The 72,089-nt window shown below is 39.3% G+C and overlaps 1 protein-coding gene across 2 annotated transcripts; it reads right to left on the bottom strand.

The window, feature by feature from the left end:
* Positions 1–26,564: 26,564 nt before the first annotated feature.
* Positions 26,565–68,084, bottom strand: FANCB (FA complementation group B). 2 transcript variants are annotated; one of them, XM_075196993.1, is made up of 10 exons: positions 67,949–68,084; positions 63,928–64,114; positions 59,631–60,595; positions 56,965–57,120; positions 51,249–51,335; positions 45,373–45,501; positions 43,996–44,153; positions 42,068–42,516; positions 31,641–31,884; positions 26,565–27,077 (listed from the first exon to the last, which is right to left on the bottom strand). In XM_075196993.1, exons 3-10 carry the CDS (start codon positions 60,552–60,554, stop codon positions 26,660–26,662), a joined length of 2,565 nt encoding a protein of 854 aa, XP_075053094.1. In that variant the 5' UTR covers positions 60,555–60,595; positions 63,928–64,114; positions 67,949–68,084; the 3' UTR covers positions 26,565–26,659. The 2 variants fall into 2 exon arrangements, with proteins under 2 accessions (XP_075053094.1, XP_075053093.1); XM_075196992.1 differs by lacking the exon at positions 63,928–64,114.
* Positions 68,085–72,089: the final 4,005 nt, after the last annotated feature.

Below are 72,089 nucleotides of genomic sequence, written 5' to 3'. Positions count from 1 at the left end.
TCAGATTATGAAAAGTTGAAAGGAAAATTGTTTCATTGTAAAAGGCTTTGTCACTGAGAGTAAGTTTCATGGGGACATTATGTAAATACACCACACAATTTCTAATGCACAGACCTCTGACTTTGCCATTTAGATTGCAGCCCTTTCAGTCTATGCTTTGTCTACTGAGCATTCAGACAGGGCTTTGGGAGAGCAGGGTGGATATTTACCATGGTCCCAAATATGTGAAATACTGCCAGATTTCACTTATATTTTTACATGATTTCTTAATGTGTACATATCAGTAGTCGGAGATGGATTAAGACGTTGGGGGGCCTGTCACTCAAGACATGGGGGTCCCTTATGGTCTAACATAAAGGACATGTCATAATTCATAAAAAAAGAAAACCGGTGTTATTATCATCGTAATCTCTCTCTCACTGCCCCCTCCAAATTTCACCCATTACCCCCTCCACGTCTCTGTCATTACAGCTCCCTCCCTATAGACATAATTACAGCCCCCTCCCTATAGTTCTCATTTCCGCCAACTCCATTAAATTATCATTGCAGGCCCCTCCCTATAGTTCTCATTGCTGCCCCCTCCCTATAGTTTGTGTTATAGCTCTCTCCATATAGTTATCATTACAGCCCCACTCCTATAGTTATTAATAGTCCCCTCCCTATAGTTATCATTACAGCCCCCTCTATATAGATATTATTACAGCCCCCTCTAGATAGATATTATTACAGTCCCCTCCATATGGATATTATTACGGTCCCTTCTATATAGATATTATTACAGCCCCCTCTATATAGATATTATTACAGCCCCCTCTATATAGATATTATTACAGTCCCCTCTATATAGATATTATTACAGCCCCCTTTATACATATATTATTACATCCCCCTCTATATAGATACTATTACAGTCCCCTCTATATAGATATTATTACAGCCCCCTCTATATAGATACTATTACAGTCCCCTCTATATAGATATTATTACAGCCCCTTTTATACATATATTATTACATCCCCCTCTATATAGATACTATTACAGCCCCCTCTATATAGATATTATTACAGTCCCCTCTATATAGATATTATTACAGCCCCCTTTATACATATATTATTACATCCCCCTCTATATAGATACTATTACAGCCCCCTCTATATAGATACATTTACAGTCCCCTCTATATAGATATTATTACAGCCCCCTTTATACATATATTATTACATCCCCCTCTATATAGATACTATTACAGCCCCCTCTATATAGATACTATTACAGTCCCCTCTATATAGATACTATTACAGCCCCCTCTATATAGATATTATTACAGTCCCCTCTATATAGATATTATTACAGCCCCCTTTATACATATATTATTACATCCCCCTCTATATAGATACTATTACAGCCCCCTCTATATAGATACATTTACAGTCCCCTCTATATAGATATTATTACAGCCCCCTTTATACATATATTATTACATCCCCCTCTATATAGATACTATTACAGCCCCCTCTATATAGATACTATTACAGTCCCCTCTATATAGATACTATTACAGCCCCCTCTATATAGATATTATTACAGCCCCCTCTATATAGATACTATTACAGTCCCCTCTATATAGATACTATTACAGTCCCCTCTATATAGATACTATTACAGTCCCCTCTATATAGATATTATTACAGCCCCCTCTATATAGATATTATTACAGTCCCCTCCATATAGTTATTATTACAGCCCAGTTGTTATTTTTGACAAAAATGTCGGATGGGTGCAAGAAAGGCATCAAAGGAACCAGCAACAGATCAAGTGCATTTGTTATATTCGGAGAAGATGTAATTATTTTTTGTACTATTATTGTAGCACTAGTACTTTGCAGTGAATGGGTAGGTATTCCCCTTGCCATGTGGTTCTATCATTTACCATCCTGATTATTAAGAGCTGGAAGAACTACAACACAGGCGATAGATCAAGTGAGAAAGCATTTATTAAGATACAGAATATGAACTTATAGTTTACTAGAGTAAATAACATTGAGAACTTGTGGTAGCCCCAGTCCGAACAAGACACCATATTAACCTGAGCAGGCGTGCATCTCGGATAAAAGGTGATGCATAAAACAGTCACAAGTCTACCCTTATAAAGGGTAGCACTAACAAGCACTAAATTACCAATTACATGTGGTATCAGTGTAGTTTATAGTTACCAATTCTCCCGGAATGTTCGGGAGACTCCCGGACAGCAAGGCAACCTCCCAGTTCCCAGCCACTTCAATAGTTAAGTGGTGGGGGTGTGACTTAGTGACATGATTTGCACATCATCATGGTCCCGCCCCCTGCTGTAATAGGTCATGAAATGTGATGGCAGTTTAGGGGGCAGGGCCAAATGGTGTGATTCACTGAGCCCCACCTCCACACGCCCACCTCTCCCAGAGCAGAACTTGCCAAAATTGGCAAGTATGGTGTAGTTAGTGCAGAAACCTAAAAGATTTAGCTCAAAAAAGCATCTACTGCAAATTATAACGTTATTGAGGGTTAGAACACATGAAAAGTAATTACAACTAATAACAACTAGCATCATAATACTATAGGGTGAGCACTCACATACAAAACAAGTTCCAGAACTGAGTGTTACATTTTCAGGGCTCTAGAAGTATCACAAATCCAAACAAACAAAATACCCAGCCTTTTCAGGTCTAACAAATCAAACCAAGTGGGTATTTTTGAAACATCAATATTTTCGGTCCACTAATGGTATTGATAAAGGTCCATTAGTGGACAGAAACATTGATGTTGTAATAAAACACAATTTGTATTGATTTTGAAACATTGTAAGATATGCAGATCTATATAAAATTAGATCATGACTACAAAACAAATCCAATAATACACTGAAATACATATTAGCGTCAACCATATAACTAAACATGTTCACCAATCAGTCAATAATTATAATTTTTCACCAAATTAGTCGTCCATTGTTTCTGGAATAAAATCCCGTTGGTCCAATTTGTCAAAATATCTGCACTCCTTCTTAAAATCCATTGCAATGGAACTTGTTTCGTGGACGATTCCACAGGCATTATAAATCTCTTTGAGAACATTCCATGGCAACTGAATTTAGTCTTAGTTATATACAATATTAAAGCACTTTATAGTGTCATTAAACACACTTAATGATTACAAGTAACATATATTTTTTAAAACAACAACACAAATTTGGACACTTCATCAGTTATCTTAAAGAAAATAATTATTACTTAAGCCACATACTTTCAGCACGGAAGAAATTATGTTTCTTAGATTTTAATACAATAATAAGCAATAAACTATGTGTTCATATTAGAAACATTTTTAACACGTTAATGCTGTGTTAGAAGTCTTTTCCCAGGTCCCAGTTCTGCCTTTATAGCAAATGCCAATCCTGAGATTCCACTCTCTAGGTCCCAGTTCTGCTTTTATAACAAACTCCAGTCCTGGCTTGCAAGTTCCCAGGTCACAGTTCTGATTTTAGAGCAACCTCCAATATTGAGATTCCACTTCCCTGGTCCCAGTTCTCCTTTTATAGCAAACTCCAATCCTGAGATTCCATTTCCTAGGTCCCAGTTCTGCCTTTATAATAAACTCCAATCCTGAGATTGCACTTCCCAGGTCCCTGTTCTATCTTTATAGCAAACTCCAATCCTCAGATTGCACTACCCAGGTCCCAGTACTGCCTTTATAATAAACTCCAATCCTGAGATTGCACTTCCCAGGTCCCTGTTCTATCTTTATAGCAAACTCCAATCCTCAGATTGCACTTCTCATGTCCCAGTCAGGGCCGGTGCTAGGGTCCCCGGTGCCCTAGGCGCAATTTTGAAATCCCCCCCCCCCAAAAGAAATCCGCCACCCACCCCCAAAATATCCGCCCCCCCAAAACAATAAATCCGCCACCCCCCCCCCAAAAAAAAAATATCCACCCCCAGGACTTTCCTTACCTTAAACTCCATAACGCTGCTCCTCTCTGCAGGGTCCCGTCCCTCATTGACACTGTCGGGCCCTGATGATGATGTCATGCCCGACAGTCAGTGAGGGGAGGGGGAGTGGAGGAGACGGAGGTGCGCCCGCCCATCAGCTGTTGAAGAGGGCCGTTGCGGCGATGGTGATCCATAGCTGTGTGGCGGCCGTGGAAGGTATGCCCGCGGTAGCCGCACAGTTTTACAGTATAAAGTATATCTGCTTTTTCATCCTGTGGCGCCCATCAGAACCCGGCGCCCTAGGCAACTGCCTAACATTGCCTAATGGGAGCGCCGGGCCTGGTCTCAGTTCTGCTTTTATAGCAAACTCCAATCCTGAGAAGATTAGAAAATATTAATAGTCGTTATGAAACATAATTAGAGGATACTTGGACATGTTTCCCTTCTGAATACTGTAGTAGGGCACAGTTCAAATGCATACTCAATTCACACAGTGAGGATAACTCCAAGGGTATAGGGAAAAATGGGGAATGTGCAGCAACAGCTACATATGTGGTACATCTTTTGTGGTGGACCTAAGAACCCCAATTATTGGGAGAATAATGAGGGCACTGACAATTCATCTTAACATCAGAGACACATTAATAATTATGAATACGCAACAACCATAGTGTCCTTTACACAGGTATATAATAGTGATCCTATGTTGAGCAGTAAGGAATGTGAAACAGATAAGTACACTAGTTCTAAAAGGTTTTAGAAAAATGTGATTTAAATGTGGTTGTATAATAATAATAATAATTATTATTATTATAATTATTATAATAATAATAATAGGATACCCCATAAGACCCAGGCAAGGAGCAGGAGAATGGAGTTTGCATTCTAGCAGTTGACATAATTCCTATTAGCCAGTAGTGATTTAATATAATATATAATGCATGGTATTCTCACCAATTAAATTTTTCCAGCCTACAATTCACTTAACATAAACTTTATAAAACAACAATACACATGCTTTTAATTATAATCATAAGCATAAGACAGTTTCCATTATGCCTAACAAATATATAACTGTTTCTATATGGCTTAATAGTATGTAGTGTTAAGCAATATAGCACAAATAAGGTCAATGCTCCCTTATAATTGAGACACATGAAATGTCTGAGTTACATTTTCATGAATAATATATTAATATACATGTTATATTACATTCATTGAATACGGCTCTATTTGTTGGCTTTATAGCACCCATCCCCCTTGTGTTAGGCAGCAGAACTACCAGTGGTAAACAAGAACTTTCTCCTTAGATAATGGAAGGAGAGGTTTGAACTTTGATAGTACTGATCACAAAGATTCTACTGAAAAAAAGTAGAACAATGGCATAGGGAGTTAGCTAGTAGATCAGCTCCATTCTTAGAAAATGGCTTAGGGATATAGCAAGTAGATTAACCACATTGTATAAAATCTGCAACATACACAGTTTTAATGGGTTTAATTGTTATCAACACCATGAGAAAACATATATACATAATGGTATAATAAATTATACATTTGTTTTGCAATACAATGATATAGCAAGAACCCAGCTTCACTATTGTAAAAAAACAAACAAATGACAATAAAAAATAATAAATAAATATATAAAAGTAAAATACTTATATGTTTCACTGTTGTAACATGTCAAGTGGTTCTTCTTTTCTTTTTTCCAAAATAACCTTGTTATCTAATATGTGAATATGAAACATAAAAACAATATAGTGTAATTCCATTAAAGTACAAAACCGTGTAGTGCACCATTAACCCATGTGATGCAAAAAACTAAAACATAAATCAACAGTGTCCAAATATATCCAATTCAGACTCTAAATATTCTGCCAGAGATCCCAGGAGGTACAAGTGGTAGTGACTATTCACCGGGGATGCTCTACCCCTTTTGGTGATGCACTAACTATGTGAACTCTTGTATTTTAGCTTTATTCAGTTTCCCAGAGATAGACATGCCTCTAGGTGTTCCGCTAATCCTCAGTCAGCTCCACCATTTGTATTTATGAGTAAACAAAAATAATAGAGTATCTAGAGCATTACTATTTTACAAAATATTCAGTTTTCATAAATAAAAACACACTTACATGATAATAATAATAATGAAAAAAATGTATATCCAAAATGTAAATGCAAGTCTTCCTTCCAGAAGTGGAATATCAATATTGCAGTGTTCAAAAGGATGATAAATTGATGCCAATGATGTTTCAGTAGGTAAGAAAACTTTCATAACACTTTCTCCACTCCTTGAACGCGTTTCGACCACAAGTCACCGGTCTTTTCCAAGGCGGATGGCGCAGAGTCAGTTAAGGTCCATTTTATACTCGCGGTGACCAATCGCAATATTCATTAAAATAAATGCTAAAAATTTAAATTTGAAAATACATATATAAATTCCCACACTAGAAGAGCCAAACAGGATCCATTGCAAACTTCAAATCTTAACTTTCCAAGAAATGCATTATCTGCTCATTGCGGGTCATTACCGTAGAAACTAATAACCATAATCCTTATGGCGTTGTTTACTTTCATTCTTTGTCTCTCGTGCGACTGAGATATTGAAGCTGACTTTTCGACCAAGACTCTTTGCGAGAAGTTACCATGGCATCCTGGACCCCTAGAAGATAATGATGAAGGTGATCTGTTTCCAATTCGAATGACGTAGAGTATTTCTCTCTCGTTACTATCGCAAGAGGTTGTCAACGTTATTAAGGCACTTTAGATACAGTAGTTTTCACTGTTGTTTATATCCTTCTCCATGGTAACCAGTACGTCCATATATTTTCTCCATTCAAATGTGAATATTTTGTGGCAAATTGGCACTTTGGGGCATATTCAATTAGCTTTCCGGTCCGCGGGATCGCGCCAGAACTGGCCGCGTAGTCAATCCACGGTACCACAATAACGTGGATTTTCAATCGCAGCCCATAGGGTTGCGTACGAAAATCTGCGTTAATGCGGTACGGTATTAACGGCAATACTGCGCAGGATTCACGGTAACGCGCGTTACCGCGAACCGGAAAGCTAATTGAATATGCCCCTTTATGTTTCTAATAGCAGAAGGGGACTCACAGAGATCTTCCAATGGAGATTTAACATGGAAAGGGAATATTGTAGCTTATTTCATTACAGATATTTAGTGTGGTTGCCTTCTATTTGGAAGATGAAGGTCTTCCATCTTATTTCTTTTTTCCTTTTAAGAAGTTTCCATTATTAAGCATACAGTAGATGGAATATTTCTGGAAACACTCAAAAAAAGCCTTAATTGCCAATATGTACAATAAAGCAAATGCTCTTGTGTAAAAACAATTACATAGTATGCTTAAAAGTGCTTATTCATCACATATAGAAATTTAATGTTCCCTTTAATCGTTTTTAGATTAAAAGCCATTTAATTTCAAATTCCTTATTGAGACCATTAGGGTATAAACTATTTAATTTATAGATCCAAGAAATCTCTGCCCTGGCAAGATGACTTTCTGAATTTCTGTATCTATTATTTTGTAAGTCTTTAATTCTCCAAATATTATCCATCAATTTTTCAGAGCATTTGTGTTGATCCTTAAAGGAGGCTGAAACAGAGTAGTTATCCTTTCCCTTTTTAATATTCCAGATTCGGCTAGAGACACTCTCTCAGTGCTATAGAAGTTTTGCCCACATAAAAGACTCCACACTGACATTACATCAGAGAAAATACATTCTTTGTATTGCGTTCTATAAATTGATTTGTTTCATATGTCTGGCCTTGTACCACAAATTCTTGAATTTTACCCCCTTTATTCTTAATACTTTTACAGGCCAGGCATAATTCGCACCTGTGAAATCCCTTGGGTGTAATATGGCCCTTATTTGAGGGCACCTTTAACTAGTTTATCCTTAAAAGTTGTGGCTCTTCTATAAATGAAGAAAGTTTTTTCTGGACGTACTTTCGTTAGTACTGGGTCTTTACACATAATGCCCCAATATTTCCGTATAATATTTTCTACTTTCCTATGGTAGCAACCATATCTAGTAATAAACGACCATTCAAACCTACTGCTGTTGTTCGTTCCGCTTAACAATCCTTCTCTATGTGTATTTAAAGCTTTATTTTTGCTTGTTCTAAAGTTTATTTTATTTTATACCATTTATTTATGAAATTATCTTCCATTTCGTCCATCTGATGTTCCGAAAACGTCTTTTTCTGTACAATTTCATTTTACTCTTAAGAACTGACACCATTCAGTCAGCTCACTGTTTGCTTGAATGTACATATTAATGTCAGTGGATATTTTATAACATTTAATTTGTACCTGTCATTCCATTATACATTATACTTAAATCTAAAAAAGTTTCTTTAGTTTGGCTGATGTTAAATGTAAAATTGATGTTACAATTATTGTTATTTAAATAGGTGCAGAACTTATCTAGTTCTTTTCTGTCTCATCTACAATTAAATAGTAAATTGTCAAAAAATCTTTACCATGACACCAGTCTTGCCCAAAATGGGTTGGATTTCTGAATACTTACTTTTTCCCAATAAACCTTCATCTTCCAAATAGAAGGCCACCACGCTAAATATCTGGAATTGAAAAAGTTACAATATTAACTTTGAATGGTAAATCTCTGTTGGAAAATCTCTATAAGTCCCCTTCTGCTATTGGAAACAAAAGGTGTCGATGTGCAACAGAATATTGTCATTTGAATGGAGTCAATAAATGGACGCCCTGGTTACCATGGAGAAGAACATAAGCAACAGTGAAAACTACTGTATCTAAAGTTCCTCAGTAATGTTGACAGCCTGTCGCGTTAGTATCAGGAGGGAAATACTCTTCATCATTCAGAATGGAAGCAAAACGCCTTTATTATTACCTCCTAGTGTTACTGGAAAAATGGTATGTGATCCTCAACTACCAGAACTGCTTCACAATGTATTCATCGAAAGAAGCCCCCTTTACAAGGAACTAGATATGTTCTAAAGTACTCAATTGCCCCCAGAACTTAAGCTAGTAGTAGCTGTTGATCACACTATTGCCAATGTAGTGGACAGAACACTGAAGGAGGTGGTGAACAACCTAGATAGTAACAGAAGTGTCAATAACAGAAAACTGGACTGGCAAGGGTTAATGCAGATTTATAAAAACAAACCAAGGTCAAGAGCAGCAAAAGACAGCAATTTTGTTATGCAAGTCAGGGATCAGGGCAGGTAGAGACAAATGCAGATTTGTTTAACAAGCTAAGGTCTGAAGCAGGAGTAGACAGCAATTCTGTTTAGCAAGCCATGTCAAACACTGAGAGGCAGAATCAGGTTAGGATATAAAGGCATACTAGGTCAAGCAGGAACTATCACCAGCCATGGTGAACAACAGGAAGGGGTTTATAGAGCCAGAGGAACCAATGAGAGTTTGCAAGGTAATTAGCTGCACAAGAGCAGCAAGTGATTAGAAGCAAGTAGACAGATGACACTGCCTAGCAACTAGCTGAGAAGACGCTAGTTGTTATTTACATAGCAACCGACTGGAATCGAAGTAGCGTCAGCTGCACCAGAAGGAGAGGACACCAATACTGTCGCTAGGCAACCAGTCTGGTGTCTAGCAGTGAACATCCTGCAACCATATATGGAACCTGGCTGACACCAGGACACAATCTGCTCCCGCCTGACAGGGAGCAAATGCTTCAACTAATACGGCATGCGGTGGTGATTACCATATTTCTTAACCCCTCTGCTACTCTCACTGGGCAACTGATCCGGCATGCAGCAGTGATCACAATGTTTCTTAACATTAAGTGAGGTTTCTGAAGGTTTCTCTGATGAAAATAATTTACCAATTTGTTTGCGTGAAGATCTCTGGATGGAACCCAGGATCTAAAGCCTTAATTTTGCTCTTGGCTATATTGAGTCTAAAATTGGCCCTGCATGCTTGGAGCATTACATAGTCTTGTGTTGAATTAGCCCTCACTTATAGGAAGAGGTTACCATGTGCAAAATGGCCGAGGCATGGCAAGAAATCCTGTTTGGTGGTTTCTTGTGCGTTCATTTGTGCAGGTGCGCCTTGATTTCCACCAAAGTGCATGAATTTACAGAGCAAGAGGGCAGCATTTACAGAGATAAAGATAAAGAGGTGAAGAGAGTGCACGTTCCTTGTTGTGCAGAAGGGTGTCCAGCCATTTCCACTCTGCAAAAGACCTTTGTTCAGAGCTGGTGGAGATTGGCTCTTGACCTAGACTTTTAATGGGATGCAATTTGCACCTGCCAGTTGCACTTGGGAGGAGAAGTGCATTTCTAGACGCATTTGGTTTTATTGTAAAAAAAATAAATTCAAAAACAAAAGTCCCCTTACTCTCATGATTAATTTAAGCTTTAAACTGAGCAGCAGTTTAGCAGACAAATGGAAACATTAAACATTAATGTGGAATGAAACATGAAAAATTCACATGGATGTGGTAGGGGGTTGAGATGATGTTTACACTTTTTTACCATGCAACTCTTCAGATTTTTCTGCCTCATCAAAAACAAAGATACAAAAGTAGTTTCTGGAGGCAGCTTCCAAGAGTGGAGTGTAGGTGTGCACCGTGAAGTGCATGGGGCAGACCACCTTGGTGCTTTGGTGCAATCCAAAGACTTTTGCGTTGTGCTTGAAATAGTTTTTGTGAATGAGTTCCAGAGTGTTCCGTTGCTCAGCCTGCAAAGTGTTAGAGTCTGCCATGTAAATACTACATGCAGACATATGTGCTCTATTAATAGAGTAACTTTTTTCATTGTTTGAAAGTGTCAGCCTTATAAGCACTACACATCTTTCAAGCGAGTATGATGGTGCGTTCCAAAAGCGTGCATGACGGCTGGAATATTAATAAGGAGGCAGGTATAGTATTCTACAGCCATTGCTCCTCACTTTATTGTACTTTAGGCCAATTTGTGGGTTTGATTTAAGATCTTCTGCACTGTTTACTTATCTTAATCTTCCCATGACTCAGTTACCACCCATCTACACAGATCATGCAAAACTTACATCTATGTTCGTTCCATACTGACTTCCAAAACAACATTGCAGCACTATTCCCATTGCAATCTGGCCAGATGAATATGTAATCTGTCTCACTTTAACTCATGTATCATACGCTTACTTTCCTATAAATTGTAAACATAAGAGCAGGACCTTCTTACTGCTTTGTCATTGTTTTATTTGCTGTTTTTGTTCTCAATTGTAAAGCATTGTGACAGTTATTAGAGTATCTCATGCTTTCCTTCTCATACCCTTTCAATTTCCTGATATATGTAAGCAAGTTTGAGGCCTGATGCACCATCATCTCAAAGAGAATAGCTGGATTATTCATAGATTTTTTATTTTTCTAAAGTCTATATTATATAATAGGATTAATGAGGTTTATCATATCACAATCATGAAAGAAAGGATCCTTTGAAATGAGGATGAACACTACTGACCCTCATCTATAGATTGGACAGAAATGCTGTGATACTGCTGGTAATATCAGGCAAATTGATTTTGTAACTTTCAGTGCCCCAGACACGATTCAGGTTCTTTTTTATTCGGACATCCGGTGGTCAGGAGATAAATACTTTAATGAGAGGGACAAGGATTGGTCAAATAATTTTGGTTTATTAATAATGCGGTAAAGATAATTTTGGTAAGCCACCGCGCCACTGACCCCTTCAACTCAATGGTAATGACAAAACACTCATTTGATCAACATAGAGCACAATAGCATTTAACATATAATAACAATAAATCAATTTTCAGGTAAATCACTTAACATTAACATTCAACTAAAACATTTGGTGAACCAACATTTTCTTGGTAACGTTACCATATTTTACACTCAGTCCTGGGTTGAACTGTGCACAGGAATTTAGTAGAAGTGCTGCACGTGGTTGGGGCCCATAAATTACTTTTTCACGCCAAATAAGCTGATGATCTTTTGTATTACACAGTCTCTGTTGTGTGTACTCACAGACCTCTCTATTTTCTCTCCTCTCGCACTGTTCTCAGTACATAGCTCAGTCTGTTTAGTGTGATGTCACAGATCTCTATACTGCTTATTTGTTTTCAGTACTTTCCTTTTTACTCACACCTCTCTTTGGCTCACTTCTTCTCTTCTTCTCTTCTTACACTTACTTCACTTTTAATCTGCTTATATATCACTTTGTCCGATTTTCATTCTGTCCCTATTTTTCTCTCTCAGTCTATGGAGACACAGGGATCTCTCTCAGTCTATGGAGACACAGGGATCTCTCTCCCTCAGAAGTCTAGGACTTTCCTCTTCCCACTGCCTTCTGGGAGTTCACAGTTATTACCAAAGTTAGTTGACTTATTGCTATGCCACACACTCCTCCTTCCTGTTACTCCCGGCAACCACCAACCACTCCCAACAGTCACTTCTCCCTCAAGAAATATATATATTTTTTTAAATCTTTATAAACACTTTTAACAATTAACAAATTAAATTAACAAATTAAAAACATATAGATACACCCCAGGGTACTCAGATTTTGGGGCACCACATTATGATCTGGAAGAAAACAATGTTGTCAATATTAAGCATTCGGAAACTGCAGCCCAAAGATTGAGTTATCATCTCCTGACCACAATAACATGCCCTGCATAAGCCAGAAGTGTTCAACCACTTTCTCAAATCAGTTGGATCGTGTTCAGTTTGGGCATCTCTGTCCATGACTAAATTGCTCACCAAGCTGGCTTAACACACTGGCAGGTGAGGACCACTATTTAGCATATAAACTCCAATAGAGCAGGGACTGGTGTGAATGATTACATGTTTTCTATACAGTGCTGCATAGTATGAGTGGTGCTATATAAATAAATAATAATAAATAATAATGTGCTTTTCTGCTTGCATGTTCTTGAAATATACAACTAATTTGTTTTTGTATGTTTACTTTGTCAGTGCTGTTTATAATATTTGTACCTGTGTACTTGTTGGCTTGCCTCTCCCGCTTTCCTATTTTTCGGTATACCTTCTTTGAGCTTTCTTTCTTCTCCCAATCTATTAAAATCATATATAGGCAAAAAAAATGTGTATTGATGATCAGTGATAGTAAACAATATTTAATTTCAGTAAACGTTTTGTTTAGGTTTTTTTAAAAACATTTAAAAAGCCTTTTTATCACAATGCTATCCCCCATTTTTGAATAGTTTTACAATATAAATTGTACATTGTATTTACAAAAACCCAGTCATCCTCCTGTGTACTGACACTGAATACATGCTGTGCATGAAGGTTCACATAATACAGCATGTCTTGTTTTTATAAATAAAATCACTCCTGAGGCTGTCTTAGAAATTTTAGGGAGAAACTCTTTCAACTTGAGATACTGCGTGATCCCCCAGGGTTGTTAAAACTCTAGCAAGCAATAGCAGCAATCTACAAGCAAATAGATAACCAGCCTAAAAAACTGTAACAATTCAAATTCTCTTCCCCAAGGCTCAAAACAAAGAACAATGTCTAGGGGATATGCAGTATGTAACACAAGCAGCCAAGATACAGATGAGACACAAATATCAAACTTGATGGGCTAGACTTACCAACTTCTAGCAAGAAGAGCTGAATCACTAAGATTTTTTAAAGTGACTTCAACCCTTCTTCCATATTACTACACCCAGGGATAGTCTGCACCAGGGAGGAGGATTAGCTCAGTGGATAAGAGCACTGACAGTATGGTAATGAGAATAATGACTTACTGGTTCAGAGCCCAGTTTCAGCACTTTGTGGCCTTGGACAAATCACATTATGTCCATGAACACCAAAATGGGATGTAGTAATAAAACAAATAGAGAACAGATGATATTTAACTAGGATTCTGATAGTAAATTGCTCAAGGGGACATTTTAAATATTGTCTTGAAAAATATACTGTTAGCCCAAATAAAAACGTTTCTACAAATCCTAAAGGTAAGGAACGGAAAGTATTATTGAGCTGTGGCTGTCAATGATAATATAGCCATCTAACAGTTTGGATATTTGCCTTAATTTGTTACCATTACTTCAATATTCATAAGAATGCATCCTATGAATTGACTAGGAACCTGTGACACCACTGCAGCATTGTCTCAAAGGTCACCAGGATAAGATGTACCTGATGAAACTGACTACGAGGCACGGAGTCTAACACACCGCTGGTGTTCACCAGGGACCACCACAAGCAGTTATGAGCATGGCTGCGTAGGATGTGCAAGTTGCAGCCCTCGTAGACAGTTCCTAGAAAGGTAGCTGGTGAGATGTTTCAACAGAGAACGATCAGGACGGGTCAAAACAAGTGTCGTCAGAACAGGTACCAAGTGAGTAAGCAAATGGGTAGTCAGAGATCAATCCAGATGTCAGTAAATCCAAAATCGAAGAGAAGAAGCATAGTCAAGGCACAGGCAAAGGAAGAAACTGAATAGAGTTGCATAGCACTTAGAGGAAGGTCTCCCAGGAACCAGAGCTCAAGACAACTGATATTCTGGCAGGGTAGGGGGGGGGGGGGAGGTGATTGGTGCTTTGCTAGAGCGGGGTTCAAATATCCATTCTAGTTAGAAAAGGGGCAGTCAGCTGAGTGCCTTGCTTCAGTTATCCTGGCTGCATCATTTTGATGGCCAACAGAATGCGCTAATCTCTAAGCTGGAAGATGTGCTCTTTTGCCGGACAATGGATGTGCCAGCTGAGAAAAGAAGGCATCCATCCCTGAGACTGCAGAGGAGAGTAGGGACGGTGCCTGATAGTACCACCAACACCTCTTAATGGTACCGTCCAATTTATTGAAGAAAGTTTTCTGTGAATTTCCTCTTGAAAATAGTCAGAACTCCTCTGCATATACCCGAGATCTCTCCTCAGGCCCACAATCAACCTGCATTTGAAGAGCATAGAATCTAGTAACTGCTTAATCTCAAATTCCTTACCAAATTGAGTCTCAACTGCAGGTGGGGTGAGGGTTCTTTATAGACTTGTTTAGGACCAGTGGTTTTAGTAGTGATATTTGAATCTTGAGGGAGAAAGATAACTTTATATTAAAGGTTACTTCACTGATGATTTACAAAATGGAGAAAGGGCCTATATAACGAGGAGCCAATATCATAGTGGGACAGGAGGCAGTGCAAAGTTACACCTTGTCTTCCATGTTCAATATTGGAATATGTTCTTTCCTCTTGTCTGCTGTTCTCTTATAATGTTGAGAAGCCTCTATTAAGTTGGCCATGGTTTGGGATAAGACCAGAGAAAAGTCACGAGCCAAGGAGTCAACAGCCAGAGCCTCTGAGTCTTTAGAAGAGGAGCACTTGGGTAGCAAAATATGGAAGCCTGAAACCACGAAGAAAAGGGTGGCACCGATGGACTTGTATTGGTGATTGTTGTGAGCAAATTCGGCCCAATCAAGTAAAACGCTCCAATTGTCTTGACTTCCAGAGATGTGCATTCTTAAAAAAGGTCTAAGTCCTGATTCAACCTTTGAGTCTGAACAATTAGTCTGAGGGTCATAACCAGGGGAAATTTAAAATTAACTACTTACTTTTTACAAAAGGCTCTTCAAAAATACGAATTATACAGGGTGCCACCGTGTGAGACAGGGACAGCCATGGAGACAAAAGATCACCCTGATATATAGGGTAGCCAAGACTGAGGCAGATTGAAAGCCTTTCAAGAGTACAAAGTGCGAATCTTAGAAAAGCGATACACTGTTAACCAGATGGTATTGAATCCTCTACTAACTGGCAAATCAGTGATAAAATTCATAGGCATTTCAGGGATGGGCAAAGGTAGTATGAGATCGGTGAAGACTTGGTGGTGCATAAGATAAAGGAACTAGATGAACTTGACATGAATGCGATGGGAAGTCAAATCCTGGGAAAATATTAAAATGTCATCCAGGTTTACCCCCACTGACTAGTACCGGATATCTTTAAAGATTTCGTTCACACACCTTGAAAAATAGCCGGGGCATTGCACAAACCAGATGGCATCACTAGATACTCAGAGTGACTGTCACAAGTATTAAAGGCAGGTCATTTCCCACTCATCACATTGATGGATCCTGATGAGTTCATAATACATTTTAGCAAAAGAATGCCCGCACCAGATATGTCTTTATTATAATCACTTACTACAGGTATTTTCATCCCAAACCAGAGTATTATGGGGGTGACATCCCAGAACAATATACACTATATTATTCAAAAAAAGAAAACAAGAAAGTTGTGATATTGGAGGCACATACAATTTATAACCAGTGCTAGGACAAGTATTTATTCTGATATCATTTTATATATATTAATATACATTATGTTATACATACATTATGACTGTGATAGTAAACAAAGGATTTCACTGACCGCTATATATGTCAATCAAGTAAAGTGGGCGGAACAAACCACTATAGAAAAAATCACAACTGCAAAAGTCATCTAATAACAGTATTGGACTAGCAACATGTCCATAAAAAAAGTGCATTGGGATTGGTCATTTACTTACATGAATGATAGCCAATAAGGATGGACAGGGTGACTCCTTTACTCCTTCATAAAGGATTTGGCTCACTAATGTTTCTCTGAACTCAATTAATTCCATTAAACTGCATACTATTATGGAGGTGCAAATAATAACATATATACAAAAAGCGGTAATAGATACTATTGATGCCAGCTCTAGTGCAGGAAAGTTAGATGAAATACAGGCAGCAGTATTGAGAGTACCTGACACTAGCAGTGCTAAGATTGTAAGGAGCGCAGCACCATAGACCTAGTCCTATCTAATGAGAGAACGATTGCATTAATTATCAATAGCAATTAAATTTCTCAGTGTTACTGAGTTTGTGTCTCATAAATGACAAGCATAAAATAGCAAGATCAATTATACTTGCATTGATAAGTAGATCGATATCTGAAACTAGGAGTGATTAGAATCTCAGTGCAATTAAGTTCACCTGTGTTTTACAAATGACTAGTGCAAGGCAGCAAGATTAAATACACTTGCATAAATAAGATACTAACAGCGATTAGAGCTCTCAGCAGAAAGACCAATTGCACTTTCATGAATAAGCAGGTGCATGCCGGATACTAGCAGAGATTATAACATCTTAGTGGAACAGAGCCTATCTATGCTTTAAAAATGTTCAACATAAAACGGCAACGGCAACATTAATTACACTCTTTAACATAACAACTTCAAACTGCTGAACAAATCAGAGGAAGAGTGATACATTTGATATGGACCCTGAAAGGCTGAAGTGCCACCAGTGAATTAATAAAGATTGTGCAATAAAGTTGGTATTACCAAGTGAATAGTTTAAGTTAACAACATCACAGACTAAACATAGATACAATCGCTAACACAGATTTCCTGTTAATCATATAGGGATTGATTTAAATGAGAGGGGATGTCTAGTTATAACGTATCACTACACAACAAAGAAAAAGTTCCCTATATAAGAAGGAATTCAATTAAAATAAAGGACACTTGAGAATCAAACACTGCTATAAGTAGGATATTTTCACCTCTAAAGATAGCACAGCCTCAGATTTAGAGGAATACTTGCCAGGAAAAGAATAGATCAGCTTGTGAAGAAATTGCAAATGAATAACTGAACTTTTATAGTTAGCATTAAGGGCGTATATTGGCCATGGCATATGTGCACATCAAGGACTAAATACAAAAAAAATCCCCTTTTAAAATCAATATTATAACTATAAATTTCAAGAGTAATTAAAATTCTCACAACCCCCGCTCTGATTTCAATGATGATATTAAATATGGAAATCATACCAAAAATACCTAAGTAATACAAAGAAAACAATAAGGGTCTACAAGGGGACACTTCTTATCTTCAAAAATTTCTAACAACGAAAGACCTGGCACAAGTCAGGGGGAATGACTTACGAATGAATGTTTGTTGGAAATTCTCTGCAATATATTCAGACAAGGCTTGGGTCTCAGGCAGTGAGAGTAGGTACACCCAACCAGGTGGTATGGTCTTTCCAGGGCTCAAATCTATGGCACAATCCCAAGGGCGGTGAGGTGGTAGCTGCTTGGCAGAGCTCTTGCTGAAGACGTCTTGAAATGATGCTTACATGGATGGTATAGATGACTCGGAAGACTAAGTGCTGCAAAGAGGGGTACGAGACCTGGGAAGGACCTGAGTCAGACAGTCTCCAGAATAACGAGGGCCCCAAGATAGAACTTGAGCGGAGTTCCAATCAAGATGTGGGAAATGTTTTTTAACCAAGGATTAGTGGATTGATGGCTTGAGGTAGTATGAAAATAGAAATCCACTCTACATGGAGAACTCCTATTTGGAGATGAACATTCTATCTGGACACTGTCCTACAAAGGACCTTTTGCCATCTATAGCATTCAAGGTCAGCGGTTGGGTCAATGGCATGGTGGGGAGTTGCAACTTAGCCACCAGAGAAGCTGAAATAAAGTTACCAAGAGTACATCAATACAGATGCATAGGGAGCTTGGAAGGTAGTCCTCTGGATGCCAATTCATCTTTGATCCGCTCGGCCTAACCACTGTACCTTGGAGGCATGGGTGTGGAATTGAACAGCATATTGTCCCACCATGGTGATGTCTTGATAAAACCATAACAGATTTACAGCAGTGGAAGATAACCAGCCTGATTTATCGCTCATCTTCTTGAATGTCTCTATAAAGGCTGAAGAAGACTTTAAGGTTGTGTCATTCCATTCACATAAGGGACAATTACCTAACCGAAAGTGAGCGATATGAGCTCTCTCAGAAGAGAAATTCCTTTAGGAAAGTTCAAAATGGTTGGCATATTGGTTGAGGAACCCACAACCTCTTGGGCTCAAACTTTTCAGGGGTGGAAATGTGCAGATTGGACGAAGACACACCCTCTGCAGGAGATGCATGTGGAGGTACATTTTGGGTCTGTGGCACCAAAAAGACTTGGATGGTTTCTAGCCAGATTGCTAACCCATGGAGGAAATGTAGCAGCTGGGTTTGGTTGGATTTCTGGTGATCCACGCAGTGAGCAAGAGGCCGAAGTAAATCACAGGGAGAAGGATCACCAGCAGTGTCCATTGTGGCAGGGCCAGAGTATTCTGTCACAAAAATCAACAGGATAGGTCAGTATCTGCTTAGATTTATGCAACTGAAGTAGGAGCTGTGGAGTCTAACACAACCAAAGTGTTCAACCCCAGGAAAGGAGGTATGAGCTTTGCTAAGTGGGTTGTGCAGGTTGCGGCCCTCAAAGATAGTTCCTAGTGAGATAGCTGGTGAGATGACGTAGCGGAGAATGGTCAAACAGGGTCAAAACCAATGTGGACTGAGCAGGTACAAAAGGAGTAAACATATGGTTATTCAGAAAAAGTCAAAGTCGAACCAGATGTTAGTAAAGCTAAAATTGTGGAGAAAGTGTAGTCAAAGCATAGAACCTGCAAAGGTCAAAATCAAATAGTCAACCCAAAGGGTTAAACAACACTGAGAGGGAGGTCTCACAAGAACCGGAGCTCTCTGGCACTGAGGGCTGCCAGAGTGGGGTTTAAATAACCCTCCTAATAAGAGAAGAGGAAGTCAGCAGAGTCAGCTTAGCTCCATGCTTCTATCAGCCAGGCTGAGTTCTATTGTCTAGCAATGGAACTCGCCAAGATTGAGCCGGAAGATCCATCCTGTTGCCGGGCAATGGCCACATGGACTGAGAGGAGGTGGCGTCAGGGTAGAGCAAGGAGGGCGTCTGACAATGAGGTATCGATAAATATTTTTTCAGCGCACAAAATGGCTGTCTCCACTGCATGTAGGTGACAGGTACAATTTAAGTGCTAAAAAGTCATCCAACTTATAAAAAAAGACTTATATGTTTAAAGACTAAATTACCATGGAACTTTAGTTTACATTGCTGCTTTCAATGGCAATTCTATGTTTTTTTCCATGGAATGTGTCTAAGTAGTAAGTATAAAAATAAAAATATAGGATGTTATGGCACACAAAGACAGCTCTGTGCCGTTGTTTTTTGATTTTTAGCTCTGTGAGCCGCAAGCAAAAATCTGTATTAAAATTACCGTAGTAACGGTAATTATTCGCAGCCCGCAGAAATTGAATTTGCCCCTTACAGTTTGTGTATAAGTTGCTCGATTCCACAATGAATTTAACACTACGCTTATGGCTTTATTTACAACATCCAACTTGTTAGAAAATTTCTAATTATTCTGCAATTTAATGGTATTCTAGAAAATAATAGAAACTGTAAGAAAACTAGTTTACAGGTAACTGTGTAGAAAAGGAGGTGTTCCCTATAGCAACCAATCAATTCCTGACATTATTCTAGCAGTCATGAAAGTGAAACCAAACGTGTGATTGGTTACTATAGAGAAAACCACATTTTCTACACAGTTACATGTTGAACATTTTCCCTAAATACCCCCATTACATTTTGCAACTAACATAAAACATTTTGAATCTGAGAAATAAATACCGTATTTGCCGGCGTATAAGACGACACCCAACATTTCCACTCAAAATATAGAGTTTGTTATATACTCGCCGTATAAGACTACCCCCTCTTCCGCACACCTTCCACACACCAAATAAAACGTAAAAGAACATCAGATTTGATTTCAACATGTTAATTTATATTCGAATGCCTATGACATGCAGGAAAACTGTCACAAGGCTGTATGTTATCAAACATGTACAGTAAACATAAAACAGTGCGAGTTTATTAAACGTAATTCACTAGTCAATGATAGAAGGAAGATAACAAATAGAGGGAGAGAGCAAGTGCACACTTACCCCTTGGCATAATCTTTAATGCTTTTTCATTTGATTTCCAGTCCCGAACCATCTTTTCTGTTACTCCATATTGTCTTGCAGCAGCACAATTATTATGTTCCATGGCAAAGTTTACAACTTTAAGTTTAAAACTTGCATTATATTTCTTTCTTTTTGCTGGTGCCATGATAGGGTTGATAGGGGTTTGACTGCTGGACATTTTCTATGCTGTATTGTACTGTACAATGGTGCAGTACTGTGGTTGGCTGTTGGCTGTATACAAAGCCTGATTGGATTGGTCCCTGCTCCCTGTCTGCCCTCCCTGTCAGCAGAACGGGCCGGTCACACCGAAAAGGCTGGCACCCCTGTATCGCTGCTGATGCTCGCCGCAGCCACGCTGATGACCCGCTACGGCCGCACTGGATACCGCGCGATACTGGACCCGGTGTATAAGACACCCCCCCACTTGGAGGCATGTTTTTCAGGGCAAAAAAGTAGTCTTATACGCCAGCAAATAGGGTAGTAAGCAAGCACTGAAAAACCAGATACACAAACACTTTTATTATAATAAATTTCCCTGCCTTAACCATTACAGGTTAGCGCCCGATTGCAGCAGATTAAAGACCTCCATGGCCTCCAAAAGATTAAGGCCACTCAGAGAAAAAAAAATCATATAGGAGGAACTACATCTGTTTAGATTTTAATCTATCCCTGTCTATTGAATGTATGCTGTTTCAGCATTATTTACTTAAGAGAATTCAGCCCTGGGGATATCAGATGGATTCATCTATCACTTGTACACAGTAGAATACATAAGATAAACTCTACATGCAATGCAGAAATCAATCTAGTTATTATTTGTCCCCTAGAAGGCTGCTCCAAGAATATCCAGACATTAGAGACATGGTTGTATAATTGCTTTTAGCAAAATATTTAATAAACATTTTCCCCTGAACATGTGTGCTTGGTTTCCCAGCTGTGACTTGCGATGTTTAAATGAAAGTAATGTTCAAAGGGTGCCATGAGAGACTTTTTCTGATCATTTTTATTAATACATTTAATAGATTTTTAGCACATTTTAATTTCACAGTGTAGATGGAACGCATGACACTGTAACAGTATCATAAATTATTTACATGACTCATACAAATTTTAATATCTTACATTTGAATTCTTTTTTTTTTTTTTGCGAAAGGCATGGTATGAATATTAAAGGGGTTTTCTGGCTTATATTAAGTTATTCTTAACCCTCTACTCCTTGACACTAGCTCTTTGGTGGGATTTCCTACCCTGCGTCATCTGCCATTGTCTGAATTCAGTATGGACCCAGTACTTTCTATCAGCAGGGAGTCTGCTTTCCACAATGGTAAACATTGGGTGAATGGTGGAGAATAAGAAATCTTATGTACCATCCACAATTTCCCTGATTCTCTGTTCTCACCATGTTCTTCCCGTCAGGATCCCATTGTTATATGTACTGAATTCAGCTAATAGTGGTGGGTACCAGGGGATGGACTGAACTGTATGTGGAAGGGAGGCTCTGTAACTTACGCCAGGTGTCTAAGATTTTATATACTTTATACTGAAAAAACATGTATGGTATGAATGTTTTATTTTACTCTGATGAATTAAACAAGGGTACCCAAATGTCACAGATGTAAAAAATTATAGAGTGGTAACAGACAAATATTCTGGAGTCATCCTAAACTTTCGATAGTATGCCCTTTGAACCTTCCAGGTCCACGTTTACTTCAAAGCACATTTTGACCATTGAAATAAAAACATTCAAAAGTGATACATGTAATAATGACAGTCCAATGTAACATATAATAACGGTCCTGATGACTCCTCACTTTTAGTATTAATTTAAATGAATGAACCTAAACTGTGAAGTCCGTACAATTGCAACCTTTTGAAAATACACAGGGCTATCAAACAAATCTAAAACAGAATAATGTTATCTTTGATTTAATGATTTATTAATTGATTTCAATTTTTTGTTACAAAAACAATAAAACACATTTCCCCTGTCTACCATTCAATTCCCAATATCTCAAATGCACATGTACAAAAAAAAAGTCAATAAATAAGTTTATAGAAATGTCATCAAACTTCTGGTCCAGTTCTTTTGTCTATTGATGCGATTCCTCCATTATATTCAGTTGGTTCAGTGACAACTTCTGATGCTTAAAAACACAAAAATGATAGCCGACAGTCACTGGTATTACACAATAATTATTAGCATTGTTATAGAAGACAAAATCTCACCTGCAGCTGAAAGATTATTAGTAAGCTATATGAAAAACAAAATTGCGCTCTGACATGTCTATGTCAGCTCATTGTACACGTGCTAACTGCAAACGTGCTACTAAGAGCAGCTAATGTTGTAGCTCCTACTAACCTAATTATATGTGTGTTAAATGTTATAATCTAATTATGTTTGCATTAGCTGAGCTCAAGCTTTTTAGCTGTCAGACTACTCTTTATTAGTGATGTCTGGCAGAGCCAAAATGCACAGAATCAATGGTTTATCTATAATCTATGATGTAACCTAAATGTATTAACCTTAAAATTATTATGAAGACTATATAAACCTGTGAGTGACCCTCATTAAATGTCTCTGCTTGTCATAAGTGCATAAACCTATGCTGCATGTTCAAAATAAACCTGACTGGTCTCCATCTGATCATTGAACGATAGAAAGCCTTATTTTGCATAGTCTGCCTGCCAAATACAGTATAGTGGGTGGTAATTTACTCCATGTGGGTGCCTTTGACTCCAAAAGAAATTAGAACTGGGCTAAAGGTCAGACTGACATAATCATATCTAAATATATTAATCTGTCCTTATGAGAGGTAAATGTTGTCCCATCCGCAGGCACTGAACTCACTATTGGGAAATCACTAGACTTGTTACAATTATTTTTTTCTTATTCCAGAGAACACCTAAATTCTTACACAACTTCCAACAAACCACTTATGCTGTTTCAGGGTCCTTCAGTAAAAGGAGCATAAAAAACATTTTTTATATAGTTGGGTGTTTGAGATTCTTTATATACACCAATCGCTAACATATAACCAATCTAGCGAATGTAGTCTCATTATATTCATCGAAGAGCCCCTTACATCCCATTTATCTATTCCCCTATCCAAATCATTATTAAAGTTACCAATAGTGTCCGTAGATTGGGCCATAAAGGAGCCAGCTTTGCTAAATAGATCACTACTAAATGAGGTGGGTGGGAATGAGTACTACTAATTTGAAAAATGGTTTGGATTCAATCCTGGTCTTTGTATTTTCCAGTTGGATCAATTTGAAGTTATTCAATTGCAAATGAAGCTTACGCACAGGGATACACAATATGTTGAATGTGAAGCATTGTACTCCCAGACTATCAAGATCTTTTAAAGTGCTAATAACTTGCTACCCACCAGGTGCATTTCAGTTACCCACATTAAGTCAGACCATTACCTTGTCCTTTAGATCTCTAGTGTTCCATGTGAGAATCTTAAGGGTCTTGATTGTCCCTGGTGTCATTTCTAATATCTCCTAAATTTCCAAAATTCTTTTGGGACAAAGGCCCATCCATGTATTTCCTTCAGAACCATGTAAAGGTGTGGGGGACTAACCCTACTAATACCTATTAGTATACATTGACAGGTGCTATTACATACAGTATACCTCAAGTTAAACTAATACCCTTACCCTTTACCATGCAAGCACATCCAAAACATGGGTATAATTTATTTCCCTTAATCATTAAACTAAACTACTGAAAATATGGCATACTTAGATCCAATCTACCAAAAGTGAGTGGTATGTTTCTATGACCTATAAAAGGTGCAATGCCGTTATTCAAAGTAGTATAAACCAAAGATCTTTTTGTAGAGTGGATGATCCAGTGGTTATATACTGTACAATGTGCTTATTGACACTATTTATCAGAAATGTAGCTCCATAAAAGTATTGTGAAGAGGTAACTTTCTATCTCCACTTATATTGTGCAGTCATCAAGATAAATCTTTCCCAGCTGCTCCAGCGCTTCATTAATCAGCCCAGTATTTATCTTAGGACAAGTAAATGGAACACAACGTCCTGTATACTTTGTCAGTCTCTTCCTCTTTGAGGATGATTTCTACTAAAACACTCCCGTGCTTCTTTTGAGAATGAGTAGAATGTGAGCCGTCTCCAGATTCCACAATTCTTAACCTTGATGGATATAACATGGAGTATAGCAAATTGTGAAACTCTCTCAGCCTTCCCTTGATAGATATAAATTTAGCCCAATCTTTTGGATTAATGGGACTTCTTGTCTGCAGAAATGGAGCAGAACATCCGTGACCCTGGAGAGCAGTAGCTTGGCTATGAATGTCCCTGGCAGGACACAAGGTAGAGTGGGTTGTGAGGGTCTGTGATGGACACTCTACCACAAATTGATAAGAGGATTCTTTTAAGCTTGTATTAACCACTTTTCTCAAAACTCCTCAGGGTTGATGCCCTGAACTGTTTGGTAAACCCAAAAAACATGAATTACTCATCTTAGCCTATTTCCAGGCTTGTACATCCTGATTAATATCTAGTTCACCTTTATAAAGGTGCAATGGGGTCCTCAATGGAAGAAACTCTGCTCAATTTCTACTACTCTTCCCTCATTTTCTGCACATCTTGACTCAAAGGAGATGTTAGTTTTAATTTCTATTATATGGTCAATTACCTATTTCTCTGAGGTATTGTCTGCATTTCCCTATTTTTGGGTCTCATCTAGTAAAGCCGGTCTTCTGTAAACAGTATAACATGCATTTGTGCAACTAAGAATGGAGGAGCCTTGTCATGCCAAGACCCCATTTGTCAATTTCAGCCTTCAAAATGTATGAAAAAATGCTATAATTATGAATAACAAAATACCAACTAAAAAGATCAGAATAAGGACATTTCCTGAACAGTTCGGAGTGTTTGAAAAGCCCGGAGATCTGCAGACTTAGGGTCGTTCCAAGAAATAAAATAGTTTTCCTGGAAGTTTTTCTTTGTTTTTATCCTGAATGGTGTCTATGACTCTGTGCAGCAATACAAACAAGAAGTGAAAAACTGGAGAAAACATTTTGAACAGTGACAATATGGTGCAGTTAGTAGTTTATCCAGGATAAACCGCACACAGACATGTGATTTATTCACCCCAAGTAAATATTTTAGGTTAAAACTCCCTCACCTAGTAATAACCTAGAACAGGAGGAATGTAATGTCCAGTCAGGAGATACTCAACCCACCTTTTACCTCTATTAATTATTCTATTATTGTTTACTCATTGGGTCTTTAAAGCATAAAAAGTGTTTGTGCTGATACAAAAGACCCCCCTATAGACAGAATATTTCTTTTGTTAGGACTGTTCAGTGCAATAAATGATGTCTTAAGCTACACCACCTACAGACTGTATGCAAATAAATGTTTTGCATACTGCCCCTAAAGAGCCTTAAAGATCTCCTAAACTCTTTGCATCCTTTCAGTAAGGCTTATTTAGTATCAGTACATACAGCACAAATATCCTGTGACTCATATCAGCTAATAAATGATCACTGACTTATACTGGTGGGTGCAACAAGCTTTGTCTGATCCATCCTGATATATGTATCTGCCCTGTCACATGTCTAATGGGAGGATCATATGATGAGAGAGAATTTGCTATATTTCCTATTGGCAAATCACCCGTGAAATTAAATGTCTGGTCAGCCAACCTCATCCGATATTTATATTAGGATAACATTAATGCAAAACTGTAAAAAGATGCATATAAAGAACAATGATATAGTAACATTTTCTAGTCATTAATAATTGCACAGAAAAAATGCATAGAAATTATAAAGTAAATTTAATTAGCTCAATATGAATCGTGTACATCAACCGAGTTATACAAAACACAGATACAAGACATTTAAATTAAACATGGTCATAAGTTAGCCATTCTACATGCAAGTGTGTCAGAGTTAATTTGCATCTGTGCTATATTCAGCACATTGTGTCTATACAGCTCACTGCTCGTAGTTAAATGAGCACCGAGATTGATCTGCATCTGCTCCATTTCCAGGCTCTCTCTGTAGTTTTGTACATGGTCCTTTGTGTCACAAGAAGATTCCATTGTGTTTGTGATTTTATTCCCTGTCTCACACCTCAGGGTCAAATTATTTTCAACTTCACTTGCTGCAGCAGACACCAAGGATCTGAGGGCCAGCAGCTCCTCTTCCAGGGACTGTGCCAAGTCTGTCGTCAGACTATTCCTGCTCCCTGGTCTCATCACATTTACCTCACAGGTTGGAGGGAGGACACTTTTCAGGCTGTACAGACACTGAAGAATAGCTGCATTATTTCTATCAGAGAAGAAAAAGATATGGATGTATCAGACATTGATTGTGATTTCCATAAACAACTCTCATACATCTATAAAAAGTGATATCACAATTGTTCACTGATCTAGTACTGTCAGATGCATTCACAAGGGAGGGAAGGAAAGAAAAGATGGATTATAGACAGAAATCGGGAAACTATATTTAAAAAAATAGTCTTGTTTGAAAATGTATATCTTGGTGAAGAGATAGAAAATGTCTCCCTACCTGTGGTGTAACTAGTCTCAGATTACTCAACCAGACTCTGAATTAGATACTCACCTGTCAAAGATAACTCCTTTTTAAACTATTAAGATTAGTGGCCATTTTATAGTCCAATCCAGGATTCCTGTCCATTGCCCTAATATATTTCCCTGCCATTCCAGTGATATATGAATACCGCTTGGCATTAATGAGCCATATGGGGAAATTTACTGAACTACCACAAGACATTACAGAGATGGGAGATAGTTCATTTAGATTTTCCGTTTAAAACTTGAACAATTTAATTTCAATTCAAATGTGTTAATTAGAAGAGACACATTAAATCATTTGAATTGTGCCAACCAGTGTTAATGCAATTTACAAATCAGGTGAGGAACTCTGCATTGGCATCCCCTGCTGATAATTCAAACTTGCCTCAACTCGGCAGGTGGCACAGACAGGCTTTGCATGCAAACTACAAAGAGCCTTTTCCGTATCATCAATGTCTTCAGAAGTTTTACTCTCCCTTGTAGATATAACAACCTGTATTGACTGATGCAAATGCTTTAGAGGTGTGTGTGCCTCTAACTTAAAGTCTGCAGCTGTCAAGAAGCCACAAAACCTATCATAAAAAAGGCTGTGTATAAACATTCACACATAAATATGTAACAGTATACAGTAAACAGAATTGACAATAACTGATGTGATGCAGAGACATATTAAGGGAAAAATAGAAGTTGACAGTAGAAAAAAACTCTCAAAGATCCATTTAGTCTACTCTTATGTGTTCTTTTTTGGATAGGCTGAGTGTTGTATAGGGGGTGTTGGCTTTTCGTTTAATAATTTCTTAAAAGTATTATACTTGTCCCATGCATTCTTGAATTCTTGTAAATAAGTGCTGGGAGACTATTCTGTGGATCATTCACCCTTTCTGTAAATAAATTCTTATGTGTCCTTTCACACTTCTTCACTCCAATATGAAGTATTCCCCCTTGTTGTAGATAGCTCATTTTTTTATTTTTTTTTAAATACTGCCTTCCTGAACTGTATTAATAGATTTGATATTTTGGAATGTTTCTATCACATCACACATGTCCCTTCTCCTGTAAACTATACATGTTCAGCTCTTGAAGACTTTCCTGCTAAGTTTTGTTATGCAGCATTTTAGTAGCCCTTCTCTAAATAGTTTCTTTTCTATTACTGTATAGTTAGACATTGGTCCCCCAAAACTAAACACATTACTCGAGTTGAGGTCTTACCGGTAACCTATAAAGGTGCAATATAACCATACCACCCAACATGCAAGTCCCAGCGTGGCCAGAGGGCTGTGCGCTAGGATGCCCATTAGCTAACTCCCTTCCTCTAACATTCCCACCCGTGGGACAAACATCTCCCCGGGCCAGACAGAGCCATAAATTTGAGGCTGTGCACCGAAAATCACTATAATTGGGAGGTTTGCTATAACTTCCCCTTCCTCCTATTACCTCTTCCTATGCAACAAGTGTTCTACTGAGTTATCCCACTGCTTGCTTACACACATATCTTCTACAATTCTAACACCACTGTCCTTTTCCTCTGTTTATTATAGACATTAGATCACCATTCAATCTGTATTTACATTTTTGCAACCCACATGCATTCATTTCAATTTTGATATGTTAAATTAAGGATTACATATGCATTTATTTTATGCTTTCTGGGGTATCAACCCTGTTACATATCTTTGTATAATATCACTAGTGGATACATTTACAAAATCCAGGACTGATCAATGAGGAGGAGCCTTTCTTTGAGTCAAATCAAAGAATTTTCAGTTTCTAAATGAATTTATTGTGGGATGTTACATCTAATGTCTTGCTAAAACCTAAGCAAGCTACATCCACTGATCCATTCTGACCACTGACCATTTTCTACTCACGCTAACTTTACGGATTCTTTTTTTGGTAGGGTGTCAGTTATGGGTATTATGTGGGAGAACAAAGGCTAGACAATTTAAATAAATTAACTTTCCTGTTTCTTCCCTTAACTACTTTCACAAAATTCTGAGAACGATATTGGAGTTTTGGCTTACTTACGTGTGCCATAAGTTGTACATTTCAATTGTTTATGTCTGTGCGGTTTTTTGCATTTATTTATAGTTTTATTGGTAAAGCATGTCAACATGCAGTAGCATGGGCTTATTAATATTTAAGCCTATATTAAGACATTGAACTAAGAGCTCTTGTAGTAGAAGTGTTAGGGAAGAGATGGGTTTTACAGACCTGGATACTTTTTCTTCTGCAGAAAACCCTAATAATTATGACACTGGGTTTTCATGCTGATTCCAGAGGATTTTAGAAATACGAGGTCACAGGGATCTAGAAGAAATCACTGTGCCCACATGTTTAAGAAGTGATACATTATCCATAAAGACACGCCATTTTTTTCTTGTAAGTGAGTCTGGTTCCCTCTCGCTCACTTAAGTACTTTGCTACAATTTAAAACCTTACACCAGCAGGCGAGTTCTGATGCAGTATTTACAGTGATGACATCATAAAACTGGAAAAGTCATCAACATAAATCCAATGGTGTTGGCACTGAAAGGCTTCCGTTTACTAAAGGACACCGCAGACAGCCTCTCTAAGCCTGAAATGACTAATAAAAGCACAGTAGCAGCAGTAGTAGTAGTAGTAGTATTACATGTACATGAATAAATGTTACTTAAGACATGTAAACTTGAATACAGATGTTGATCAGGTGCAGAATAAAGTTGTTTACACAGCACCATTGTGGTGATTGGCAAAAAAATTTTTAGGCAGCACTGCTCAGATTTTTGAGCAGTTCCAAACAGATAGATATTGATCAAGATTGCTTATTGTTTTTGGTCCATACATGGAATGATTTAGGGGCCAAATTGACCTACATCACACCAGAATGTCCATCTTACTTGTTGCATGTAAGGACATCTATGTGTATCTTTGTGGGATGATGGCTATAAAACACAATACACCCTATTCTGCTTCTATAATACATAATAAGTATACACTAACCCTACGAGAATAAGAACTCTATTTTATGCCATGTTAAACAAAGTGGGGCGTATATAGAGTTGGCCACAAAAATGGAGTAGTACTCTTAAGAAAACAAGCGGATTTAGAGCCGCACAGACCTCCACATCACATACGCCAGCTTTACGATAAGTTATCAAACATCAGCGAGTATTTGCAATTGCGTATGTGAGTGTTTCAGCAGGTTTTGCATGAGCTACAGTTTTGTAAACCTGCCCAAACTGTACTTGGCCAACCTTAGACCACCCCTTCCCTACCCCATCCCACCTCTCCAGGGGTGGGCAGGCAGGCGTAAGTGCCACAAGTCTGCACAGGCGCATATGGGTGCATCCACTTTCTGGGCATGTGCATAGCGATTTAACACAAGACACGCTATGCAAACTGGTGTACGTTCCACTCTGCATCAGTATGTTAACTCTCTGTATGTTAACCTCGAACCAGTGTGTTTTATATGAAGAAAAAACTTTCATGCTTTCAGCTCTAGTGAACTAGAGTATCTGAATAAATTATAAAATTATGAAACTGCATTATTTGTATATCTTACAAAAATATTCAAGGACACGTGAATTAAAACTTATGTTTAGAAACTAAATTGTGAAAGCTATTAAATAGGTGTTGTCATTACAGAATATAACCCAATTTTTTTTTATATTAAGACTACATCAAGCCATACATGAAAATCTCATAACATATATTGTAACGTATGTTTAATCGAATCACGGCTTTTGTTATGGATTCAGTACGACAGAAGTACCTTAATTTTACATTGCTCTCATCATCCACTAGGTTCTCACAGCAAATATTAAATGGTGATGCAGTGGGAGGGCCGGGAGAAACTGCTTGCAGTGTGATACTATACAGCTCACCATTCTTTGCAGTGGATTGGCCCAAAGAGGAGGAGAGTAGGAGTGTGAGGTTCACTCATTCCTGAGAGGCAGCGAGGCAGATTGAGCATTTCTTATTAGATGTATTCCGGTATGTCTGGTTCTATTGGGAGTGTTGTAGGAACCAAAATACCAGGAGGTCCAAATAAGTGTGTAAATAAAGCACTAGCCCAGAAATGATGAGAAGCTTTGGAACAAACCCTGCAGCAGAAAAACAGACTTCCTCCAACATAGTGATTTCCAAACTGTGCAAGTTGGTTTCTTAAGTGACATTCATTGACAATTAATTAACAATTAATTGAAGCAATCCTACTCTACAAAAACAATTTGGGAACAATAATTTGGTAAAACTTTGAAATTGGACCTATATGTTACACAGTTCATATTAGTTGTGCTTTCTGTACTATGAATACCTATAAAAGACCGTGAGTGTTCCATCACATGGGGTCTTTGGATTCCAAATGAAGAGAGTTCCACAAAGGTATCCAGGTCTAGTACAGACCATGATTTCAGGAATGTACTTCAGGGGTTCTGCTTGCATCTGTCCCACCAGCCAGGGTCTCATTGATGTTAATGTGCAGTCAGGTGAGACGATGTGGAGTAAACATCTCTGAAGTACTGACAGAATGGCAAAAATATCTTCCAGACTTCTAGACCCTACATTTAGAAAGAAAGAAAAAAAACCATAACAAAATAAATAAAATTTTCCTAAGAATGCAACATTATAATAATTGTTGATTACATACATATAAGGTGCCACAAAATTAAGGAGCTCAGTACTGAGCAGTAGTACAAAAAAGTGTAGACACAATGCATGTAAACTAACATAGTATGAGTGTCAGAGAAGGGTAACATAATACAAGTAAGACAAAGGCGGGAGTAACTAACGTGTGTAGTATAACAAAACGGAAATTAAAGGTTAACATGAGTAGCAGAATGCAGTGAGCAAAGCCGGGTAAAGATATAATGAAGCAAAATATAGCGAAAAATGAGTGAAATGAGGTGGGATAAGGCTAGACAAGAAGCAGGGTAGGAAATAAAGGGGGGAAGAGGGGAAGCAAGGAAAAGAAGAGGATGGGTTCTCGGTTCTCAAGCCTATCAATTCACAGGAACCAGTTACTAGAGACTCCCAGCAAACTGCTAGACTGTATTCTCATTAATATTGCTTAATACAACTTCAGCTTCAATGTGTAAGTAAGAGGTCCCCTTTAATATGTTTAAATATCATGTTCTTTGAGCATATTCATTTGTATGCTATCAACCCTGCTTACAAGGCATAATAAATAACATTTATTTTTGCAGGAAAGTATAGATTGTAATGCATGCAACAAAAGCCGCACGAGATAATTCAGCAGTAATAAAATGTGGAAAGCCAATTATAATGACAGTAAGGAAGGGAGGGGTGCCGACATGTGCAAACTGCTGCCAAGGATGGACAGAGTGGTCAGTAAGGGAAAGAAAGCACAGACACAGCTATATTATGCTGCAAGTCATCTTAAACAAGGGCCTCATTTACAGTTAGCAGCAAAGGAAAAGGAGCAAATTTGCTCTTGAACAAACCATGTTGCAATAGAAAGGGAGTAAATGCATTTTTTTTTTTTGCATGCTAGCGAAATACTGGCTCCTTTTACATGTAGCACACAAATGCTGGACAGTTTTATTTTTACACCGCAATTTAGAGTAGAGCTAGGACACCCACCTCCGCAGTGCATCATGGTTTTGCCAAAGCGCAGATTTGCTCCTTTCTTTTGCTTTGCTATGTCACTCACCGGACCGTGAGTGCCTCTTCCCGGACATTTAGGAACCGTGGCCGTCCACCATCCTGAGGGTCTGCGCATGCGCAGCCCTTTTCTATACTTCAGTGTATACCCCTTTAACTTAATTGGCAGATCAGGCAACCTCCCTATATTAAGCACCTGTGGTCACTACCACGTTGCCTGATCTTGGAGTCTCATTCCTCATGAGTCTCTGAAGGTGTTCCTGTATTACTTGTGTATTCAGTGCTGCTGATTCCTGTGGTTTCCAAACCACTTCTACTACTGTGGTTCCATACCACTTCTACCATCAACTGTATCATCATGACTGTTTGCTGATTCCTATCCGCTGCCTCCGTGCACTACAGTCTTCTACACCACTTCAACGTTATTTTATATCTATGTGACTGTTTACTCATTTCTATCCGCTGCCTCCGTGCACTACAGTCTCCTGCTTGCAACTCGCCTGTGTTCAACATCGTGACTGCCAGCTGACTGCTATCCGCTGCCTCTGTGCACTACAGTCTCCTGCTTGCAACTCGCCTGTGTTCAACATCGTGACTGCCAGCTGACTGCTATCCGCTGCCTCTGTGCACTACAGTCTCCTGCTTGCAACTCGCCTGTGTTCAACATCGTGACTGCCAGCTGACTACTATCCGCTGCCTCTGTGCACTACAGTCTCCTGCTTGCAACTCGCCTGTGTTCAACATCGTGACTGCCAGCTGACTACTATCCGCTGCTTCTGTGCACTACCGTCTCCTGCTTGCAACTCGCCTGTGTTCAACATCGTGACTGCCAGCTGATTACTATCCGCTGCCTCCGTGCACTACACTCTCATCTCATCTTTGCTGTGTCTTCCTCGAGACTTCCGCTTTTCATTACCATCTGCTACACTTCTTGATCTACAGCTCCTGCCCTGCGCTGCACTCCTGTTTCCCATCGCTGTTGGTTCCTGTGGTTGCTACTGGTTACCTCCGTGTGCCGCTGAGTCCTGCCGCTGTGGTCAGCGCTATCGTCCATCTCCTGCTGATCCACTCTCCACGCCTTCACGTGTTCCACTGGCCTCTACCCTCCTGTCAGCATTGGATTTGTATCTCTTCTACTACCCTCTGCTGGATCATCTCCATTCTCCTGGGTTTCCTATGAGTCCAGTTCCACGTGTTGCTGACTCCTGTGGATTCGTGTCCCTGTCGGTCTACTCACCTGTGCGCTGCACCTGCTAGACCGCTGCTTCTCCTATCCAGGGACTTCCTATCCAGTCGGTCTCCAGCCGCTCAGGTACCGCTGCAATCCCATCTGACTGCTACTGCTGAACCACGGTATGCATACTTCTCATTGACTGTGCTGTGTATTGCATATCTTGCTGGACTGTGTTTGGTTCTCTCTGGAGTCTGCTATCCGCTGAGTCTATTGCCATCATTGACTGTGTTATCATTGTGCTGGACTACTTCAAGAGACTTTCTAGATTGCAGACCTGATCAGTCATTTACATATATATATACCTATATTGTGCATATTACTGTGGATCGTGTATAAGGTGCCTGTGTATATCCTGTGTTGCAGTCTTCCCCCGTGCACCTCCTCTCATATATATGCAGTGGTACAACTTGCTGATGTCAGACCACTGATCCCTGTTTCCGGTATCACCTGTTCCATTATCCTCTCACATAGCAGTGGTACAACTTGCTACCGCAGACCACTGACTACCTGGATACCTCCACTTGGATTCCATTCCTTCACTCAGACAGCGGTACAACTTGCTACCCGCAGACCGCTGACTCTCATCACCTCCTTGTCTCTGTTGGACATTCCTCCTCACTATAGCAGTGGTACAACTTGCTATCGCAGACCACTGACTACCTTCACGTGTCCTTGTCCATACAGTTCCTTGTGTATCATTACCTCATTATTACCAGTGTTGCTAGTCATAGACTTTCCTGAGCATCTCATCGGTCATCATTTCATGTTCCGTGATCACCCAGCTACCAGAGTACCCTATTACCATCTACGTTGCTCTGGTAAGCCTACCATCTGGTGATTCCTGGGTAAAGACTCCTAGTGCCCGTGACAGTAAGATCAGGCCATGACAGACCCAGATGTGGAACCTACCGCCAAAGAGATGCTGCAACATCTGGTTAGCCGTGTGGAGCAACAGGATGCCCGCCAACAGCTGTTACTTCAGTGTTATCAGTCATTAACCTCCCAAGGAACATCTGGACAGACTGTGACAGCTACTACTGAAGCTCCTGTGCTTTCCTCCGTTTCCCCATTGCCATCCCAGGTGTCTATAGCTTCCACGCTTCACCTGCCTACTCCGTCAAAGTACGATGGAGACCCCAAAACTTGTAGGGGTTTCCTTAACCAATGTTCAGTCCATTTTGAGCTCCAACCTCAAAATTTTTCTACCCATCGTTCCAGAGTGGCCTATCTTATCTCTTTGTTTTCAGGACAAGCCCTGGCTTGGGCCTCCCCTCTGTGGGAGAGGAACGATCCAATATTACAAGATAGTGCCAAATTCATTTCTACATTCCGAAGTGTGTTCGATGAACCAGGTCGTGTGACCTCCGCTGCTTCCAGCATCCTCCGTCTGCGACAAGGATCTCATACTGTAGGCCAGTACGTCATTCAATTTAGGATCTTAGCCTCTGAACTTCAGTGGAACACTGAAGCCCTAGTTGCCGCCTTCTGGCAGGGGCTTTCCGATAAAATTAAAGATGCACTGACTACCCAAGAGCTTCCTTCGTCACTTGAAGATTTGATCTCTCTATGCCATCGTGTTGATATGAGATTTCGTGAAAGAGAGGCTGAGAAAACGACTTCTGCTAAAGCACCTTTTCGCTCTAACCCTCAATTTCGTCCAGTGTCACCCGCTGTGATTCCCATGGAGATTGGACGTTCCAAGTTATCTTCTGAGGAGAGGAAACGAAGAGTCAAGAATAGACTCTGTATCTATTGTGCTGATTCCACTCATGTCCTCAGCTCCTGCCCTAAGAGATCGGGAAATGCCAGGCCCTAACTAGTTCTGGAGAGGTGAAGTTAGGGTCCCTGGAGTCCTCTCCATCGTCTATGAAATCTAAAGTCTGCGCTTTTGATGTGACTATTTCCTTTGCTACCAAGACCTTTGAGTCACAGGCATTGATTGATTCCGGAGCAGCAGGAAATTTTATTTCCAAATCGTTAGTTAATCAATGGTCTCTACCAATGATTACCTTAAAAACTCCCATTACTGTGACGGCTATCGATGGATCACGTCTCATCAACGGTCTCATCACCCAGAGTACGTCTCCAGTAACCCTTCAGATTGGTGCTCTGCATCATGAAGAGATATCGTTTTTAATTCTTCCTGTTACGACAAGTCCGATTGTCCTAGGCCTTCCATGGCTTCAGTGTCACTCTCCCCAGATTGACTGGCGCACCCCTCAAGTCACGTCTTGGGGGCCTGAATGTCACCATCATTGCCTTTCCCAAGTCATTCCTCTCAAGGTACAGCAAGCTTCCATTTCAGCTATTTCACCGGGACTCCCTCCTCAATATGCTTCATTTACCGATGTTTTTGATAAAGCTCAGTCTGAACGTCTTCCTCCTCATCGTTCTTGGGATTGTCCGATTGATCTTCTTCCTGGCAAGACTCCTCCCAGAGGCCGGGTCTATCCACTCTCGTTACCTGAAACTCAAGCTACATCTGAATATATACGGGAGAACCTCCAGCGTGGGTTCATTCGACCTTCCACCTCGCCCGCTGGAGCTGGGTTCTTCTTTGTCAAAAAGAAGGATGGATCATTACGCCCTTGTATAGATTTTCGTGGACTCAATGCCATTACTATCAAGAACCGGTATCCCATTCCGTTGATCACTGAGCTATTTGACCGCATCAAGGGAGCCCGTATTTTTACTAAGTTGGATCTTCGTGGTGCTTACAATTTAATCAGAATTCGTTCCGGTGACGAATGGAAGACGGCGTTTAACACCAGAGACGGGCATTACGAATATCTGGTAATGCCTTTCGGGCTATGTAATGCCCCCGCTGTTTTTCAGGGCTTCATTAATGAGATTTTTCGGGACTTATTATATGTATGTGTCGTCGTCTACCTGGACGACATATTGATTTTTTCACAGGACCTGCCTTCTCACCACCAACATGTGGCAGAAGTCCTCTCCAGGCTACGGAAAAATTCATTGTTCTGTAAATTAGAAAAATGTTCATTCGAATTACCCCAGATTCCATTCTTGGGGTATATTGTTTCCGGAGTTGGTCTGAAGATGGATCCTGACAAAGTAAATGCTGTACTACATTGGCCCCAGCCAACTACTCTTCGTGCCATCCAGCGTTTTTTAGGTTTTGCCAATTACTATAGACGCTTCATTCAAGATTTTTCTTCCATTGCATCTCCTATTGTGGCCCTGACTCGTAAAGGGGCTAATCCTAAGCAATGGTCTACTGAGGCTATTCAAGCCTTTCAAACATTAAAAGAGTCCTTCTCTTCGGCTCCAATCCTTCGTCAGCCTGATGTGACACTCCCTTTTTTCCTAGAAGTAGATGCCTCTAATGTGGGCTTAGGAGCTATTCTCTCCCAACGCTCGGAACAGCAAAAATTCCACCCTTGTGCCTTCTATTCTCGGGGTCTCCTACCCGCAGAGAAGAATTATACCATCGGAGACAAGGAATTACTGGCTATCAAAGCCGCATTAGAGGAATGGAGATACTTGTTGGAGGGAGCTCGCCATCCGGTGACGATCTTCACGGATCATAAGAACTTGTCATATCTCCAGTCTGCCCAATGCTTGAACCCTCGTCAAGCAAGATGGTCTCTTTTCTTTTCCCGTTTTGAATTAATAATTACCTTCAAACCAGCTGCCAAGAACAAAAAAGCTGATGCCTTATCTAGAGCCTTTGCTACGTCCTCTGATATAGAAGAGGTTTCCAACCATACCATTCTAGACCCCAAATGTATCTCACTGGCTGCTTCATCCACCAAAACGCTACCATTTGGGAAGACCCTCGTGCCTTCTACTCTAAGGAGGAAAATCCTTTCGTGGTTCCATGCCTCTCGTTTTTCTGGACACGCCGGTGAACACAAGACTTTTGAGATCCTCTCTCGAAGTTACTGGTGGCCTTCAATGAGGAGAGACGTCAAAGAGTTCATTGCTTCCTGTGAATTATGTTCGCAATTCAAATCCTCCCGCAGAACCCCAGCAGGGTTGCTGCGACCACTACCCATTCCGTCCAAACCATGGACCCATATTAGTATGGATTTCGTTACTGACTTACCACCTAGTAAGAACCATAACACTATTTGGGTGGTAGTGGACAGATTTTCGAAGATGGCTCATTTCATCCCTCTGTCTGGTTTGCCTTCCTCGTCTATCCTGGCTGAACATTTCATTAAAGAGATCTTCCGTATCCATGGATGTCCATCTGAGATTGTGTCTGATAGAGGAGTACAATTCGTGTCCAGATTCTGGCGAGCCCTTTGTAAAACCTTGGGCATACGATTAGCACTCTCATCTTCTTACCATCCACAATCCAATGGACAAACCGAACGTGTCAATCAAGATCTTGAGACTTTTATAAGGATATTTTCATCAGCCAATCAAGACAACTGGGTAGAGTTACTCCCTTGGGCTGAGTTCGCCCATAACAACATGTACCATGAGTCATCATCCAAAACTCCATTCTTTGTGGTCTACGGTCACCATCCGTCTTTTCCGGAATTTCCTGCCCTCCCGCCCACCCAAGTTCCTGCGGTGGAGACTGTTTGTCAGACCTTTAAAAATATCTGGTCTCAGGTTAGAACCTGTTTAAAGAAGACATCTGTCAAATATAAATCTTTCGCTGATAAGAAGAGGCGGGCTATTCCACCACTAAAAATTGGAGATCGTGTCTGGTTATCCACAAAAAATATTCGTTTGAAGGTTCCATCCATGAAATTCGCCCCTCGTTTTATTGGTCCATATAGGATCATTCAAGTTATCAATCCAGTATGTGTGAAACTCCTTCTTCCTAAGAGTCTTCGGATTTCTAATGCCTTCCATGTATCTTTGCTCAAACCTCTTATTATCAACCGTTTTTCAACTCCTCCCTCAGCTCCGCAGCCAGTTCAAGTCCATCAGGAGGAGGATTTTGAGATTACCGAGGTACTATATGCAAAAATTTCGCGAGGAGTCCTCCACTTCCTCGTTCATTGGAAGGGCTTTGGTCCTGAGGAGCGCTCTTGGATCAAAGCTGAAGATCTTAATGCTCCTGCCCTTTTGAAGAAGTTTTACTCCAAAAATCCGGACAAGCCCGGTTCCAGGCGTTCTGTGCCCACCTTTAAAAGGGGGGGTACTGTCACTCACCGGACCGTGAGTGCCTCTTCCCGGACATTTAGGAACCGTGGCCGTCCACCATCCTGAGGGTCTGCGCATGCGCAGCCCTTTTCTATACTTCAGTGTATACCCCTTTAACTTAATTGGCAGATCAGGCAACCTCCCTATATTAAGCACCTGTGGTCACTACCACGTTGCCTGATCTTGGAGTCTCATTCCTCATGAGTCTCTGAAGGTGTTCCTGTATTACTTGTGTATTCAGTGCTGCTGATTCCTGTGGTTTCCAAACCACTTCTACTACTGTGGTTCCATACCACTTCTACCATCAACTGTATCATCATGACTGTTTGCTGATTCCTATCCGCTGCCTCCGTGCACTACAGTCTTCTACACCACTTCAACGTTATTTTATATCTATGTGACTGTTTACTCATTTCTATCCGCTGCCTCCGTGCACTACAGTCTCCTGCTTGCAACTCGCCTGTGTTCAACATCGTGACTGCCAGCTGACTGCTATCCGCTGCCTCTGTGCACTACAGTCTCCTGCTTGCAACTCGCCTGTGTTCAACATCGTGACTGCCAGCTGACTGCTATCCGCTGCCTCTGTGCACTACAGTCTCCTGCTTGCAACTCGCCTGTGTTCAACATCGTGACTGCCAGCTGACTACTATCCGCTGCCTCTGTGCACTACAGTCTACTGCTTGCAACTCGCCTGTGTTCAACATCGTGACTGCCAGCTGACTACTATCCGCTGCTTCTGTGCACTACCGTCTCCTGCTTGCAACTCGCCTGTGTTCAACATCGTGACTGCCAGCTGATTACTATCCGCTGCCTCCGTGCACTACACTCTCATCTCATCTTTGCTGTGTCTTCCTCGAGACTTCCGCTTTTCATTACCATCTGCTACACTTCTTGATCTACAGCTCCTGCCCTGCGCTGCACTCCTGTTTCCCATCGCTGTTGGTTCCTGTGGTTGCTACTGGTTACCTCCGTGTGCCGCTGAGTCCTGCCGCTGTGGTCAGCGCTATCGTCCATCTCCTGCTGATCCACTCTCCACGCCTTCACGTGTTCCACTGGCCTCTACCCTCCTGTCAGCATTGGATTTGTATCTCTTCTACTACCCTCTGCTGGATCATCTCCATTCTCCTGGGTTTCCTATGAGTCCAGTTCCACGTGTTGCTGACTCCTGTGGATTCGTGTCCCTGTCGGTCTACTCACCTGTGCGCTGCACCTGCTAGACCGCTGCTTCTCCTATCCAGGGACTTCCTATCCAGTCGGTCTCCAGCCGCTCAGGTACCGCTGCAATCCCATCTGACTGCTACTGCTGAACCACGGTATGCATACTTCTCATTGACTGTGCTGTGTATTGCATATCTTGCTGGACTGTGTTTGGTTCTCTCTGGAGTCTGCTATCCGCTGAGTCTATTGCCATCATTGACTGTGTTATCATTGTGCTGGACTACTTCAAGAGACTTTCTAGATTGCAGACCTGATCAGTCATTTACATATATATATACCTATATTGTGCATATTACTGTGGATCGTGTATAAGGTGCCTGTGTATATCCTGTGTTGCAGTCTTCCCCCGTGCACCTCCTCTCATATATATGCAGTGGTACAACTTGCTGATGTCAGACCACTGATCCCTGTTTCCGGTATCACCTGTTCCATTATCCTCTCACATAGCAGTGGTACAACTTGCTACCGCAGACCACTGACTACCTGGATACCTCCACTTGGATTCCATTCCTTCACTCAGACAGCGGTACAACTTGCTACCCGCAGACCGCTGACTCTCATCACCTCCTTGTCTCTGTTGGACATTCCTCCTCACTATAGCAGTGGTACAACTTGCTATCGCAGACCACTGACTACCTTCACGTGTCCTTGTCCATACAGTTCCTTGTGTATCATTACCTCATTATTACCAGTGTTGCTAGTCATAGACTTTCCTGAGCATCTCATCGGTCATCATTTCATGTTCCGTGATCACCCAGCTACCAGAGTACCCTATTACCATCTACGTTGCTCTGGTAAGCCTACCATCTGGTGATTCCTGGGTAAAGACTCCTAGTGCCCGTGACATGCTAATTCTAAATTAAGCCCTTAAGTGTTTTTATTCCTATATCAGGAAACTGAATAGAAGATTAGAAATACTTATTTACAAAGATATTTATAACAGGGTCAATGTATTGCTTTTCTCCCTTGGTGATAGCACTTGCTCCATTTACTCAATAAGCTTGGTCCAGACTACTTAAAAAGAGATACAACTATCAGGCTATATTTATTAGTATTTAAAAAAAAACCCTACAGTTAGCAGGCAATTTAACTACATATGTTAAAGCGCTACGGAATTTGCTGGCGCTATATAAATAAATGTTGATGATGAATATATTTGACCTTTAAACTTAGGATATTTCAAGTGAAAAAAGTACCAATTTACTTCATCTAAAACTTTAGTCCATAAGAAATGTCAACATTAAACTGGGATCTCCCGGTGGGCTTACTTCAATGATCTCCATAGTATATACAAGTAAATCATGTGAAATAATGTACCGTTTTCAGATAAGAAATAAGTTGTTTAAAGGGCAAATTAACCAAACATATTAGTAGGTTACAGCCATGTATTTGATCAGTTATATTAGATAAAATTAGTTCACAAACGAAAAAGTTTTTCACAGTTATATTTCATACTTATGAATAATAAAAACACAAAGCCTTTGTGTCCTAGCTGTGTTGAATAATTTAGATCGTTATTCTCTAGAATCATATAAATTTACCTTGACAGTTTTCAAATACATTTACTGTATGTTTTCCTTTTAAAACATCTTCAAGCCTTAAAGAAAGTCTTCCGCATGGTACAGTCAGCTTCTCGCCTCTATGTAAACAGTCAGGTTGATTTTTCCTCCTGGCATGCAGCAGCAATGCACAACTAGTATTACTAAGTGCCAGCAGTGGCGACAGCGCGGTGACAACAGTTACTGTGTGTTCCAAATCATTTTGATAGGGTGGAGGGCAGGGACTTTGCGAGCAATTCCCTGAAAGATTGTCCTTGCTGTGATAGTCGAGCCTCTGTTTCTTTGCTACAGGTTCACGTGGGCAGACAGTACTCAAATCTAGTGAAGAACTGATGGCCAATTTTAGCACATTAGTTTGACACTTGGTGACTTGGGAGGGTAAAGCTATTTCTTGGTCCATTATAAGGGATAAGCCAATGTCACTCAGTGATCTGTGAAAAACGATGGAACAGTGCTGTAAACAAGCTTGCATTTTTAACGTAAGAGTAAACCATATTCTAGGATAAGAAAACCCACCATATTTAACTGACCTCAATAAGAAACATTTACCGACAGGTAAAATATGTGTCATTAAATATGACAACATGAATAAAGTACAGTATCAAAACCATTTCAGCTCTTTGATATGATAGCTACAGTGGTCTGCTGAGAATTCTTCCTGCTTACAAAACAATATACAACATTTTAAGCACGTAATATACTTTTCATGGTTAACAAAAACCCAGAAAATATCAACATTTATAAGGAACCCACACATAATTCAAAATAAAGATAATAATCCAAGTCAATTTTATATAACACTGAAATACAACATAGATAAAGTTTTCATGCAAAACTTCAAATGTTTGAGAATTAATCAATTTGTTTTTGCAAACTTTGGTTTGATGGAGAAGAGGTTTCAGACTATGGTATTTTTTTGTGAAAGTTTTTCTTTCGTGATAACCAGTAAAGTAACTCACGAGAGATACTGTATGGAAGGATGAATGTTTACAGACCTTAAGGGTAATTTACAAACAGGGTTGCAAATGCTGTTTTGTGATGTCACCCACAGTCTTTTGCACCAATGCACCGATGTTTCTGGGTAAGCACATGGCTTTGTAGGACAGGATGGCTATGTGTGCATGGGTGAAAAAAGTTTGTATTGTCTGATAGGCGGAGTTGGGTGGATTGGGGACATTCCTCTATAGGAAGCATTTTAAACTTTCCAGGTGCACTTTTGCAAAAAGTACCATTCTAGATGTACTTCAACCAATGTAATAAATAAATACAAACACACAAAAGAAACACATGCATTAAATACAGTTCTGATGTTCACTCATTCTATTAATACATTTAAGACGTAAACAAGGCTAAAAGGAGTATTTCAGGTGAAAATGGGATCGTTCACAATAAAAAATGGGGTGGTCTTAAAGCAGTAGTAGGCTGTGACGTAACGTTTAACTCTTTTACCCATACACGTTTTCTGGTAGATCTGCAAATTTTCAGAACTGGGAGCAGAAGAATTTTCTAGACTCAGTACCAAGGATGGTGAAGTGAGCGTTCACTTTAAAATGCACTTGGCGGACAAATAGGCGCAATAACACAAAACAAGTAGCATTGTTTAGGTCTGCACTATTTGTGGCTCATAAATGAGTTTTATAAATGCACATCTAATTAGGGTTCAAATATGTATTATTTGCAATTGGTATTATTTAGCTGAACTACAAGATGATATACTTTTTCCTGAATACCAAGGCATTTTGTGAAGTGCATGTGGGTCAACTGAAACACAATGGTCGAAGTGAAAATTTAGAAGTGACAGCATTGCACATGCAAGGGAATGGAATCTGATAGCATTACAATGAAGTCAGTAGAAGTGGCGGTATGGCATACCACCGTATACCAGCTTACATTATAAATGGCTTACTTACATATCAACAGAATCTTTCAGCTTCACACCAACCACTAGGAAGTCATCTATCACCCGTTGCCATATGTTTTCAACAAAACACTCAGAGTCTTCACATTTTTGTGTAGTAGATGGATAATGACAGTCTTCTACATCATCCAACAGAGAAACCAGACACTCCTTATAAATAAGACACAATGTTAGTGGGAATACATATTTACATACAGTATACTATGTACGCTGTATAATGAAGGCTTTCACTGGATTTGTATTGGTATATGTGAGACCATCATATCAAAATACTATTATTTTGCTTTGTAGTTGACATCCTTTCAAATACAGGGGCGGCAATGCTCCAACATGTTTCTTCCTTTCTTTTCTGGCACAAATAGCCCCACCAATCTATGTGTCATACATTGCTCTCCTTTGCTGTGAGAGTAATATACAGATGTATATTAGAAAAATCTGATTGTGTCGGTGTCGATTAATGTACAGTAGGGGCTTATTCTAGCCCCTGTGGTGGCCTGTGATTCCCTGTTGTTCAACACTATCCATTACAGGGCGGTCATAATCACCTCCACCCTCATACTAAAGTAACAAACTGTTTTCACTATGATGGGTTTAGAAGTGAACATACTAAAGGCTCCGCAGCCAGCTATTAAATACAATAAAGACAGGCACTTCATAATTTGCAGTGTTTTATACTTGCCAACACATTTAATATTAGAGTGTTCAATAGTACTTACATGAGATAGTAAATTAGCAGTAATCCGTTAATTATGATGTAATTGCAGATCTTTATATCACAGGTTGAATGTGTTTTAATTGTTACTTTTTTTAGTCTGTCAATAAAGTGTGTGTAAAATATTGTTATATATTAGGGTCATTATTTCCTGCTTTCAAGACATAGTTGCATACAGAGTTTGAACATATGAATTACAATTGAAACTCATAGAACGAATGTGACAATATTCCGTTCTCTCCTTTTTTTGGAAAACCGTATAAAGTGGGACCCACCTTTCTTCTATAAAGGTGCGCATTTCAAGAGGTGGCCTAACGTGGAGGGCTGCTTTAAACAAAACAAAATGTTTTGGGTGGAGATCAATTAGATAAAATAAAATATATATTTTTTTACTTACCTACGATACAGCTTTACTATGACCTGGTGGATTCGCGCTGCGCTCCTTCTCCCACTAAATAGAGTCTATCTCAAATAGAGGTGTTGTTGATGCACTTTACTTATGAATTTCCCAATGGTAAGAGGATTGTAGCTGGACAGTTAGGGCATTCAGGGGACCTGCTTCATGGTAATGCTGTAGCATAGGTAAGTAAAACTGTATAATTGCTCTTAGTCAACTTAAAAGTTGAATTGTCCATTAACAATAAGCCATTATCTTACCTTATTGGCAGAGTGAACAGATGTTTCCACACCCAGGGACATGTCTATTAATGAATCACATGATGATTTAAGCACTCTGTCTTGGACTTGTAAGTGGCTTTGCAGTTCTTCAAGGGAAAGCAAGCTGGTCTGTAAGTATAGCAGGTGGGAGACATGGTATTAAGACCATTTGGTGTAATTCACCAAGCCCTATAATTAAAATGCAGCTTGAATCTACAATCTACAATGCTGTTCAATCCTTGTGTCTTCAAACATAATTTGGCAATATATATTCTCTGGCAGAACGCCAGTAAATAAATGTAATGTACAGAATATGGATCTCACTTTGGACCCAGATGTGCAGAGATCCGTTGTAATTTGTGTACAGGTTATAGGTGATTGCAATCGGAAGCTACTAGTTTTTTGCACAAACTACTTAAACCCCAACCCTCAAGCTCGCTACCTAGGTGTCATTCATGACTCAGAGCTGTCCTTCATTCCCCTCATCATGTTACATATTGTACATCTAAGAAACATTTCCAGAATATGCACATACTGCACACAAGACCCTGCAGAAACTTTTCTACAAACACTCAAACTCCCGCATTGACTATTACAATTCCCTCCTTAGTGGCCTTCTCCTAACCTGGCTTTCACCCCTACGATCTATTTTGAATTAAAAACATTCTTCTACTGATGCTCCCCTCTGTGCTACATTGGTTGCCTGTACTTTCTACTAACATACAGGGGGGTATTCAATTGTTAGCGAGACGGGTGAAAATCCCCCGCTCAAAAAATATTACCGTTAATACGGTAATTACTCGCTGAATTTCAGCTCGCAGCTCAAATCCAGCGAGTAAATTACCGTATTAAAGGTATTAACGCGCAAATTACCATATTAACGGTAATATTTTTAGAGCGCGGGATTTTCACCCTTCTCGCTAACAATTGAATACCCCCCACAAAGTCATTAAGAAACTGCAACAAAATACATCTCTTCCCTTGTCTCAAAATTTGTCTTAGCTCAACCCTTCCAATCGTTATGCACCTCTCATTCATACTCATTACCAGCTCCCATTACTGATTACAGCACATTTTTGGGCAGCACCCACTCTTTGGAATTCCCTCCCTCACACAAACATTTGTTTGTACCACTTTTTCTGTTACCCAGTCTTATGTTATTACTGTGTTTTTCACCAACTGTAAAGCACTACAGTGTGTGCTGCTGCTATATAAATAAATGATGATAATAAATATTTTGGAAGCTCAACTACATATTTGCTAGCCTAGAAATGATCAAATATCTCAACATGTTTTAACCCTTCCGTTTATGCCATGCACAGTTTCTACAGATGGGTATAATTTGTGTGCATTCCACTGGAGTTTACATAGCTCATGCATCATACATCATGTCTGCTAGTATTTCTACCTCCTGTGACGGCACTTGAAGTATTACGTTAATTTCACATGATCGTGAATATACAGCGGGGCCGGAAACATGTCAATACAAGGAATTTTTTCCCTGTTGAAATTAAACTGGTGTTTTAAGTTTAGCATCAGTTAAACACAAAAGCCAGTTGCATTACAACAGAAATTGAAAATAATGCTGGAATATGTCATTTTAGTCTACAAATTCCAGTGTTGACAAATACAATAATAACTTTTGCCTTAATGGTAAGTAAAAGGATCTTCTCAGTAAGAAGTAAGGTGTTGTGCTGAGTGTTGAGAAATCCCTTATGTAATAGGAATGTTGGTTTTTGAAGTAGGGAAACATTTTTTTTCATCATTGAAGTTAATTGAACACAGTTTAAATGGAGCTGCAATTAGCAAGAGTCTGCACAAATGTGGATTTGCAATGCAAAGAACAAAGAAGGGCAAATAAAATGGTGCATGGCCTACAGTGCAAAACTTACCCGGAAAGACTAAAAGAACTTAATAGGTATAGTTTGGAGCAGAAAAGGGAAAGGGAGGACATGATAGAAACTTTCAAATATATCAAAGGTTTGGACAAGGTACAGGAGGGAAACATCCTTCAAAGTAGGAGAAGTATTAGAACACGAGGCTAATACAGTAGAGCAGTTTAAACATGCTTGGTATGGACATAAGAATATCCTTATAAAGAATAAGGGATCGAATAAGGTTTAAGGTTACTATAGGTTAATAAAACAATGGGCAGACTAGATGGGCCAAACGGTTCTTATCTGCCATCAAATTCTATGTTTCTAAATAGGCCTACATGGCACACTCAATACACATCCAGTACGCCACCAATACAGAATAGAATGTAACATAGAAATTGAACAGCAGAATCACCCAGAGCTTCATCCAATTATATGGCTTCAAAGATAAGATCATCTCTGACCAGGGGTCTTAATTTATACACGGTTTCTGGAAAGCTTCCTGTATCCTGTTGAATATGGTTTTGTATTCCCTCACAGCATACAACCTACAGTCAAATGGATTGAAAGAACTAAAGAAAGAATGAAATTAACCAGTAAATGATATTTTTCACTAAATGACTGCCTCTCACTTCTTCAGACTGCAGAATTTTCTTTGCACCAATCCAATCATCAGATCCTTTTTTGACAATTGCCGTTTTATCTGCAGGCATGCTCTATGGCTCTGACAGCAGTCTCGACCCCAACTTCAGCAGTCACAGTGAAGGTACTAAGAGATACCTAAGACCAACTGAAACAAACCTCATCAAAGCAAATCAATCCCTGAAAAAAATCCTACCCAACATTGACAGGGAGACGAATGTTATTGCAGGGAAAAAGTGATTTTCCACTGAACATATCTGTCTAAAACACCCTGCAGCTAAATGCAGTGCAATAAGCCATGTAGCTTCTCCTAGTGCACTATATTGTATTCCATAATTACATACTTAAAAATGGTAAAGGAAAATCCACTTACAGGATGTCTACCAGCATCTCCACCAGCACCTATTGAAGTACAAAGAGAAGAGGAATTCATTGTGGCTGAATTTCTGGATTCCCAAGTGTACCAAGGAGACATCTGATCCAACTGAAGGATGGGAAGTTTGGTAGAACCTTCATTCCACCAGATTTAACAAAGACTTTAACCATAAATATCCTTATAACTCTATGCCTGAATGATGTACCCTGAGGAGAAGGGTAATGTCAAGAAGTGAGCATCCTGAGTCAGGTATGCATGGCATTAGGAGTAGTGATGCTTCGGTTAGCTTTCCACACAGTGCAGTGAGGATCTCTTAAAGAAGTTCTACGAGGAAGCTGTCAGGAGCTGTGTCCAAATATTAGTACTTCATTGGTCGTTAGTTAATAAGGGTCCTGTGTTAATTCTCTCCCTGCTTCCAAGGCAGAGCTGAGCCCGAGGACTTAATTTAGAATATCTACCAGGTGCTCAGAAAGGTGGAAAACATCTGTCAAGATCTTGCCCTAAAGATGCTTCAAGAACTTCTACCAGGATCAAATTAAGGAGCATCTGTAAGAAGTTGTGTAAAGAATGGAAGTGGGGTAGGCCAAGATCCAGCGTCCTGCCTCTTCTGAATCTATAAAACGTACTTGACCCAAGGTTACAGTTAAATCCTGTCAAATTTGCACTGTATGAAGTACTCCTGTTTGGTTTTATCCAGTGGATCTAACAAGCAGAGTTCTTGTTCTTCAATTCTGCAGGAGAGCAATCCAGCTTGGTCAAATTTTACTTCTATTAGAGACACACCCCTTGGACAGCCTCTGCTGGAGGCAGCTCTATAAAAGGGCAACACCTCTGCTTATCGGTGCCAGATATTGTTCACCCAGGTAGACAAAATAAATGCAGAAATGAAAACAAAGGGAGGGCCCTGCTCGTGAGAGAGCTTACATTGTAATTGGAAGTAGGCACAACTGACACAGGAGGTGCCCGGACGGCTCTGTTGCTCAGAGTGGAAATTGGGACAGTTGTGAGACTGCATTAGTGTGAGTAGTATAGCTGGGAGTAAGGTAAGTTCTAATAAAAAGATGAGGTTTTCAGAGAGCGTTTAAAGATTATAGGCTCTGGGAGAGTCTAATTGGGAGTTGTAGGGAATTTCATAAGTGAGTAACAAGGTGCAGATCAGAGATATATATAAGAGGGTGTGCATATTGAGACGAGTACTTTGAATTGGATTTTGGAGGACATATGGAGTTAGTGTATTGATTTGCAAAGTGGTGCTGCAGATGTGGAGCAGTGAGGGAGGAGTATCAGTCTTGCTGCAGCATTTAAGATGTATTAGTGCAGGTAGATAGGCAAGGTGAATGCCAGATAGGAAGAGGTTGCTGTAGTCAAGGCGGGAGATGAGAGAGCCGAAAAAAGTTTTGTTAGCATCTTGGGTAAGAAAAGGGCATATTCTGGCAACATTTCTAAGGTGAAGGAGACAGGACTGGGAGAGAGACTGGATGTGAGGAATAAAGTAGAGGGCGGATTCACACTAAGACAGCAGGCTCTGGAGACTGAGGAAAGTGTGGTGTTATTGGTGGTAAGGAAGATTTGAGGGGAAATGGTGACACAGGGATGAGGGAAAAAGATATGCTATGTGTTGGACATGTTGAGCTTTAGGTAGAAATGGTCATCCATGTAGAGAAAGCAAAGACAGTTGGTCACAAGAGATAGTAAAGAAGGGAAGAGGTGAAGAGAGGAGAGGTAGCAGTGCTGCTGGTATTCATCTGTGTGCCACACATCTTGCCTACCATTTCACTTTGCCTGAACTCTGCCTGTCCTGACGACCTGTTTAAGTTGACTATTCTTCTGCGTGTCCCTTCTTGTGGCCCACCAGTCCCTTTTGGACATTGGATTCATATCATTATCCTGTTTCCTGGAGTTGGCCAGCAAACCCCTAACTTTCCACTACTGGGAACTGCCCTTGGAAAATACTGATTAGACTACTTTCGCAGATCTGGCTCAATATGTGCATTGGGTAAAGAGTCAAACCATAACTTCAAAGTCCGGCCAGAAACCACGTTAGGACCATGCCTTCATAAAATAAAACTTTTTAACTTTTTCCTAAAATATGTTTGTGTGTTTTAATAGTTTTATTACATAAACATTATAAATACCTCTATCTTAATCAAATGTGTCTGGTTGTTACAAAAGCCACGTCATTGAAAGTACAGAATGACTTCTGATTATCTTCACACAATAACTCTGCACTCCTGACTTGAATCTCATTAAATAGCTTTGCATGTGGGCACATATTAGCTTGACAAAGATTTATAGGACTGGAGCGCTGGTGTTCAATGAAAACTCTGTCCATGCTTTGGATGCCAACGTTTTCCTTCTACTGTATGAGTTTGGGTTGTGACGACCGCTTATATTACAGCAAGCATCCTCTGAGTGGATGAGAGTCAGAGCAGTTATACTTGGTTCTCTTTTCCTGTGGCACCAGTATGAGGAGCGGAAGTGCACCCAGGAGGCATTTATCTCTTCATCCGGCTAGTATACATCCACATCAATGTTGCAGCACAAACCCGTATGCTTCCGGTAAAAATGCTGCATTCTACTTGTATTCTCGCAAAAGGCGGCAGGTGTCACGGAAAAGCATATGCCTAAACATTTGACTATCAAACTTTATTTTTTTGTGTCAACATATTTTATAGCATCCACTCTGTATATTAGCATATATTAGTAAACATTTATGGCTGTTTCAGAAACAAATGATGTTTAATACATAACTCCCAACATGTCCTATTTCACCCAGGAATCATGTTCTGCTTCCAATTATTACTATATTAGTAAATATATATTTTTTAAGTAAGGGTCCATATTTACATTATAGAAGTATATACAGGCCATACACACCATAGGATGCTGCCATACAAAAATGAGAGATAAGCCTATGGATTGTTCATTTTTACATTTCTGGATTTGAATAAGGGAAGAAAGTGCTCATTTTGAAGTCTAACCTGTAATCTGGCTTCAAGCGTCTGTATCATTCGAAAATGATTTTCCTGGAACTGATTCTCAATAATTTTATCACCCGTGCGGACAGCCTAAAACAAAAAACAAAACTGCAAACATTATATACATAAAAATAATATTTAAGAGAAAAAATTGTAATAATTCTAAAAACACATTTTATCTGCTTTCACTTACCCCACCTGAAAGTGAATATTAACCTGCAGGTACTTGACACATATGATTTTAAAAACATTCCAAATAGATTACGTGGAGAACAATATACGTATTGTGTGTATACAAAGAGATGATTGGCAACTTCTGAACGTCTATTAGGTTTTAAAAAAAAAATAAAAATGGCTGAATTTAATATCTTATGTGGTAGGTTTAAACATTAATACCCCATTCATACTGCACCAAAAACCCGGGTTTTTGCAGAGGCACGCTGAAAAACCCGGGTCTTGGTGCAGTATGAATAGTCCAACCACAAAATCCCGGGTCTAAAATCCCGGGACTTAGACCCGGGATTTTGCGAGGGGTAATTCCCGTGTTGGACCCCGCTCGTCTGCAGTATGAATGGTGCAACCCGTGTAATTCCCGGGTCTCACCATTCATACTGTAAAAAAAAAAATTGTGAAGTAAAAAAAAAAGTAAAAAAAAAGATTTTAATTACTAAAAAATACAAAACAAATGTTTACTTAACTTATTTTCAGCCAGCGGTGTCTCCGGTGCGTTGCTGGCTGTCAGGGGGACCTCTGGGTACTAAAATGACGTCATTTCTAATGGATTAGAAATGACGTCATTTTAGTACCCAGAGGTCCCCCTGACAACCGGCAACGCACCGGAGACACCGCTGGCTGAAAATAAGTTAAGTACACATTTGTTTTGTATTTTTTAGTAATTAAAATCTTTTTTTTCACTTTTTTTTTTCTAAAACCGGGGTCGGGCAGGTGCAGTATTTACCCGCCCGACCCGGGATTCTTCTTATCTATACTGCCCTGTGCCCCGGCAATATCCCAGGTTAACAACCCGGGGCGGCAGTATGAAAGTGTTATTAGTTGGGTCTGATTTGTCTCTTATCTTCACAGATATTGAGTAAGAGGACTTACATCAAATGTTAGCGGCAGTACTCTGCCTGAAATTGGTGTTTCCAACCATGTTGGCCAGAGGCAGACACGTGACCAGCAACTTATATGATTTCCATGGCAACCATGCATGCTATTTTGGCCTGCACACTGCTGGGTATGTAAGATAGGCTGTTCTACTCATTCTGCCTTGAAAAGTGACTTGGAGTGGGTCAGAAACATTGTTTAATAAATATCACTTATTTTAACCTTTATTAAAACCCTTTGGGGCGTATTCAATTGTGAGCGTTAACGCTGCAATACGAGCGCTCGAAAAATATTACCGTTTATACGGTAATATTGCGTGCGAAAAGCGTTAATACGGTAGTTTACTCGCGGAATTTGCTGCGAGCTGAAATTCCGCGAGTAATTACCGTATTAACGCTAAGATTTTTCAAGCGCTCGTTTGTTAGCGTTAACGCTAACAATTGAATACGCCCCTTTGAGTGCTGTAATATATATATATATATATATATATATTTATTTTTATTTTTTTTCCGAATGAGCATAACAATAACAAAGGAAGAAAACAGAGAATTGACTGGGCACTATTATCAGTACATAATACAGAGACATTATACCCGAAAGACATTTTTGTGTATTAACATTAATAAGCAAATATTGCGTTCTAATAAATAAATTGCAACTAAAAGAACTAGTTATAGGTTTATACAGAAAAGACTACTGGCACCATAGTAAACAACAATATGAAATGACACTAAATTCCAGTCCAAGGTCATGCTTGCCACTAATGCAAGCTGTAACATAAACACATTCCCATTTACACTGAAGTGGCAGCATTCCAAGGCACCCGCTGTTATCTAGGATTAGTAAATCAATGACGATAAGAAGAAAGGATGGAACACATACAGTAAAGTGTATTTGAGTAAACTTGTGTGAATGCCACACTAACAAGTGAACATGTACCAAATAAAAAAAAAATTAAAAGTTTATCTGAGAGCCATAGTGGTTTCCTCTTTTCAGGGATGATTAGTGGCACCAAAGACGTCTGCCAAGAATCTTTATTGTGGTAAAGATGTTGATCACTGGACATGCGACAGAAGCAAGCCAGCATAATCCTCTATGAGGTTCTACACATGTGAGAATACTGAAACATATTGAAAGATTATGATAAGAAAATGTCCCCAAACTGGCTTAATGCGCAGAGGATAGGGATTCCTTCATTGTCCATGCCTAATCTTAACACAAGGACACTCCAGCTCATAATGTACTCATTGTGAATTACTAAAATTCAAGTTTTACTTAATAAATTAAGGGAAGGTGTCAATAGGAGAAGGATCTTGACAAAGGATACATTAAAAATAATAGAAATACTCAGTATAAGAAGATATGATAAAAAAAAACCAATAAAATAAATCATATCAATCATCTGGTATATTAAAATTAAAACCAGGTAGGATTTGTAATCTTTTTTTTCATAAACTGTTTTAGATACCACTACACAAATAAACATCTTATGTAATGATTATATATTACACACACAATATATCTATCTATATCTCATACTTGCCAACTTTTCAAACCTTCCCTCTATAGCAGGGGTGGGCAAACCAGTCCTCAAGGGCCATAAACAGTTCATGTTTTTAGGATTTCTGTCTGTAGAAACAGCTGGGATAATTACTGACCCAGCCAAATAGATTAACTCAGCTGTGCATGATTAAATAAATCCTAAAAACATGAACTGTTTATGGCCCTTGAGGACTGGTTTGCCCACCCCTGCTCTATAGGATCCCACATGCTGGGAAATGGCAAAATTCACTGCAGTTCAAGTGGGGGCTTAATGAAGCAAAATCGCGTTATTAAGCCCCGCCTCCATCACGGTCGGGCAGGATGCCTACTCTTCCTGGAAGGCTCCCTAAAATTCAGGAGCCTACACACACACAAACACACACAGTGGTAGAAGTGGGGGTGTATTCAGCGGTATGCTATATCCCCACTTCTCCTAATGCTTTGATTGCAAATTCCATTCTCCATACCATCACGTCTAAATTTCCACTTTGACCACTGAATATACGAAATACGGAAAAACGCCATGGGCCAGTAGTATTTTATGTATAAACATATAACTGTAGTTCTCCGATATGCAATGTACCAACTTAAATGCACAATTTCCTTACCAAAGTTAAACATTATTAACATATAATGTTTCTGTATTAATAGTGCCAATATTGCATTCTCAACTGTCTTTTTATTTATAACTGGGGAATAGTTTTAATAAGCATTTGCTTCTGTATGTATCAATAAAGGAAAAAACTATTTTGCTATATATATATATATATATATATATATATATATATATATATATACATATACATACATATATATATACATACATATATATATATATATACATACATATATATATATATATATACATATATATATATATATATATATATATACATACATATATACATATATATACACATATATATACGTATACATATATATATATACATACATATATATATATATATATATATATACATATATATACATATACATACATATATATATATATACATATATATATACATATACATACATACATACATATATATATATACATATATATACATACATATATACATACATATATATATATATACATATATATACATATATACATATATACATATATATACATATATACATATATACATATATATACATATATATATATATATATATATATATACACATATATACATATATATAGTGTATATAACGTCTATAAAGTTCATGTAGATCAACAAAATAAATATATTAAAACTTGTAAAACTGGACTAGATATGCAGCTAAAATATAACCCCAGACATTAAAGGGGTTTATGTCGATGACTAATGTTTACATAGAATGTAGAAAGCCGTGTTTGTTTTACAGTATATGTTGTCATCTGCATTGTTTCCGTGTTTGTCTTTCACACTACATTGGATGCGTGACATTAATGACACAGGTAACCGCTTTAATAGAAGGGATAATGCTCACTGGGGAAGTACAGTATTTATTCAGGGTTATACAACTCAACCAGCCCACAGGCATAGCGGTTAAATTAACTGGAGGAGAGGAAGCTCAGGAGACATTATCTTACTTTAAAAAATCCAAATGTGTCTGCAGATAAGAGATGTAATTAAAGTGGACGTGTCACCTACTCACAGAGGAGGCAGCCATTGGCCGGCCTGAATATTCATGATAATGCAGCTATGGAAATGCTTCAGTGATATTATTAGTTGAACAGAGAATACATAACATGAATATTGGGTCAGTTCTCAACATGGTAATTAGCTTTTTAGATGGGCTGTAAATATATGAACAATTAGGAGCTGTTAACTTCTGGAGTTTAATTTAAGAGAATAAGTCTGCAATAACAAAATATGAAGTGACTAGAGCTTAGGTGTGCATGCAATCTGAGGATGTGGCATGGTTATTGCTATGTACAACACTCTGTCTGTGCGCCGTGTTGTGAAAAATAAGTAAAGCAGTTGTATGTGTACTGAAGTCAAGTCTAGGTGCCACAGGCTCACAACCTTTGTGGTGCTTCAACTGAAATCACCTCTGCATTTGTTAGTATCTGCTGACACACAAGGTTCAGCTCATAGTTCATTACACACTAATGTTAATATTGTTATAAATAAAATCAGAATCATTAATATGAGTATAATTTTAAACTAAACAGAATTACGATTTGTACCATTTACACTTTTACATTAAACAAATAAATAAAATATGGGAATAACATATCCCTTAGTGTAAAATGTAAGGATACTAAAAGCCACAGAAGAGCTCTGTTTACAATAACACATTCCATCATGGAGTCATGTGACAATGGAGTCATGTGACACATCACTACCCTTCAAATATGTTATATTTCACGGAACTGACTACTCTAAATATAAGAACATATGTTGCAGGATATTTTACATATATTCATGCCACTTCTTTATTATATATTGTTACTAAAACCATGGCCAGATCTTCCCCAGCAATACACATTTCAGACAAGATCATCCCTTTTTCTGGTGCCAAAATAGGGACATCCCTTTGAAAATCAAGACTGAAGACAGGTATGCTTGTAGCTTGGTGTCATGACACTCCAAAGTATCCTGACACATTAGCCAAGAATCACTGCTATATGTTTTGTTAGTATTGTATTATTTGTTTTACTTCCTGAATTCCAGGCTGTTGGTATTTGTAATATTGCTGAGTCCCCAATTGTGAGTTGTGAGTGCCATGATGAGGTTGTGGCCTTACAAATCAAATGAGTAAGCTCACTATAAATACAGGTTTTGGTCTTTACAGAACATATAAATATATTTATTTTGGAAGGCTTAACATGCTCAGCTAATAAAGACAAATGCAATGTGTACAATTAATTGGCAGCACCTAATTTTTCTGCCATCTCCTGTAAAGTTCCACTGCTACATCTGACTGTTATTTTGTCCATGCTTGTATTAATATTGGAGCACAGGTATAGAGACAAAAAATATAAAAGACTAAAAATATAAATACAAATCTGCATTATACATGGATATCAGCATGTAAACAAACAGACTTAACAAAGTTGTCATTTTGTACTCACTGGATAGTCAATGTCCCCGCAGTCAGTTAGTCTGAATGCCTGGTGGTCAGTGGGATTACTTTGATCATCTTTGAACAATAGTAACATTTGATCAGATCCTCTGCCAACAAAATCATCAACCAGTATATTTTCCACTTGCTGCCATGTAGCAGCTGTCTGTAAAGGTAAATATATACATTTGTTTTAGCCATTCCTCTGTCCATCTCAATAGCTGGAAGATTTCACAGTGCACAACTTTTTACCCTACTGCCTTTAACATCTGTGTGTACCCGATAATTCTAAATTTTAATTTAAAAAGTGTATGCCAGAATTGTTTTATTGTTAGACAAACTCCACTTAATTATTTCCTTTTTAATAACCAAACAAACCACCTTCCCCTGACTAGACTTAGGTTATTGCAAAAATATTACCATGATAACAATATTAATAAATCCATTGCAGATTTTATATTATACGCACATTACTCCAAGTCTCTCCATTGCACCCACATTTTCTCTCCCTCTTTCTCCTCCAGGCCCCCTTTCCTCTCTCCCCATCGTCTATTTAGTTGTCCATTCCAGTAATACTGCTTTAGTAAAAAATAAGACCTACTATATATTGTCCCTCCACCCTCTGGGGGCTCCATCAGCCACACACCATCAAAATGTATCACGTCATTTCTGCTGCATCTTGTCAGCACTAGAACCAACCTAATCCCCCCTCATTACAATCAGTCCTTATCAGGATCTGATACAAGTATTCAATGGAGATGGTGACAAGTGTCCTTAATAATTCATCAAAAGTCTTAATTAAAACAACACACTTTAATTGTTGTCTCTTGTTTTTCTAAATTGATAGCATAACAATCCTTTCCCTACTATCGTGGGTCAACAACCCACTTTCTCTTTCCTATACCAAATTCTATTCACTTTCTGTTCCCCCCAAATTTGAAAATTTGCCCATATGTTGCACTCAATTTCTTACTCTGTTTTTATTATTTTACTAATAAAATAACAAATGCTTAGCTTATTTAAATGTACCCCTGATAAGTATTGCGCAATCATCTTTATGTTCCAATTTGATTTCATATCTTTATCATTTGCTTGTACATGGATCACTTATTAAATAAAGTTAAAAGATAAATAAACATATTGCCTTAGCATTATCTATTATTCATCATCAGTTATTTATATAGCGCCACTAATTCCGTAATATTACTGCAGTATTGCTATAAAGCTGGTATCTCTCTCATCCCTACTCCTATCTACTATAACCAGAGGGATTGGAAGCAGTGCTGCCCAGTTAGTGTTCTCCATACACCTGCACTACTCATTGCATTTATTCAAAGTTCTCCAAGATGTCGCTTGCTAAATAACTGACTATTAACCAGTTGAAGTAGAAGTGAATAGAGTGGAAACTGTGGGGATCCAGTTATGATAGTTGAGGGAGGGTTTTGTTTTTAAACATTTCAGTAGAGTACTTTTCTAAGTAGAAACATGCGTAGTGGAAACAGACATGTTGTCAGTAAGGAGAAAAGCTAATTTACAGCCACCAACCCATGGCAGGAGCCGCCACATTTTGGGTGAACTCAAAGCTGAATGGACATAGCAATGGCTCTGTTTAATCATTGTATGCATTAGAAAGTAACACAGCTCTGTTTGTACCTCCCTCTAGACTCATTGCAGTGCTGGCGAGTTCTCCTGAGCTGCAGCGGTCTCAACCAAGGAAATTATAATCCAGTAGCCTGCCATTAGCTACACTCTCATAGAGAGCTCCATTTACGGTCAGGAGTAGATCCAGCTAGGAGGAGTAATTTTACACCTTGGCAAAACCTTGTTGCACCGCTAGGAGGGCAAATTTAATATGTGCGGAGAGATTTAGAGTTGGGCTCAACACCAAATTGCAGTGTAAACATAAATCTGCACAGCATTTGTGTGTTACATGCAAAAGCAGGCAGCATTTCCCATGCACACAAATCAATACATAAAATGGCACCCCTTGCATCTCAACATGATTTGTCCAGGTGCAAATTTGCTGGATTTGCTCCCAACTCTAAATGAGGTCTTCTATGACCGTATAGCTGATAGCATGCTGCTGGATTATTATTTTCTTTGGTTGGAACAGGAAATAATTTCAAGGTTTTATGGGTTAAATATATCTAAAAATACAGCTTTGATATCATTTAAGTTTTTTTTCTTACGCTTCACATATTTAGGACACTGAGAAAGGCTACCGCCTTTATTTTTATTATTCCCAAACCTCTGTATACTCCAGGTGACTTGAGTTGTACATGATCAAAGAAACAGAACACCAAAACAATTCAAAAATTGTGGTTTCAGTACAGAGCAGGTGACAGCAGAATCTACCCAATCAGGTGCTGGCTGCACTGAATCTAACATATGAATTTCTGTGCTATATATAATCCCCCGGACCCCTGGATGCTTCCTCTGTCTTTCTATCCAGGAAAATAGCCTTGGCTGGAGTTATCCTTTCATTTCAGGATAAGCCTTCTCATGCACAGGAGAAGCAACAGTAACAGGTGAAGGTTATAACATACTAAAGAGGAAAGGGATCTTTACAAAACAATTAAATTATGTATTTTCTGATAAAATAATGTCCAAAACGGAATAATATGTAAATATTGATAATTAAAATGCTGATAAATACAACCATAAAATATAATTTACCTTCCACCCATCTTTCCATACTGCACATGCATCCCCAGAAGCAAAGGAAAGAACACATAACATCTCTGCCCGGCTGGTATAGGCAACCTGTAACCTTGAAAGATTTTCAAACGGCAGCTGGAAAACATGTTTGGGGACTCCGTTTTGGAACCAGATCAATTGCTTATTGCTTGCTCCTAATGCAGATGTCTCATATCTGCCATTAACATTTTGCATCATGCAAACATCAAGGCAGCGCAATACACTTGCGTATGTATGAGGAACAAGGCAGGACCCTGACATGGTTTTCTTATTTTCGATGCAGTATAAAACAAACTCCCTTCCTTGAAATGTTCTATTAGAAACAGAAGTGCTTGTTAAGTGTTCAGCATCCAATCTTATGGTTGTTATACACAAAACACAAGTGTCTTCTTCAACAGTTCCAGTCCAGAGGATGGCAGAAATATCTATAGGAGCTGTTAAAACTTCTGAGGTTACAGAAGAAACATAAAAGAGTTTTTCATTTTGTTTCCACAGAACAGTTGGACCATCAGTTATTTGTAGGTCTTCTATAGTTTCAGCCTCTACTTTGAACTTAAAATATGGTTCCACTTCATGTGAACCGTGGAGCAGTAGCAGAATCAGCCTTGAAGACTTTCGTTTACTTGTCCTTAGCAAAATGCATGGAAGGCAAAGGCCAGTTCTGCTGTCTGCAACACAGCGAACGGAAACAAATTGGAAGGTAGATTTACTAGATGGGATGATGTATTGTCCAGATGATGTTTCAATAAACTGTCCAGTGTCAGTATGGAATGTTTTTCTTGAGAAAGATAAAGCACTTTTTTCGGCAATGTCCGAGCCACTCTTTGTTTGCAATAATTGAAAAGTAATGATCTCCCCGTCGTAAGACAAAACTCGTTCAGGCTTTTTAAGAACAGATTCCATTTTTGAATGGAGAAATTTTAAATGAGCAGATTTAAAGTGATCTGAAAAAAAAAACAACCTAAAAGTTTAAAATCAATCTTCTAAAAATCATATGTTTTGACCTCTAAGGGGCAGATTCAATTCAGTGTAAGGTGCCGCTGAACATCGCCTCCATGCTAAGATGGGCATATTGACTGCAGTGGTCATTTTCTGCTCACCTCCATGGGACACAATGGAAAATGAGTGGACCTCATGCCAAACCGAATCTGCCCTTATATTTGAGCATTTTGGAATCATGCAGATGGATCCCCCCAGTATTAAATATAGTGTAGTGCAACCCTAAAGTGTATCTGCCATGCAGGTTTGAGAAACCCAACATTAATAGTACAGCCCGAGTAAATGTCTGACTGCAATATATGGTTATGAACAAAGATGGTATTATTGAGAAAAATAATCAATCAAGCTGTGTCCCTCCTTCTTTGTGTCACGATATAAAATATCAGGCATTATTTAAAATATCTGCTGGTGGGGCGGATTCAATTTACATTTATGCAGATTAAGACATCATGCAAATGGATTTTGCATTTCAGTAAACCCTGACATAAAGGGTAATTCCATCTTGAAATATGTGCAATAAAGTGAATATCTGTCCAAGAAATGTATCTGTATTTTTATTTTATTGTTGTAAGATCTAAAATAATTTGCAGACACGTTTGGGAATCCCAGAAGCAGTTTTTATTTGCTTGTATCTATTCAAACTGCAGAGCTGGTGGGGGACATTACTTTTGGTTAGGCCATGTACTGATCACTCTACACCAATGGTGCTTAATTTATGTGTTGTCTTTTTGAAGTTGGATCCCAATACTGGTGTGTTAATGTTTTGGAAATCCAAATACCAGTGTGCCATTTTGCTGCACCCCAAACAGGTGAGGCACATCTGGCTCAGTGGATGCCAGAAACAGAAACTGGGGTGCTACTTGGGGCTCCTACCCATTGGATTCACACCTCTGCTCTATACAGCGATTGAATACAAGACCTACCCAACTTGACATGATCATTAGACATTATAATTAAATAAATATTGTACAACAAGAATATAAATTACTATGAGCAATGACTTCATAACTTCCAGCCATCTGTTGTTAAAGTAACACAGTTACAACATTCTGTAACATTGTAAATGTATCACAGTCTAAACACAACAGAGCACATTCCATCATGAAAGTCTTTCAAAATGAATCCCACATGAACACACTGTTGGTAGTCTTGGGTGCTGGATTACCAGGCCTGAAACACCAAGGTGGTGATGAAAAAAATCTGCAAACCGATTTGCCTAAAGGGTGTACCCCTTCCTTGATGCAAGACGAGAGAGGCACTTCTCATCCAGCTGGCTGTAGTTATCACCACTTCCTCTTATGCTGGTCAATCTCTCTTTGATATTGCAGTCAATATCAAGCATTTGGAGAGATATTAGAGTGTGAGTAGCCTCAAAATAACCATAATGCACAACATTCTTATTGAAATTGATCGGACCATTATCGGACATGCTGGTAGATGTGGTTGGAAGATGGTATCACCCACCAACAGGCTGCGGTGATGCTGGTGAGAGACTGGATGTTGTCCAAGTTGTTTGGCTACATTGCACTAGTGCCAAGCAGCAGGAATGGTCTGTGTGTGGCTGGTGATAATTAATCTTTATAAATAACTTTTACTCACCCCAACAAAATACTTTTATTTGTAAATGACAAATTTAGTATTAAAACGGATAATGTATCCGGTAGCTTCTCTTAACTCCCTAGTGACTAATATCCTTAGCTACAGCACAGGATAAATTTAATACATATTGGGCAATAATACTTTCTGTGCATAGTTCATTAAATATAAATGTATTCAAGCACATCTGCCCCTACACTACACACATGCTGAGATTCTCATTGAAAAGTAGCTGTGCTTTACTTTTACATTCGGTTAAATTGTACTTATTAGGCAGCATGGATTCAGTAGTGTTGATATAAAAACAGTAATTCCCGCCAGTATTTCTTCTTATCCACAGTGTGTTATGTTATTAAATGACCATTAAACCACAAAATTAAAATGGTCAGGCATAAATCATGAAGGTAAAATGTAATGTTCAGTGGACATAACACTGCAGCTCTGGTAAGACTTAAATACAGCATTACCTCCCCACTCCATTATAAACAGCTGTGGCCTATCTCAAATTTTTGGGACAGTATTATAATGGGATCTGATAACGATCAAAAAGAAGAGCTTGCAATAACTTAAGATGTTGTAATATCACAGGCCCTGTCATTGTGTACAAACCACCTATCCACACTTCATTTTCATTTCCCTGGGTGGAATTATTAAAACAAGATAAATGGGTGGAGATGATGCATTTTAAGGGTAATTCTTGCTTTGCAGAAGGGAGCAGATCTATTTTCAATATGCAAAACTACCAGCTCTGAGCCATTTTGGGTCACCATATAGATTTATCCGAGAGCATGTTGTACCTTCCAGTTGTATTTTGCCAGCGAAGCACATATCTTTGTATATTTTGGCCAATATGAAAAAATAGGCTATAAACACACAAAAATGCTACATATAAAAAAACATCCCCAATGTCTCTCATTACTATTTTAAGCCATAGATTAAACTTAACGAAGAAGTATTTTTGTAGAAAAAGTGAAACATTTTATTTATTAAGTGGTGGTTCCAAAGTGCTAGGGGAGGAGTTTGATGCGATCGTTAAATATGCACAGTGCACATCCTCTGATCTTTCTGGCTCATCTCAATCATAGACATGCAGCATAAAATGCACTAAACAGCCCAGATAGGCACACCAAAACCAGTTTGCGATACACATAGGGCCGGAGTCATTAAGGCAAAAAAAGGAGTAAATGTTCTCTGGGACAAACCATACTACAATGCAAGGGGTGCAAATTAATTTATTATTTTGCACATAAGTTAAATACTGGCTGTTTTTTCATCTAGCACACAAATACTTAATAGCTTTATTATTACACTGAAAAATAAAGTTGATCTGGGACATGCCCTACGCCAACTATAAATCTGTCCCCACATTTTAAATTTACCTCCCCCTCCAATGCAACATGGTTTTGCCCAGGTGCAAAGGTTACTCCTTTTTTTATGCTTTGCTCTCCTTAATGACTCAGGCCCATAGTGTTTACTTTGTAAATGAGCTGTCTGTTAGATGCACTTCCTTCCTAACACAGCGAACTGCTGCAGATGGATGAAAAAATCATTGTGGACTGACTTAATCAAGAAAAACCCTTCAACTATTTCAGGTATATAATTCAGCTCAGTAATGCTCAGCTTTTGAAATACAATATGAAATACTAGTTTTACTTCCTCTCTAAAGTTACATAACACATACTTGCCAACTTTTATAACCTCCCCTCCGGGCGATCCTGAGGGGTGGTTGAAATTCGGGAGCCTTCTCGGAAATTCCGGGAGAGAAGGCCAGTATGACATAACATTGTAAAAAGTCTTAAAACAAAACAACCCCATTTTTCAATTGGTCACTTAGTCATAATGGCATGTTCTGCTTGTCTTTTTTATATCTACAAACCAATAGAATTAGGCACAAAGGGTTATTCTTCTCTATGGTGAAACACACGTAAAACGTCACGTACATAAACACAATACCTTTCCCACCTTCCCTGCTTTATTTCATGCTGCTTCCTCTTACTTTTGAGTAATGTTGCTTTAATTGGCTTATTATAGGTCTTTTAATACAATGTTATAATACTAGGGAATACCATATCCTGTACGTTGTAGAGAAGTCTGGAGTTTGTGATGTATAGAAATGCCTGCAGCCTCATGCCTCCAAAACTCCACAGTGACTTCTAATATTCCTATAATAATCAGTGCAGAATACATTATCCTAAAAAAAAAAATTATATAACACTCTATACAATTATAGAAGCCTACACCTATAAAACAACATGAGCACAGCACTTGATTAAATTAGGTCTTACATTTATTTATACATTTTTATATAAGCCGTGTACAGTTTTACTCAGCACTGTGAACACACATTTTTTTTAGACATGTTCCCTATCCAATCAAGTCTATAATATAGTTTGTGGTATTTAGGACACAGGAAAACAGAGTGACTCATCCAACGTCACAAGGTGCTGACACTGGGATTCAAAATGGGCACTCATCTCAGCATCCCTAAAGGGGATAGACTCCACTGTGCCTGATAACACCAGATATCATAGCCACAGGTGACTTCAATCTCTGAAGCAGCGGGGTCTATTTGGCTGAAGAGAGTGGCACAACACTGGGGGCAAGTCCATATATTAGGTACAAACTGGGCACGTATTAGTGTTTGTAACTTAATCTGATTTTCATGAAAAATAGACAAAAACACATCTTGCCATTCATGCAAAAGTGAAACCAATTTACTGCCCATGTCTTGGAGAATTAAAGGGCCCCTATATTAATATCAAATATCAGTAAATTGCTTTATGGAACCTAATAACATAACTTTACAATAGCGAATTTCTGTGGATTGAAAAAATTCAGTACACTCGCAGTAATCAGATATCAATTCCATTCACTGAAGATTAAGTGTGATTTGTTACTTTTCTATTTGACTTCTTGATGAATTACGTGACACAGTGGTTACTAAAAACGAGATGGCAATAATACTGATAGATTGTAAGAAACTGCATATGTTGGATAAAGTACTGTGAAAGATGGGATCTAAGTCTATTGGGGATCTAGTCAATTTTCAGACAATGGAAATGTTTGCAGTTATCCTGTCAACATGAAAATACATAGTAATTAATGCTATTCTTAATTTTGTAACTATTATATTGAATTAAAATGTATGTAATACATTTTTAATGAATTACCTTTAGTTCCATATGCGTTACATTTATCCTCAATGCACCTGGTAATTGAGAAGATGGCTACTATAACAAATGAGAACACTTGTTGTTCAACTTGTTATAGGTACATAGGGGCATATTCAATTGGCCGCGTTACTGTCAAAAGTAATGCGGCTTGCTCACTATTACCATTATTACGGTAATAGTGCGCATAATTACTGTTATTACGGTACCTTTAACGCCAGCTTTCTGCTCGCAGTTTAGGGAGCTGCGAGCTGAAATTCGGGTTAGAATTACGGTAATAACAGTAATACTTTTAACGCTGCGTTACTTTTGCGAGTAACGTGGCTAATTGAATATGCCCCATAGAGTTTATTAATTATCAGCCTTGTTTGTTGCACTTTGTTATGTTCTTTGATAAAAATAGATTTTTTTTAAACTTATCAGATTTGTAATACCTTTTTTGGAGTAAATAAAGGGTACACAACAGATAAAGAAGAGGAGGGGACACAGTAGGATAAGGTTAGGGGGTGGGGTACAATGATATGAATAAAGAAGATATTCTTTGGTAAAAATGCTTAAATGTGTATAAAACATCACTGTGCTGTGATTTTATTCTTCTTATACACGGTGGCAGCTGATTCCATTTATTGCTGTACTACTCCTTTCCCCACACTGATATAGAACACTACACCTTTTAAACACAGGGCTCAATCCAACTAGATTCAAGCTCAAATTCGCTGTCCGAATGGTTAAATATGAACAAACATGTTCTCCTTGCTTGAATTTCAGTTCTATTTTTTAGTCTACCTACCATTGAAGAATTTATTGTACATTTTGAATTTTAGAACTGGTGCACGAACTTGTTTGGCATGCACTTTCATAACATATTGAACATCTTTATTGGATACTACGTCCCCAACATGACCTGTCCACTGGCTATAAACACAATACAATATAATTCTCTATATAGACACGGGACACTAAAGCTACGGAACCTGAGATATGTGCACTTTATATAATCTTATTATGATTACTTGGTGTCCAGAATTGTCATAACTTCCTGATCCCCTATTTGTCAATATTCTTTTTCTACCTGGTCACCAGTGTTTACCTGCAATAGGGCACACTCGGCAAGTTTATTATCTGTCTAACAGCATAGACTGTCCCTGGAAATCTGGGACTAATGATTACTGTGTAGGCGTAGTGATACATGTCAGAAAGCACTCTAACTAGACAGAGAACTACACTCCCCAATATGACATTTACCAAATAGTGTAAAGTGCGTATCAGATCCGGAACGTGTATGCTCACTGGTCAATCTTTTAGCTTACAACAGGGCAAGAGGGGCGATCTTTGTTGCCCACCAACACTGGAAGAATTGGCACAAACTTTTACAAGCATCACCAAACTGCCAGCAGGGAAAGGGGCTCCTAAATGTAATGTCCTGGAATCAATCATGCCCTGCTCTGCTTTTTGGTAACATAATAATGCTGTATTGTATAGTAAATCCTGCTGTCCAACACTTGGGTAGTAAGAATTGTACCCAGAGGCAGTGTGCAGATGGTCATGCTTCCTATTATAGGGACAAGTCTTCAGAACTGGGAAATAACCATTAGATTTTATGTCTAAGACAGTACATCCTGAGCCCCATCAGGTGAGCTGTGATGTTATGTATACATTTACATGGGAGCTGTGATGTTATGTATACATTTACATGGGAGCTGTGATGTTATGTATACATTTACATGGGAGCTGTGATGTTATGTGTACATTTACATGGGAGCTGTGATGTTACGTGTACATTTACATGGGAGCTGTGATGTTATGTTTACATTTACATGGGAGCTGTGATACGTTACGTGTACATTTACATGGGAGCTGTGATATGTTATGTATACATTTACATGGGAGCTGTGATACGTTACGTGTACATTTACATGGGAGCTGTGATGTTATGTATACATTTACATGGGAGCTGTGATGTTATGTATACATTTACATGGGAGCTGTGATGTTATGTGTACATTTACATGGGAGCTGTGATACGTTACGTGTACATTTACATGGGAACTGTGATATGTTATGTGTACATGTACATGGGAGCTGTGATACGTTACGTGTACATTTACATGGGAACTGTGATATGTTATGTGTACATGTACATGGGAGCTGTGATACGTTATGTGTACATTTACATGGGAGCTGTGATATGTTATGTGTACATATACATGGCAGCTGTGATATGTTACATATACATTTACATGGGAGCTGTGATATGTTATGTGTACATTTACATGGGAGCTGTGATATGTTACATGTACATATACATGGCAGCTGTGATATGTTACATATACATTTACATGGCAGCTGTGATATGTTATGTGTACATATACATGACAGCTGTGATATGTTACATGTACATATACATGTAGAGCTGTGACATGCTACAAGTGGACTACCACCAGTGTCAGAGAAGTGAAACTAAAGCTCCCGCCATGTGTGCCGCATGGTACTATGGGTAACCGTGCTTCGGGGTAACAGCTGCCCCCTCACCTCATCTTACTGCCCCCACAGCCCGGAACACTGTCACCCCGAATCTGTATCAGTTGCTATGTGCCGCTGACGTCAGGAAGGAGCCGGCTGCAGACGCAGATGGCGTTGACACGGAGTGGGCGGGCCCTGGGCCGTGACGTAGCGGTGACGTCGCGGTGACGTCAGGGAGGCCGGAAGGACCAGGAGACACCGGGCAGAGAGAACGAAGCAGCGCGGAGATGGCAGATGTGAGTAGGGGGATTACAGCACTGTGACCCCGGGACTGGAGGGGGGAGGACGGTGTATCCCTGGTGTATCTGCTGCTGTGCTACAGCCTGTGGCTGCTGTGTACTGATGTGTAATATGTACAGTGAGACATGGTAATACCTGTGTGCAGTGTCCTCATACACTGAGCAGTGATTGTATTCTCACCTGTGCAGTGACAGTTATGTGGTGGAAGTAGGAGTGCAGTGATTGTGTTCTCACCTGTGCAGTGACAGTTATGTGGTGGTGGTGGTGGTAGTAGGAGTGCAGTGATTGTGTTCTCACCTGTGCAGTGACAGTTATGTGGTGCTAGTAGGAGTGCAGTGATTGTGTTTTCACCTGTGCAGTGACAGTTATGTGGTGGTGGTAGTAGGAGTGCAGTGATTGTGTTTTCACCTGTGCAGTGACAGTTATGTGGTGGTGGTAGTAGGAGTGCAGTGATTGTGTTCTCACCTGTGCAGTGACAGTTATGTGGTGGAAGTAGGAGTGCAGTGATTGTGCTCTCACCTGTGCAGTGACAGTTATGTGGTGGCAGTAGGAGTGCAGTGATTGTGTTCTCACCTGTGCAGTGACAGTTATGTGGTGGCAGTAGGAGTGCAGTGATTGTGTTCTCACCTGTGCAGTGACAGTTATGTGGTGGAAGTAGGAGTGCAGTGATTGTGTTCTCACTTGTGCAGTGACAGTTATGTGGTGCTAGTAGGAGTGCAGTGATTGTGTTCTCACCTGTGCAGTGACAGTTATGTGGTGGCAGTAGGAGTGCAGTGATTGTGTTCTCACCTGTGCAGTGACAGTTATGTGGTGGCAGTAGGAGTGCAGTGATTGTGTTCTCACCTGTGCAGTGACAGTTATGTGGTGGAAGTAGGAGTGCAGTGATTGTGTTCTCACCTGTGCAGTGACAGTTATGTGGTGGCAGTAGGAGTGCAGTGATTGTGTTCTCACTTGTGCAGTGACAGTTATGTGGTGCTAGTAGGAGTGCAGTGATTGTGTTCTCACCTGTGCAGTGACAGTTATGTGGTGGCAGTAGGAGTGCAGTGATTGTGTTCTCACCTGTGCAGTGACAGTTATGTGGTGGCAGTAGGAGTGCAGTGATTGTGTTCTCATCTGTGCAGTGACAGTTATGTGGTGGTAGTAGGGAGTGCAGTGATTGTGTTCTCACTTGTGCAGTGACAGTTATGTGGTGCTAGTAGGAGTGCAGTGATTGTGTTCTCATCTGTGCAGTGACAGTTATGTGGTGCTAGTAGGAGTGCAGTGATTGTGTTCTCATCTGTGCAGTGACAGTTATGTGGTGGTAGTAGGGAGTGCAGTGATTGTGTTCTCACTTGTGCAGTGACAGTTATGTGGTGCTAGTAGGAGTGCAGTGATTGTGTTCTCATCTGTGCAGTGACAGTTATGTGGTGCTAGTAGGAGTGCAGTGATTGTGTTCTCATCTGCGCAGTGACAGTTATGTGGTGGTAGTAGGGAGTGCAGTGATTGTGTTCTCACCTGTGCAGTGACAGTTATGTGGTGCTAGTAGGAGTGCAGTGATTGTGTTCTCATCTGCGCAGTGACAGTTATGTGGTGGTAGTAGGAGTGCAGTGATTGTGTTCTCACCTGTGCAGTGACAGTTATGTGGTGGAAGTAGGAGTGCAGTGATTGTGCTCTCACCTGTGCAGTGACAGTTATGTGGTGGCAGTAGGAGTGCAGTGATTGTGTCCTCATCTGCGCAGTGACAGTTATGTGGTGGTGGTAGGGAGTGCAGTGATTGTGTTCTCACCTGTGCAGTGACAGTTATGTGGTGGCAGTAGAAGTGCAGTGATTGTGTTCTCATCTGCGCAGTGACAGTTATGTGGTGGTAGTAGGAGTGCAGTGATTGTGTTCTCACCTGTGCAGTGACAGTTATGTGGTGGAAGTAGGAGTGCAGTGATTGTGCTCTCACCTGTGCAGTGACAGTTATGTGGTGGTGGTAGTAGGAGTGCAGTGATTGTGTTCTCACCTGTGCAGTGACAGTTATGTGGTGGCAGTAGGAGTGCAGTGATTGTGTTCTCATCTGTGCAGTGACAGTTATGTGGTGGTAGTAGGGAGTGCAGTGATTGTGTTCTCACCTGTGCAGTGACAGTTATGTGGTGCTAGTAGGAGTGCAGTGATTGTGTTCTCATCTGCGCAGTGACAGTTATGTGGTGGTAGTAGGGAGTGCAGTGATTGTGTTCTTACCTGTGCAGTGACAGTTATGTGGTGGAAGTAGGGAGTGCAGTGATTGTGTTCTCACCTGTGCAGTGACAGTTATGTGGTGGCAGTAGGGAGTGCAGTGATTGTGTTCTCACCTGTGCAGTGACAGTTATGTGGTGGCACTAGGAGTGCAGTGATTGTGTTCTCACCTGTGCAATGACAGTTATGTGGTGGCAGTAGGAGTGCAGTGATTGTGTTCTCACCTGTGCAGTGGAAGTTATGTGGTGGCAGTAGGAGTGCAGTGATTGTGTTCTCACCTGTGCAGTGACAGTAGGAATGCAGTGATTGTGCTCTCATCTGTGCAGTGACAGTTATGTGGTGCTAGTAGGAGTGCAGTGATTGTGTTCTCACCTGTGCAGTGACAGTTATGTGGTGCTAGTAGGAGTGCAGTGATTGTGTTCTCACCTGTGCAGTGACAGTTATGTGGTGGAAGTAGGGAGTGCAGTGATTGTGTTCTCACCTGTGCAGTGACAGTTATGTGGTGGCAGTAGGGAGTGCAGTGATTGTGTTCTCACCTGTGCAGTGACAGTTATGTGGTGGCAGTAGGGAGTGCAGTGATTGTGTTCTCACCTGTGCAGTGACAGTTATGTGGTGGCAGTAAAAAATTTATTGGGGTATCTAAAATTAATGTGTGGTTTTGTATTAAGATATGATATTATTAACTAGTTTTAAATAAAATAGGTGATTGAGCACTTTTCTACCGCAGGATTATAGTCTTCCCAGCATAAAATAAGAAAAGACTGATCAAAGTTGTCCGTGTTCTCCCCAGCAACTTTTTCTTGTGCTCCACCTGGCTGTTTTTACTTGCCACCTGGCTCTTGGAGCACAACAGAGTCCTATTATAATACACATTTGTTTCTCCTATAAGAACAGGTACTATGTGAGCACTACAGCCAACAGTGTGTGTTAGACCACTGACCACCACTCTGACCAGTCCTGGCAGGCGTGGGCAATAACTTTCAACATTTTTTCGTTATTATTGCAAAGTATTACAACTGCCCCCACCGGGCTACTTCTTAATGCACCCAGCTGTCAAAAGTTTATGTGGAAAACACTCTTGTGGGTGCCATGCCAGCATTGCACATTTCACATCTGTGAGTACCTTTCCCAGACAATAAAAGAAATGCAAGTCCATGATTGTAGGTACCAGTTTGGTAAAGGACACTTTTCATAGGTTTTATCACCCATTTGGTACCAATAGTTAAGTTATGTATTATTAGGAATATCAGACCTCTGCCAGTAGCCTGTTTTTATGTACGTTTTCTGCAGGTGGTCATCTCCCTTTAAGTCTGATTTAATTATAGCATTGTTGGAACAATTGCCACATAACCAGCATGACTCATAACCTAGGTACACTTCAGTAGAATGAGAGTGAAACAACATAGTTCTCATATGACTTTTCTTGGCAGTTTTGGTAATGAAACAAAATGTATCATAGGATATCTTTTGAATGATACTTTGATATTCTTATCATTCGGTGACCTGGCAATGTGTTGTAATTTTAGGACATTACTCACAGACACACATTTAAGTGTAAATGGCCATTTGACAATATGCTTTAGGTGGTGTGTAGACAATATCCCCTTTCTGTAATTATTTAAGGAGGTCATCACTTTTATTTGTAGCAATCCACCCATCAATCAACATTCCTTGTTTTATTGTATTAGTTTTATATTGTTAGTGTGTCTTTAGA

The sequence above is a fragment of the Mixophyes fleayi genome, chromosome 2, assembly GCF_038048845.1.
Source record: "Mixophyes fleayi isolate aMixFle1 chromosome 2, aMixFle1.hap1, whole genome shotgun sequence".
Lineage (NCBI taxonomy): Eukaryota > Metazoa > Chordata > Amphibia > Anura > Limnodynastidae > Mixophyes > Mixophyes fleayi.
This window is presented reverse-complemented; position numbering and strand designations above follow the sequence as displayed.

Bases quoted from the DNA above. Each gene is read 5' to 3' on its own strand.
- FANCB (XM_075196993.1), bottom strand. From the start codon at position 60,554: ATGGAATCTGTTCTTAAAAAGCCTGAACGAGTTTTGTCTTACGACGGG. The intron at 57,121-59,630 runs GTAAATTATATT...TTACCTTTACAG, and splicing joins TATGGAAAGATGGGTGGAAG to ACAGCTGCTACATGGCAGCA. The intron at 51,336-56,964 runs GTGAGTACAAAA...TTTTTGTTTTAG, and splicing joins GCGGGGACATTGACTATCCA to GCTGTCCGCACGGGTGATAA.